The sequence below is a fragment of the Haliaeetus leucocephalus genome, unplaced genomic scaffold (assembly GCF_000737465.1).
Source record: "Haliaeetus leucocephalus isolate CR32 unplaced genomic scaffold, Haliaeetus_leucocephalus-4.0 Scaffold784, whole genome shotgun sequence".
NCBI lineage: Eukaryota > Metazoa > Chordata > Aves > Accipitriformes > Accipitridae > Haliaeetus > Haliaeetus leucocephalus.
In genome coordinates this window covers 2432694-2504782 of record NW_010973220.1, presented here as the reverse complement: position 1 = coordinate 2504782, position 72089 = coordinate 2432694, and positions in this window count along the sequence as shown.

The following is a 72089-nucleotide window of genomic DNA, read 5'->3' as shown; positions in this document are numbered from 1 at the left end:
TACCTTCAAGAATAGTATCTTAGAGGATCTTGTTAAATACCTGTGCTGTTTATTAATCTAACTTAAAATAAACAGTAAGTACAACTCATTATTGTGATTATAAACACCATTTTATTCTGCTTTTGTTAAATCTCTAGCTATCCAGATCAATCTGCATTTCTTTATAAGCTGTAGCTTTAAGCACTCTGTCTATTTCATTTTTTTTCTCTGAAATTATATTCCATGACTGGAAACAAAATGGTATTTTATCCAAGGCATTTCTACTGTCTTGTTTTATGACCTCTCTATCATTTAGTCCCACTTTTTCCATGTGTACCATAAGGATAATAATTCTAATATTTCCTTGTCTATTGACGTAATAAATGAAGAATGACATGGGGGAGAAAGAAGGTTGAACAGCTGAACTAATTAAAGTGCTTCAAATGCTGGCTGAGTGAAGTACTACAAATACATGCATCACCATCTGCTTGCTTATTGATCTTACTAGTAGTACCATTATTGTGCTTTCAGAATCATTTGTTAACAAAGGTAATATTTATTTCTGTACTTATTTGTGCACATATTTGCCCCTACCGTGATAGCTTTACCAAAACGTTTTGCTTGTTGTCTCAGACAGTATTTCAGCAACTCTGGTGTACTGTTATCTTGGAAAAAAAATCTCTCCTATTCCTCCAAGTTTCATATTCAATATTACCAAAATCTATTCTATATTTGAAGTGTCTATGGAGCCTCCTATTTTCCTTATCTCCCAGTCTGTTATTTTAGTCTACTGTATCTTCTTGGTTGGTCTTTTTTTAACTAGTGCTTGCTTGGTTGGCAGCTTTGCCCTTGGACAAGGGTTTGATGAGTTAGTGAATGGGCATGATGCCATCCAAACAGATGTGATAGAAAATAATCAGCCAACAGGCCCTCTGTGTGTATCAAAAATGTTTGTAAAGGGCAAGATTCTAATCTGAAAATGTTCAAATAGCTGCTTACACTATGTAGTATTTGGATGAGGGATCTAGCATTGCTGATCTAGTTGTGAATTCTACTTAGACATTTTGCTTTCAGAGAAAATAAGAAATAGCTTTTGAAGTCACACAGACAAGTATTTTATACTGTTAAAAACAAAAATCAATTTGCTAGTAGAGCAAAGGGATTCCCCTTCGTTTTCTCTGGGTAAGAAATTTCATGTAGTGTGCCAAATCTGATTTCTAAACCTTAGTTTCCAGTGAGTTACATAACAATTTTGAGCATTAACATTGACTTTCATCTCACTTAAGTTTAGGCATCCAAAAATCTAATCTTTTTTAGATTACTTTGACAGAACCTTTTTATATTCAAAGGGAAAAGCAGCTTTTTCCAGATGGCCATTCAACCTAACTATCATGGCTGTCTAATATGGAAAAGGATACTTTACCTTCTAGAGTATCCTGTCATTTCTAATCATTGTTGCTGTAGCCTTGTATTGGGTTTTCATGGCAAGGTTTTGGGGGGAGGGGGGGCTACAGGGGTGGCTTCTGTAAGAAGCTGCTAGAAGCTTCTCCCATGTCTGACAGAGCCAATGCCAGCCAGCTCCAAGACAGACCCACCGCTGCCCAAGGCCGAGCCCATCAGTGATGGTGGTAGTGCCTCTGGGAGAATAGATTTAAGAAGGGGTGGGGGGGAAACCTGCACAACGGCAACTGCAGCCAGAAAGAGGAGTGAGAAGATGTGAGAGAAACAGCCCTGCAGGCCCCCAGGTCAATGAAGAAGGAGGGGAGGAGGTGCTCCAGGTGCCAGAGCAGAGATTCCCCTGCAGCCCGTGGGGAAGACCATGGTGAGGCAGGCTGTCCCCCTGCAGCCCAGGGAGGTCCACGGGGGAGCAGATCTCCACCTGTAGCCCAGGGAGGAGCCCACGCCAGAGCAGGGGGGTTCCCGAAGAAGGCTGTGACCCCGTAGGAAGCCCGTGCTGGAGCAGGCTCCTGGCAGGACCTGTGGCCCCGTGGAGAGAGGAGCCCACGCTGGAGCAGGTTTTCTGGCAGGACTTGTGACCCTTTGGGGGACCCACGCTGGAGCAGTCTGTGCCTGAAGGACTGCAGCCTGTGGAAGGGACCCACGCTGGGGCAGTTTGTGGAGAACTGTAGCCTATGGGAGGGACCCACATTGCAGATGTTCGTGGATGACCATTTCCCATGGGAGGGACCCCACGCTGGAGCAGGGAAAAGTATAAGGGGTCCTGCCCTTGAGGAGGAAGGAGCAGCAGAAACAACAGGTGATGAACTGACCATAGCCCTCATCCCCCATCCCCCTGTGCCGCTGTGGGGGAGGTAAATAAAATCAGGAGTAAAGTTAAGCCCAGGAATAAGGGAGGGGTGAGGAGAAGGTGTTTTGAGATTTAGGTTTTATTTCTCATTATCCTACCTTGATTTGATTGATAATAAATTAAGCTAATTTCGCCAAGTCAAGTCTGTTTTGCCTGTGATGGTAATTGCTGAGTGATGTCCCTGTCCTTATCTCGACCCATGAGCTTTTCATTATATTTTGTCTCCCCTGTCCCCTCTCTGAGGAGGGGGAGTGATAGAAAAATTGTTAGAGCTTCCCTCATAATGCTGTCCTCTCAACAGATCCTTATCTGTGTGCATACACTCAAGCTGGTCCCCCTTCAGTCCTGGTTGTGGGATTTTTTTATTATTTTCAACATCTCTTTTGTCCACATCATCCTTCATCCTTTGCTTGCCAACCTGGTCTACTGCTTCCTCACTTGACTGTGAGCCATCATGTCCCTCCCTTGATGTGCCTTGTTCAAAGCTCTCATCACCAGTTTGGCCAGGTTGATAAGAATGCTTTTTTCCCCACTTGTAGACACACAGCTGAATTGAACAATAAGGGTAGATTCATCATCCGCACCATAGACATCTAAATTTAGACTCCCAAATTTACAAATCTACTTGTAAGGTTGTTGTCCAATCTCTTAGTAAGTATTTACTTTAGAGTAGACTGTGTAGAGTTCCAGCTTCAGCTATTGACTGTCACTGTTAATTATAATGAGATTTGAGACCTGGATATCATGTAGAATCCTATATTCAGTATTCTCTTTAGGTGTTCCTTGAGAATGCAGTGCCATCTGGAGTGTCCTAAATTATCCTTCTTGACCCCCAGCTACCAGCCCAGAAGTGTGTTGGTATATTATGTATATTCTGTGTCAAATCTGCTCTGATTTCTCAGATATCCTAGGGACCTTAGTAGATAGTAGGAACCTGCCTTCAGGTAACTGGCTTGAGTTGTTAGAAACCTAAATCCCACTCTAAATGTTTTCAAGGGCCTAAGAACTGAATTAGAGCATAGAGCTATTATTATCCTTGCACTGAGAAAGGAATTAGGTGAAATAAGTCCTTCTTTATTTTGTTTTATACAGATATTTGCCATACAGGTGAAGCACAGTTCCAAAGCAGACACAGATATGCAATTGCTTGCTCTACCAGCTGAGGATCTTGAAGCTACATGCATTCCGTAGCATGTACTGAGAGACATGGAAAAAAACGCCATTCTAGGTATAAGATCTGGTCATAGGCATTTGGCTGCAGAAGAGCATGAAGGGAATAGAAAATATAAACCCATAAGAAAATGGGCTTTATTAGTCTTATGGGACAGAGAACAATATTTGCCTTTTTTTTTAATAGGGAATCTTATAATTCTGCAAAATATTACCAAGCAATATCATAATAGAGACTCATATATAAATTTTATTTTTGTTTTCTCAGTAAAAAATATTAATATAATTTATTAATCACTCTATAGTTTAGTACTTGCCTAGCATTTTAAAGCCTTAAACCTCTTTGCAGACCTATTTCAGTATTTGACATTGTCATTAGCTAGTAAATCAGGAGGACAGCTATGATTATTCCTACTATTGATGTAAACTAAAGACCTGCAAGCATTTGCTACTCCTAGTTTGCATTTTGCATTAAAATGTAATAATGAAAAAATGCATTTTCATTCATTCACAGGTACTTCTGTCTGTTACAAGATACGATAAACTAGTGAAAAAACAAACCCTAATGGTGCAATCATTTCATTTTGGTGAAACCATTTCATTTTAGGTGGGGGGGAAGAATCAGGTAATTATGGCTGGGTGCATTCTTGGTGTCCCAATAAATGTTATACAGAATGATATATTTTCCCAATTGATTTTTCACACAAAGTACATCTTTTTGTAGTGCTTGCTCACTGAATGAATAGGAGTGTATGGATTCTGTTGACATTTTGTCAGTAAAAGATTTTTTTCTGCTGCATAAATAAAATTTAAATTAACAAAGCTTTAGATCAAAGCTTTTAGATCAGAATACTTTCAAAATATTTTCTTCTTTAAATGTTCTATTTCATTAAGCCAAATTGCAGAATCTTTTTTTTTTCCCCCCCGTGTCCATGTCGCCCCCCCCAAAAAAAAAAAAAAAAAGTTTGTCAAGGTTTGGACACCCAGACTAGATTTCACTAAAAAGAAGGGACTGAGTAACTTTACCTGACAATATCCAAAATGTGATGTTCCAATGGAATTTTGTCTTAAAAACAAAAGCTCCAATATGAAATGTAAATCAAGTTTGAAACCTTGAATATTGTCATGAAGGTAAAGTGTCATTCTTAAGCTAACTACAATAAGCAGTGATATCTTCATCGAAAGCATTTCTTGTAAAACCTATGTCCAATAACATTTATGAAAACTACCCAGATAAAACACAACTGTTGTTCAGTGGTATATAAATATTTTTCAGTCCATTTGGCCAATAGTTAGGAATCCAGTGAATTTTAGTCAGAAAAAAATTGTATCATTTCTGACAAATACAAGTGGTTTAATCATATTTTATTTGTCATTTATTAACCCCTTGCAAACTTTTAAATCCACACACTTAACTCACAGTTCTCTTAAACTTTAACTGCTTAATTACTGATAGCACTTAATTAGTTTCCCGTTTCAAAACTTTAATCTTCTCAACAGACCTTCTAGATCCCTTCTGCATTGTACAAAAAGACCCACCAAGGCCATTCAGTTATTATATTTCTGAATATAGATTTTAATACCTGACAAGAAGCTAATCCTCCTTCAGAAAGAGATTCCATGGCTGCTTAGACAGGTTTAGTAGAGACAGATATATCTGCTATTCCTCTTGTGTTACAACATGAAATCTATATTGCCTGTATCTCACAGAGAGCTGCCAAAATCGCTTTTTGTGCATTTTAAGCCTATAGCGTGATTTGTTGCAATAGTAAATCATTCTGGCCAGGTTCACTGCAGGATTCTTCCTGTGTAGCTCTGGTATGATTAAAGTGGTCAAACGAAATACAGCCCTGGTCTGAACTGAATACAGCTATCGAAAAAGGAAAGGCAGAGGGGAAGATATTGCAAGTAATACCAGCCTCTCCTTTCTCTCCTCATTGGCACCTCAGATTCCTTGGCTCTGAGCTTGGGTGAATTCTTATAGAAGGTGTGGAAGGAGTGACCCAGCACTTTACAAATTTTTCTCTATCCCCCGCCCAGATAAGGACTGTTTTCTGAGCATCCTTAGAAATGTGTGTTGGTGCACTACTGGCAGTTCTATATGAGAACAGCAGACCCCAAGGTGTCCTTTCCAGCTATCTCTCATTGCCAATAGAGTGACAATGTCTAGGGCCAGGAGTCATGGATCTTCTACTTTGTCATTATGTATGTTAATCATAGGCTTTACCAGATTAAGCTGTGCCTCAGCAGAAGAAATGAAGGGGGCGTGGGGGCTTAACAGGGAAGAATGAGGTGTGGAGGACCAAAAGGTTCAAAAGTAGAAAACCTCTTTTCATTATCTCTGAAGACTGACAGTATATCTTTTTAAGTACTGTTCCTTGCAGTTTCCATTAAAGCTGCAGACTCCCTGCTTACCCCAGTTTTAGTCTCTCTTTGTTCCACGTCACTCCAGAAACTCTGGTTACAGTTTTCTGTTTACAAAAGATTCTGTCTGACCTAGAAAGCACCAGCTAGCATTTAGGAAGCAGGCAACCTTCTGTCTGCTGCCCAGCCACAATCTTTTAGCAAGCATCCAGTAAATAATAAATAAAGTATTATCATTTCTTACTGTATTGGGTTTACATGGCAAGGTTTTACTAGTGGGTTGGGGGCTTCAGGGGTGGCTTCTGTGAGAAGACACCAGGAGTTGCCCCTATGTCCAATAGAGCCAGTTCCAAGATAGACCCTCCACTAGTCAAAGTTGAACCAATCAGCAACGCTGGTGGAGTCTCTGTGATAACATATTTAAGAAAGGGTAAAACCTGCTGTGCAACAGCTGTATGAGAGAGGAGTGAGAATATGTGAGAGAAACAGCCCTGCAGACACCAAGGTCAGTGAAGAAGGAGGGGAGGAGGTGCTCCAGGCACCAGAGATTCCCCTGCAGCCTATGGAGAAGACCTTGGTGAGGCAGTTTGTTTGCCTGCAGCCCATGGAGGACCATAGTGGACTAGATATCTACACTGCAGCTCATGTAGAGCCCTGTGCCAGAGCAGGTCAATATGCCCTGAAGAAAGCTGCAGCCTGTGGAGAGCCCATGCTGGAGCAGGCTTCTGGCAAGAGCTGTGGCCTGTGGGGCAGTTCTTGAAGAATTGCAGTCCGTGGGAAGGACTGTATCCTGTGGTAGGAACCCAACACTGGAGCAGAAGAACAGAGTGAGGAGAAAGGAGGGACAGAGACAACGTGTGATGAACTGACTGCAACCGCCCTTTCCCATCCCCCTGTGCTGCTTAAGAGAGGAGGAGGGAGAAAAGTTATGAGTGGAGTTGAGCCAGCAAAGAAAGAGTGGTGGAAGGAAGGTGGTTTTAGTTTTGTTTTATTTCTCATTTTCCTACTCTGTTATTAACTGGCAATAAATCAAATTAATTTCCCCAAAGTCAAATCTGTTTTGCCTGTGATGGTAATTTGTGAGTGATCTTGTGTCCTTATTTCGATCCATGAGCTTTTTCATCATATTTTCTCCCCTTGTCCTGCTGAGGATGGAGATGACGGGCACCTGACAACCAGCCAAGGTCAACCCACCACAATTAATGTGGGCATTTCTAAAAAAAAATTATTTTGTCAGCAAAGATAAAAGAAGAAGTTGTGTTACAATCATGACAGAATGAAATAGTATGAATGTAGGTGTACATCAAAACTGCAGAGTATATTCTTAAGGATAGGATTAATATGAATGCTACAATAGTCAGAGTCAGTAATAGACCTGAGAGGCCCAGAGGAAAAAAAAACAACAACAATTTACTCATCTTCAGGGATTAAGGATGGTTTTAGGGCTTGGCCTATTTAAAAAGTGCTGGCATCTTTAGGTGAGGGAAAAGGTGAGGAAAGAAAAGGGAAATGTGAGAAATACCTTTTTCAGTGATGTAAAACATGTTATTCTAACATGAAATAGCCAGTCTGGTTTTGCACACACAGAGGATTACCGAGGGATCTTTAGGTAGTGTTCAGAGATAGGAGCCATGTAACAACTGTAGGGGAGCAACAGCCCTCACGTCTCACAATTAACAGATTTTGTCCAGTGCTGGCAACCAGCATAGAGAGCAGACACCCTGAGTCTCTGATGACTGACTTCGTAGGAATCATCTGATTCTGCTAAAATACTGCAGCTGCGATACTAACTGTCCGAAGGACAAGAGTAAGAAAGAAGGAAGCAAAATAAAAACAACTTATATGGCCTCCTTTTCTTGTGAAGTCTGTGCAAGAGCACTATCTCTTTTGTCCTTTTTTGGATAGTCTCCAGAAAAGATGGACACTTACAAAGGAAGCAATGTTGAAAATGTAATAGTTGTACTGGAGGATTAATCTATTAAATAATAACTTTTTCATCATAGAAGGTGTAAAACTTCTGGTTCTTTTAGCTCTGGAGGAACTTGCATAGTGTTATTGATGGTTAAACCCTTTTTAAACCTTCTGTTTCCTGCTTCATCTTCATGGCATGATTTTCTATTTCAAATTTGGTTGAGTTTCTTAATTGCAGAGGTCATTAAAAGTATAATGAATGTATCTTCAAACAAGCTTGCATTAACCATATGTGAAGTGAAGATTTTATATCTAAACTACTCAATGTAAAAAGTGAAGAAAAACTTTGCTTTTGCAGTTTTGCTGTTGCTATGATTGAATGGAAAGTTTCTTTGTGTAGGAAATGCCAAAAGTTTAAAGGAATTTACTTCCTTTTCTTTAGGAAACTTGGCCAATTCAGACTCAGGTTGCTCTTACTGATGTTCATTTTCAAAGTAGAAAAAAAATAAAAATGTAAGATATCAAGAGAAAAATGGAAAAGAAAAAAAAAAAGAAAAAAGGTTCAAGTGCCAGCATGTGGTCATACTGGAACTTATAAGTCCCTGTCCCCCAAATGTCCAAAAAAACTAATGGAGATTTTATCAAGTATACCCTAGCTTGCACTCATTAGGACTAGTGTACATCTGAAGATATCCTCACTATGGATTGTGGACACCATTCAATCAAAGATCATGACCTTGAAAGCTGAAATGTTCCTGGATCTTATAGTATAAACCTAGCTAATTCCTTTCTTATTTATGCCTTTCCTTTTGGTAACTGGAGGGACCTTTTCCTCCTGAGTGTTTCAGCACAAATCTAACTTTTAGGATTGGTTCAGTTCTTTTTAATTCAGTACTTCATCTTGATTTCAAGTAATTTCTTCAAGGCTTTAATGAGTCTGTTTTGTCATTCTCTGTAAAGAGTTTTTGAAGTGGACTATGAAGTCAACATCAGTTGTATATCTAAGGTTTCTCCTTTGGTTGTCTCACGGACTTCTCACATACTGTGAATTTTTCTATTTTGGCTCCCAGTACAAAAGCTTTTTCTACTTTAATCACTAAAATGAATGCATCTGATTACATCTTTGTATTTCTTCTCTGTTGGCCTGTAATCATCTGGTCAGCTTCTCATCTGCTCGTATTGCTGTCACTAATTCTCTAAAGACATTTTGTGTCATCAAGCTTATCTGCTTGGAAATGCCACTCATTCTTAAGTTGTTGGGCATTCTATATTCTTTTTTTGAAATGTAATCTAAAGCCTATTTGAATCCTGTGGAGTTACTGCAGTGGGTTATCTAATAGGTGATATTTTCCAGAATCTGTGTTATCACAAGAATCTGATCTATATTATGCTTCTGTCCTCTGGAAAAGTCACTAACAGGTACTTCTTCATTCACCTCTCTAGCATCCTTGTAAATGCCAGTAGAACTAATATGTTAATAATCAATAGTTCTTTCACTTATTTTTCTCTCTGTTCTTATAGATTGGTTTTCTCATTTGCTATGCTTGCTCTTTTCTGGAATTGGTGTTAAACATCTTCTGGATGTTGTGTTTGTGTTATTCCTCATATTTTCTTGCATGATTGTGGAAGTCTCGTATTGTTTAGTCCACATTATTTCCCCTTCCTGGATTCATATTTATCAAGCTTTGTACTGATATTTTTACTTTTTCTTACAAGAATTCTGAGATTTGCTTTCCCTCATTTACTTGAGGGATAACTCTCCTGAGAGAAAGTTCTCCGGGCTTATTTCGGCTACTGTGATTGCACACTGTACAGCTCTTCAAAATATTCTTTCCATCACTTATTCATTTCATATCCTTAATAATTTGCCAACACTTGTATCTCATTGCCAACATCTTCAATTCAGATCTTCGTCATCTGCCTTATCTCATCATACAAGGCCTGTGTCACTTTTCTGCTCCTGTATTCTTATGCTGCTTTACATTCTTTGCTTATCGTTTGTTCCTGTATTCAATTTCTGGTTTGGATCTCTGATCAATCTACTGTATGCTGCTTTCAGACTTACCTCTTCCATTTTATTCTTGTTCAATGCCTTCTAACTGTTGTCATGGTTTAACCCCAGCCACCAAGTAAGCACCACGCAGCCGCTCACTCACTCCCCCCCAATCCAGTGGGATGGGGGAGAAAATCAGGAAAAGAAGTAAAACTCCTGGGTTGAGATAAGAACGATTTAATAGAACAGAAAAGAAGAAACTAATAATGTTTAGTTTAGAGAATTAGATAATGACAACACTAATAAAATGACAACAGTAGTAATAAAAGGATTGAAATGTACAAATGATGCGCAGGGCAATTGCTCACCACCCGCCGACCGACACCCAACCAGTCCCCGAGCGGCGAATCCCTGCCCCCCACTTCCCAGTTCCTAAACTAGATGGGACGTCCCATGGTATGGAATACACTGTTGGCCAGTTTGGGTCAGGTGCCCTGGCTGGGCATGAGAAGCTGAAAAATCCTTGACTATAGTCTAAACACTACTGAGCAACAACTGAAAACATCAGTGTGTTATCAACATTCTTCTCATACTGAACTCAAAACATAGCACTGTACCAGCTACTAGGAAGACAGTTAACTCTATCCCAGCTGTTCATCATTTTATGCTTCTTCTATTCATCTCTTTAGCTTATAATAATGTTTCTCTGGCTGCTCTTCTAATATTTCAGTTGCTCAGTTGTCTCATGTTCTTTCTCCATATGAATTCATTTCTATAAGTAGTTTCATACAACAAATCAAACTACCTTCTTTTTACTCAAATTGGACAACTTGATCCAGGTGAAATGTAATTTTGTCTCTTCACAAAAATATTGATCCCTTTCTTCACCTGGGAAAAGCCTGTTTCCTTTTCTGTAAATCATAGTTAACTTCCACTTAGTTTATGAATAGATACATCAGACTGGATATCTTTCACAATAACGGTGAAATGGAGATTACCAAGTGATACTTGAAAGCAGCTTTGCAGAAATGGAGATGGGGGTCCTGACGGAGATCAAGTCGAATGTCACTCACCAGGGCACCCTTGTGGTGATAAAGGCCAGCTCTATAGTGGGCTACATCAGTGAGAGCACAGCCCCAAGTTAAAAGCAGCCAGTGGGTGTAAGGAAGTAATTATTCTTCACTGTTCACCACTTGTAAGACTGCATCTGCAGTAGTGCCTGGTACTGATGCGGTCTGGAGCACCCAGATAGGAGAAAAGCATTGGCAAACTGAAAAAGTTTAGCAAATGGGCACAAAGATGGCTGGGGGCTTAGATGGAGAGATTGAGAACTCAGTTTATTCATCCTGAAGGAGAGACCTAATTCCCACCTCCTGCCCATGGAAGGGGCAATTGCTTGTCTTTAGCTACTTAATGAGTAGTAACAGAGAAAAAAATTGTTACACTCTTCTCAGAGGTGCGCAGTGAAAGGGTGATAGGCAACAGGCACAAGTTGCAGCAAGAAAAATTCCAAATAGATATAAAGAAAAAAAATCACAATGGCAGTTGTCAGAAACTGGAACAGGCTTCCCAGAGTGGTTGTGGAGTGTCCATCCCTCAAAAGATGGGCACAGCCCTAAGCAATCTAATATAATCTGACACTATTTCGGCCAGGGAATTGTACCTCCAGAGGTCCCTCCCAATCTAAATTATTCCATATTTATGCAAAGCACAGTTTTGGAATGCAATTATTACTTAATTTTTTTTATGTAGGGTCACAGCCTCAACTATCTCAAATGTGTTTTCATAGAGACAATAAATAGCATTGATCAGAATACCATCGATACAAGCAAGGAAGTTGAGCAATCAGCCCAAATCTGGTTTCCTTCAAGTTTTACACCATTATATACTCCCTGGCTGCTGGACAGCACCACAGTTTTTTCCTGTTAAGGAACCAAGTCAATAACTGATCAATTGTAGTCTGTATGTGAGGATAAACAGATAATAGGGGTTAATGGTATTGTAGTGGAATTTATGAATCCTCAGTTTTGGGGTGGTGGGTGGAGGTTGGAGAAAATCGGGATGTAACTTATATAGTTCTGGATATAGTTCTCTGATAAATCTGAACTCATTAAAGAGCACTCCCAAAAATATAGCCTACAAACACAGCAGAAAGGCTTTTGAAGCTAAATTGTTTTCCTAAAAGCAAGCACACAAACCATACACAGGTATAGTATACCGCAGCCTGGAAAACCATACATAACCTCCATTCTATATCTCTTTCTGTTCTACGATATACTGCAGGGTACTGATAGTCTTGAAGTTGTGTAATTAATTATTCACAGTTTTATGGCCTTCCTCTGAAACTTATATAATCTCACGTTCACATTTCTATAGCTTTCTCTTAGGAAACATAGGATAAATTTCAGTTTTCCTTGAAGTCAGCAGTAAAACTTTCTATGAAAGTCTGAAGGGTTAGGATTTCTTCCACTGATGCTAGTTAACCTTCATAGTCAATAAGAGCATATGTTCTCTTGACAGATGGCATTTGTTCTGTGAGATGAAGTCATATAAATGTGGACATGTCAGAGTTTTTTTATCTAAAAGAGAAAAAATCCCCAAGCATTACACAATTTCAAAAGTATTCTAGATGATGGTGGTTATCCCTTAATGCTTAGATGTTGCTCCCTCTTCATCGTTGTTGGACATCATGACAACAGAGCTGTGTATATTAAAAGATATTCATCAGGAAGAATGTGGTGAAAAATATGATTGATTATTTTATTTAATTTATTTAATTAAAGGTGGATGATGCTTCAAAGCCATTAGCTGGAAACGTTCTTGAGATTTCCCAGAGTTACTTAAAATTTCATTTTTTCAGATCACATGGTATACCATTTAATAAAAAACACCATATCTATTGAAAAGGAAAAGAAGCATACACAATTGAATGTGCTAAAATGGCAATATTCAATATTGCCCGGAATTTATAAGATATGCTTAATACTTCATTAAAACATGGGGGTCTATAGGAGCATTTCTGGAACCTGATGAGAAATACTGAGTTAATCCTGTTTTGTTACCACTACCATACCCAAGAAAATGCCAGGTTCATAATAACTGTAGGGCATGAAATGAAACTTGAACCAGACAAACCCTTTTTTTGATGCAATCTTTAAGATTAAGCCACAGAGTCAATGCCAGCTCTCTTGGCAGCCATGGATGAAGCCCTTTGGGTCCAGTTGCTTTGTATGGGTCAAGGTTGCTCAAGTAACACCTGACTTCATTCTCATCCACTGCTGGTCATTATCCTAAGACCCTTCAATTAAGCATAAAGGTCTGCAAGACCTTATTGATGACTGAGCAAAGATGTTGAATACCTCAGCCTTATCTGTGCCTACTGTCACTAAGTCACTTGCCTATTCAGCACTGGGCATATTCTTTGTTCAGCTTTAACCAGATAGTCCTCCCTTTTGTTTGTATATAAAAAGTAGTCTCAGGGGCCACTTCTGTTTTTTGTTAGCCACATCATATTGTATTAAAGGACTTCTATATTAAATGACTTTGAAGAAATCAGCATGTAAAGATAGTTACATTAATTTTTGCTGTTCTTTTTAACCTCTGGTCTTCGAATGAACTATTTTTCTTCACAGCTAATGCTTCTTGGCCATAAACAAGAGCATCATTTATTTAGTTTGGTTTTTTGTTTTGCTTTGGTCTGGTTTTATTATTATTGTTGTCTTGTTGTTGTTGTTGTTATTATTATTATTATTATTGTTATTTCAGTGATACAGTTAGAGTGCTACTAGAGTGAAAGACATCAAAAAAAGTCAACAGACCATATCCCAAAGGTCTCAACATTTTAACAGGAAATCAGTCTGAAATAAACATGTGAAATGGGATTTTCTTAGGCTGTCTACAAAACAATATTTATTATTGTGGTGAAAGTGTTATTTTTTGTTGCAAGTTAACATTTGTACATTTTACAGAGTGATAATTTAGGAAGCCATTTAAAAGAAAAGAAATTCATTTACTGGCAGGCCGAGATGTCTGGGGAGTTCTAGGTAGCATAGAAGTATGAAGAGAAGGACAGTGGCAGAGACGGTAGCTATGAGATAACACATGAGTGAGCGCAAAGAAATCAAGAAAAGAATCATAAGAAATGGCAGCAGATATATGAGCAAGAATTTGGCTGTACTTTTCAGAATATATGATATTACTTGTGCAATTCAGTTATTGTTACGTATTTTATGTTAAAGTTTAATTTATATAAACCATCTGGACTGTTGACAAGTAAGAACTGACAAAAATCATACAGAAGTGTGTCTGAAGTAGTTGTTTGCCACAAAGATTCATTCATTGCTGATTTGGGTAAATACCACCACTCCAGGAGCTTATCCAGTCTTTTTAAGCAGTATTTCGGAGGAATGTACCAGTAGGTCATTCAGTTAACCCTCCAGTGAAAGGTATTACCAAAATATGTGCATATAGACCTACTTTTTTCTACATGAGTACTACATTTTTATGGTGTACAAATTTAATGAGAAAGCATGGCTGTGATCAATGACATAACAGATTTTTAGCCTCTTGGAAATATTTGCATGACTATATACATAACATTTTTAAAGGATATTTTTATTCTGCTTTACACACTTTAGAAACAACGACCAAGTTATACTATCTCAAGATTGTAAAAAAAAAGTTTTATTGGCATAATGTGGGACAAGACTTTTTGTAAAGCTTTGTATTTTTCACTTACTTTCAAATGCCTGTGTGTGATTAAATTTAGGATATAGTGGCTCTATATGCAGATGAAATTATTTTTTCTGAACTACAAATGTACAGAATTTTATAGCATTTTCTGCTACAATATTTTCACTAGGATTAAAAACATTAGCAATCATTTTTCAAAACTGAAAACACCCGCACATTCGTTATAAAAGGTATAACTGTGGAGGTGAGATGTAGCTCAAAGCACTTAAGCATGGAGAACCAAAAGAACAGCCTTTTTGCATTGTATAGCAATTGTACTCGGTTATCTTGATGTTATTACTCTCTGCATGTCTGTTAGACGCTGTGTTTAGTTAACATATGAAAAAAATAATTGTTAAGTTCCTAGTGGCCTCTCCTAAAATGTCAGATCTCAGATTTTGTAGTGTTTTGTACTTCTTAAAGCAGAAAGGTTGATTACACCCATATGAATTTTCCTGTGGAAATACAGAAATAAAACAGACTGAATGACCTGTTATAGGAGCCTCTATGTGTTAGATTACAGGCATTTCCACATGTAAACAGGGTGCTAACACTAACTCTTGCAGTAAGACAACCAAAGATTTTATTATCTTTCTCCCCCCTTGTCTCTCTTACATGCAAACCCATTATTTTTCTTATTTAAACCTTAGCAGCTAGATGATCATTGATTTTGTCAAGTGTTAAGTCAGCTTATTTAAAGGATGTCACACATGCCTTGTGTTAAGTAGGTTTCAGGCTTCTGACAAATTTCCATTGTATGCATCCAAAAATAAGTGCCTGACAGGCATTGTAATCCACCTTGGCATATGTGGAAGTTTACTTGACAATTGTTATGGCTGAGGCTGAAAGGAATGAAGGATTGCCCTGCATATAGGATGTAAGTTCAAATGGCAAAGGGACAAATGTGCTCAACCTACATGTATTTTTGCAAACATTCTGCAGAGAATGCTTAGTGCAGTCATTTTGTCAAAGAATTTCCTTTATTACATATATTTTTTCCTCTCCTATAAATGTATACTTCTGCTGTGATCAGTTGTTTGAGAGTAGAAATACAGGGGTTATGTATGAAAGTGCTACAGTTAAATTATAGCTGACTAATGAACTCCACCACAAATGCTTATATTATAGGAGTCAATATATTGCATTAAATATAGACAATGTAGTCAGGATTTTACAGTGTTCCCAAAGAGCATACAACTGTACATAACATGTTATGGGTGTTGGAGCTCAGTATTTGCATACAATTTACTTTTTGTATTGGGTTAAGGGCAGGGTAAGACTGCATTTTTGTAACACAGTGCTTGAAACATCTGATGATGTACTAAATGTTTCCTCAGAGATTGACATTTTTCCTCTTTTTTAACTGACCCAAATGCTGTCATAGATCTAGAGATTTTTAGTGAATTTATGAAACATAGAAATTACAGAAGGTTAGAATGTTCTTAGGTGTGTATTAAAAACCCCTCAATTGTTGGGGAATGACAGAGGAGGAAAGAGGAAAAAGGAAGACGGAAGGAGAGAGAAAGAAAAAAGTGGCTGCAGGATGAAGTTACATTCAGCATGTGATCATAAAAAAATAATATCTCTCAGTGCATCATCACCTATAGCAGGAATGGCTAAAGAAGAGCAGATCCCAAGAACGCTTTTAATTGGCAGGCGAAGCAAATTTGGGGTATTGCATATATGTGATAGGAGAAGGGGAAGGGGAAGAAGAAAAATGCTTGAAATTATGTTTGTAGATCATAGTGTTCTTGCAAGAGAAGTTGAAGATGGACAAGAAAATAAATGAAAAGTAGAGTGCAGGGGAACTACACCAAAAGTTATAAGGCTAATGAGGAGGGCTATCCAAAGCACATGATGCAGTTAAAATTAGAAAGTTAAAAGGAAATATGCCTAGGAAAAAGGCCAGGGGTAAACAGTATTTTAGGTTTTCCCTATTTAAGAATTGCAAGCTAAGGATAGGGAAAAAAAACACCAGAGGTGAGCTAGTGACCTCAGCAAAGAAGAAAAAATAAACCAGATTAGAACCACCATCCTGCATTTTCCTTGGAAGGATGACCAGGAAAATATCAGAAATGAAAAGATCTCATTCCAATTGGCAGCTAGGACATTAGCTATATCAGGATATATGCCATATCAGGACTGCAAACTAAATTATATAATGTACACCTGTCATTTCACAGTAATAACCACGATGTCTCTTTCTGATTCTGCTGCTTCTATAGGAAAAGTGAGAATAAAGAGTGTTAGAATATTTGTGGATCATCTGGGGAATGACTTTGGGTAGATTTTTAGATATTTCTGTGATAGGAATTGGCAGCTTTTCTCTTCCAATAACTGTTCTCTAGCTTTCTGAGCGGAGTAAAGGCTTAAGTCTGTAACCACTTATGCAAATGACACTTTAAATTGGACTTTTCCCTATGAGAGTGTGATTAGAAATCTTTGTGAACCATTTCAAATTTATAAGAAAAATCTCCCAGTCCTTGGCATAAGACACCAACCTGGGAACTTCCAATTTTTGTCTGTAAAAGAGGCCCTTGAAACCCCAGGTAGTCAACCCTGGTTTATTCTAATTTTCATCCACAATCATTTCAGATATCTGGTGTTTTCAAAACCAGAAATTTATCAAGACTGTATGAAACCACCCTTCAAAACTAAGCAAATTTCAGCCAAGCATGTTCATTGTTTTTGTTGTTCTTTTGATTTTTTTAGGGATGAGTTTCTTGGCTGTGATGAGTTGGAATAATTCTTTGGATATCAATTTGATTAGTCATATTTACAGCAAATAAATATATATTTATTAAGAATTTTCTTATAATTGTTAACATTCAAAAAGATGTCTCTCTCTTTTTTTTTTTTAATACTAGTACACACTAATGCAAAATAATTGACAAAAAATATAATGATCTTCCAGATTTTACAGCTCCCAAATCATGCTTCAATCTGTTGATTAACCTCTGGCTTTTCAGGGAGAGAAAATTCTGTGTTTCTTCACAGCTTTTCACATCTCTGTATAAACCTGGCTCCATATTTCATCTACCTATGCATCTATTTCTATATGACAGAGATTCCAACATTTCTAGGATTTTTTGAAAAAGACATTCTTTCCCACAGTTCATGATTATCTACTTTCTTTCTTTGACAATAATGAACACAATCCTTTCATCATCACCTTATTGCTTATGTAGCTGTAGGATTAGTGAAATTTTAACCATGTTTGTACATGGCTGAGAAATTAAAATCAATAATGAGAAATCAAGTCAGATGATCAGTCTGAGCTTCATGGATGGAAAGTGCAGAGAGTATCTGGGAATCAGTGAAATTAATTCTGATAAGCTGTCCAATGCCACTGAATGAAGAAAAGAAAAAGAAAAAAACCCCAAACCCACAAAAACCCAAAGCGTTCTGTCCTAAATTATATGTAAAAAAAAAAAAATTAAACTATTTCATTCTACCATAGTTGGTTGTATCTGTTCCTCAAGAGTGGGTGGGAAGACATTGCAAATAAACTTTTGTTAGTGTTTGTGAATAATACTGCATCAGTACCGTATAAAAGGATGCATCGGGATCACTAGTTCTCTTATGAACTTGGAATTATTGTACATGTCTTAGGTATAGGATCATTCTGCTTAAGTTAAGTATGCTGCCAAAGACTGTTACAAGAGAAAAATCAGCACTCTGCATACCTGTAAAACTTGTCTAGTTTCTGCCGTGGTTGGGTGGATTTGTATTTTTTGATCTAATTAATGTCAGCCCTTATGTGATTTTTGCCTTTTTCTCATTTCCTTTTTTTCCAGAGTTTATTATACTCCTTCAGACTAATATATAAGTCATCCTTAACTTCTCATTCTAGGATTTTTTTTTTTTTTCTTTCATGGATAGTTGTGAAAAAAAGTGATATACATTTTATTTTTTTTGTTAATATTTAGCCTGCATCTGCATATCATTCTCTAATGCTGTGCCAAAGACCATATTCAGTGCACATAACTGACTATTACAAAGATGTAGGAGGTGTACTTCTATAATGAGGGAGGGGGAAAATGACTATTTTAAATTTATGATTTACATGACTAACCTTAAAGAAGAATTCTCAGTGTATTGTGGCTGAAAAAATTAAAGATGATTGTTGCAGTACTCCAAGAAGGGAAATTTAAAAAAATATAAAGGAAAGGAAGTGCATGTGCATTATAGTGACAGAAAATATCATAAATTCTGACATTCTCCAAAACCATTTCCTCTCTAAAAGTGTCAGAAGAAAAGGAAAGTAGCAGGTTTCGCCAGAAAATGAGAGAAGGAAATTCTAAGCTGTGTATTTTGAAGTCTGTGTTTAGTTGCTTAAAAATACTTATTTATGTTGATGTAATCATATTTAGTAACCTTTTTTTAATTTTCCCCTTAAAAAGGTTCACGTTTGTTTAAAGTAGGACCATATCACCTAGTTAAGGAACTTAACCTATGTGCCTCCTTAAAGAGCCTACTAAGCTGGTGCTCTTTACCAAATTTAGCTATCTTAATAGAAGTTAAGAACATCTCCTTGCAAAATGTGTCTCTCTCCGCTTTATTATATATCAAAATTAACTGCAAAGACAAATCCTTTAACTGAGGAAATCTCTGCATTTCATGCAGTTTTGGAGGATTTTTCTAGAGAAATATCCTCATGGGAATTTTCTCATCTTTTTCCCCATTGACTACGTCTAGAGACTGAGCCAAATAAACCTTTGCATTTAACCAATATGGCTGTTTGCATCTGCTTTAGGAAGCCTGTTTCAAGCAGCATAATATTTCACTGCATTTAATTAATTTAGTTTAGGTATGTACAGTACTACTTCCAGTAACTACAATATCCAGAAACAGTTGGAAGGACATTAATTGCCTATCTAAAAATGCAAATAAGTGGAAAGTAAAGCATAAAATTACTTTCTGTACACTATATACGATATTTGTCATTGATATGTTGCTTTAAGTATGGCAATTCTATTTATTTATCTATGTGATCATTAGCTTTGACTCTTGTTTAATGTATTTTAGCAAACATTACTTGGAGGTAAATCCATGCATATATTGCAAATGTATTAATTAAGCTGTCCGATTTATTGTGGCTGACAAAAACCTTCTTCTTCTACCCACCTCATTTCAGATGAACCAAACCCAATATAAAATAAAACAGAGTAAACCTCTTTCTTTTCTTATTTGCTTTCCAATCTATTTTAGGAAGGCTGAGTTCCCATGGCTCTTGCCTACTTTAAATTTTGGACAAATGCATACACATCTTACTGAAATCAGTGGGGCACAGCATAAATGATTTTTTTCTTAATCTTCCATTTTTTTCCCATGTACTTTTTCAGACACAGTAACTATGGATACGTTCTTACCTCCAGAACAAATTGAGTGATTTATCTATCTGTGCACCTCCATATTTGTCAGAATCTCAGAATCTCAAGACCTATAAAATGGATGTATAAATATCCTAGAATATCATGGTATTGTGGGCTTAGGCAAGTGTCTGGTAAATCATAAATCCAATAAAAACTTCTTGTTTTCCTGAAAATGTTCCCTTAAAATGTGATCTTTATATTTTAAGGTGAATGCATCCATTTTTATGCTAACCCAGATGTTCAGATAATCACTGCATGTTTAGCAATGTACCTGTGAAAATCTCATTGTATGAAACAAAACCCTCAAACAAGTAGGAAAAAAAAATTGTATGTTTACATATTTGCTTATACAATACATCACTATACATCTTGAAATAAAATGAGGTCTGAGACAGAAATAAGGTTAGTTACACCATTCCATCATCTCAGCAGCTGGAAATTTGACCCTTAGGGTGTGAGGAAGATGCTTCAAAATGGAAATCCAGAGCCATTTTAGATGCCCTGGCTCTCATTCTTGAACTCTTGCTTCTTCTATGGAGCTCCTGTAAGTCCTATCCTCCCATGCCAGAGTTATATATATATATGTTTCATATAATGGCTCTAGATACCCATATTTAGGCCACAGAATTGTTCTCCTGTGTCCACAGAACTTCAAACTGTGCTTCTAGTGAATTCCAGTGTCTCTGCAAAATAAACAGCCTTTATTTTTTTTTCTTTTCAACCTTCATCAGAAGGAGAACAAGAAAGGATAAAAAGAGAAAAATCTTTCAAACTCATTTGATATCAGGTTTGTTTATGTATGTCTACCTTACATTGTTATAATTAATATTACGTGTTTTCCTATAAGTTCAGTAAAATGTCATAAGCTTAATTTAATTCTGTCATCTATAGTCAGTTTTGTTCCCAAAAGAATCATTGGGAACCTACTTCTTATTTACTCTCAGTCTTTTTTACTTTGATATCTCTTTCTATAGTGTATATTCACACATTAAGGGATTTTCACAGTATTGATAAAATATCAAAGAACTTTAAGATTAATCCATTTATTGTTTTCATTGAAAATAATGTTGGTCTTGCATCTGGAATACATTGTGTGTGCTGATAGTATTATGTCTTTGTCACTAAATTCCTTGTGGTGTTTTTAGTGTTTTGACAAGAAGACTTCATTTGTAAGAAAATGGATATTCAAAAACTTTTATAATGTCTTTCTGAAAATTCTGGATGGAGGGAATAAAAACACCACCTCACAACAGAAGCCATATTCAAGCCTGTTTCTACTTTTCCTAATCTATTAACTTCTCAAGGAAAATATTGTTGAAATGCAACAGAGAAGAAAACAGTGAAATGACTAATAGTAGAGGATATAAGAAAAGGCTTTGCACGGGGCTTAAACAAGTTCCAAAAGTTACGGTTAATTCATCTCCTTGATCATCAAACAGAATTAGTAGCTGGAAATGTGATGAAAGACATTACTGGGCTTTGATCAATTTAACAGTTTTAAGAGAAATTGTGTAAAGTGTCTGCAGTCAATCAGTAACAAAATGAAAGGGAGCTGCATGAATGTATATGTGAGGCATCATCGGAGCTACTTTTGCATCAGTACAACTTTCCTTGTGTGATGAGTAGCCAGCAGTGCTTAGAGGGCTCAATAATCCTTATTGAGGACAAGCAGTTCTGAACAGTACAGTTCATGTCCACCTCGGCTTTCTCTTACAGTATAGATAAATCAGTTCTGATGTGATAGCAATTGGAAAGAATCATGTGCATTATTTTTAAAATTATAATTCTTGATTTACATCAAACTTGTTTTTATCAAAAATGATCTATGGAAAGTTGAGTTTCGTTCTGGGTTTCTCTCTTCTGCAAGAAACCTTGCAAAATAACCTTTTCAGCAAACTTAGGGAATATCTGTCTTCATTCAAGAGCTAGGTTTGCTTCAGTGCTCTGTTTTTCTACTTTACCAAAAATCCATGGGCGAAGGGCTATTGAATGATACTTTTGAGACTTCTAATGTCACATTTACACATATACACTATTATCTGCAGCAATAAAATTTTTATGACCTTTTGGTGAGGTAGTTCATATCTTAACAGATTTGAAAAAATAGTAATAAAGCTCTTCTTTCACTTGTCTTAACTACCTTTTTAACTATTAGCTGTCAGGCACATTCATTAAATTATGGCAGTAGAAAAGTATTCAGAATTTTGAACCAGGACTAGACAGTAATTCAGAAAAGCTGAAAGACCTCTTCTGCAGTCACAGAATGTATTTTTAAAAAAGCATGCAGTCATGCCTGTCTTTTCCAGAACCAGTCAGGAAGATGAAATAGAGCACTGTGGTCTTTGGAGGAAATAAGCAAGCCTGATGTTTTATTATCTTGCTTGGTTTTAATACATATCTATACAAAGTCTGAGTCAAACATTTATTCTGAACTGGTTTTTAAATTCTCACTTTATATAGGAATAGCAGATAGTACATGATAAAGTTCAAGACCTGCTTTAAAGGAGGTTTGACATTTGAATACTTCATCTAGCCTTCAGGACATAAGTAACGTATTAATACAAAAGTAGTTTCAAGAATACAAAAAGAAAGAGGAAAAAAAAAAAGCATGTGAACGATAGAAGAATGCTGATAAATTTTGTATTGGTTTATTGCTTTCTCTTAGACAATTGTTTTTCAAAACACCCAAATAAAAGATGGCTTTTGGTTTGTCTTTTTCATTTTGTTGAGTAAGGATCTAATTACTTTACATTCTAGCTTCCTCGAATTTAGTTTCACATAGTGGAATTTCTGTATGTCAAAGATAAATCATGATCCATATTGTTGAATTTGGTTACTTACACATATATTTTTCTCTCTGAAGTATGAGAGAACCTTATATTCTGAGACTTCTCCAACAAAATTTGAGATAGTTAATTTTTTAAATAATGAAAGGAAGACATTTAAACACACACATTTGTGTGTGTTTTAAGTTAATTACATTTCATTTTTGAATGCCATCTCTTACCTGGGCTGCATAAAAAAAAGCATGACCAGCAAGTCAAGGGAGTTGATTTTCCATCTCTGCTCTGCTCTCGTGAGACCCCACCTGTAGTGCTGCAGTCAGCTCTGGGGTCCTCAGCACAAGAAAGACCTGGACCTGTTGGTGCAGGTCCAGATGAGGTCCACAAAAATGTTCAGAAGATTGGAACACTTCTCCTGTGAGGAAAGGCTGAGAGAGTTGGGATTGTTCAACTTGCAGAAGAGAAAGCTCCAGGGAGACCTTATTGCAGTTTTTCAATACTTAAAGGAGGCTTATAAGAAAGACAGAGACTTTTTACCGGGGCCTGTAGTGACAGGACAAAGAGTAATGTTTTAAGATGAAAGAGGGTAGATATAGGTTAGATGTAAAGAAGAAGTTCTGTGATGGTGGTGAGACACTGGAACAAGTTTCCCAAGAAGTTGTGGATGCCCCATCATCAGAAGTTTTCAAGGTCAGGTTGGATGGGGCTTTGAGCAACCTGATCTAGCAAAAGATGTCCCTGCTCATGGCAAGAAGGTTTGACTAGATGATTTTTAAAGGTCCCTTCCAACCCAAATCATTCCATAGTTCTATGGGGGGTTTTGTTGATATAAAATTATGACCATTTTATAGATTAGTAAGGTGAAATCTGTCCACCTTGAACTTGGACATCGGTAGGTGAAGTTGCCACATCAGGTCATTTTATAATCAAGGAAGGAAATAGATGCCTTTCTGGCTATGATTTATAAATTCTATTTTGATATCTGTATGAAGTCAGTCAAATTCCACTAACTTTTTTTTTTTTTAAGTATCTAAGTAAGAAAGAAAAATATATGAGAACTATTACTAACAAATACCCAATAAAACATTATCCACAAAATCATTTTGGTATAAAAGACCAAAAATATGGTTTCAAGTAAGCATGATGCCATGTTTAAGTGAAAAAGTACAGTTCAAGAAACAGAGTTGTTTTTAACTCTGTCATGGAGTACTGCAGAACCCCAGAATCACACAACGGCTGAGGTTGGAGGGGAGCTCTGGAGGTTGTCCTGTCCAATTCCCTGCTCAGGCAGGGTCACCTAGGGCCAGTTGCACAGAACCATGTCCAGATAGCTTCAGAGTACCTCCAAGGGTGGTGTTTCCATAACCTCTCTGGGCAACCTGTAGCAGTCCTCAGTCACCCTCACAATACAGAATTTTTTCCTTATGTTCAAATGGAACCAGTGAGAGGTTACAGATTATTACCTTGTAATAATATTCACTTTAAGTAGATACTGAATAGTAATTACCTATTAAAAACTTTAATGTCTTTTAAAATGTTTCAATGTTACAGCAAATATAGTCAATAATTTGTGAACGACTAAACACCATGTATATTTAAAAAGCTGAAGTATTACCCTAGCAAAACAATAAAATTTCAAATGTTCTCTGAAGGTTGTTACTCTCTTGAAATTGCATGGGGTTTGGTGAAGAAATTGATTAAAATTTAAATAGAAAAGAAAGATCATAAAGGTTTACTTTTTAAAAGTTATGTGCACTGAAAATTCCTTGCCTTGTTGAAAATTCTGAAAAACTCATACATTCAGTGAATATAATTTTAATATTTTGAATTATGTTACATAATAGTATTTATTTTTCAGTAATGTCTTATACTTCTTTGTTGTTGTTTATCCTGAGTTAAAATACTTAAGGATATATTTAAAGCATGATGCATGGCTGAAGTCAAACATATACTTCAGGTTTTTGCTAGACTTCCACCTTAATCTGTAAAGAGATCTGTGAAAAAGTATAACTAAAGACCAGCTAGTTAAGAGTATTAATTTTGTTGTGTATTACTGTTGAGTAATCTCTTTTTCATACTATTCTCACTATTATCTTTGCTTAATAAATACCATGTGTTCATATTATTAAAATTCAAAGCCTTCTTTTGCAGAATTTTTCTAAAATAAAACAGCAGACAAATCTTTCTAGATAAAGGTATGTACAGATCTGTAATAAGATGGAAAAACATCCTAATGTCAAATGAGAAATAATCTCTTTTAAGCCTACTAAACTTTTTAAATGGCCGTGTACTACATAAAATATGAAAAGAAAACAAAAATAGAGGGAGAAAAAATCTTAAATATTTCAGAAGCATTTTAATGATTTGGTAATGTTTTAGCATCAAACCCACTGAAAATTAGCTTTGAAGAGATGAGTTTACTCAGAAGAAATTGAGAAACATTGGGTCTAAGAAGTGCTTTCACACAGCATCTTCTTGGCTTGGTACTAAAAACATTGGTGACTTCTTTGTATTTTCATATGTTCTTATATGCTAATTGTATTCCCTGATTCCCAAATAAAGCAAACAAAACATGATTTGATTAGTCTAGATTAATGATGAACTGGAGGAAAAATACAGTATCATAAAAAAAAGAGAAGTAAAAAACCTCAGTGTTTCTATTTTTCTTTAACTTTTGGTCTCAAGTCCTCTTCTGCATCAGCTTAATGGTTTCTGTACAAGGTAATTTTTGAGGGACAAGCAACGAAACAGTATTAGGTAGACAGGATGAAATATTATGTTGCATCAGTGCTGTCTCAAAAAATAGGGAAGAAAATAAAGAAATGTAATTTGCTTAGGCCCAAACTGTTTTAATGTCTTATTTGGAGACTGCAATGACTTATTTACTTCAATTCAGAAGTTGTAATGGAAGTCTGTAATGGCTTCCACTTGATAGAGTGCTGCTGCCAACCTACTTGATGGTTGACTACCAGTCAACTGTCAAGAACCCAGTGACTTCCTTTCATGAAGGGCTAAGGTGCAAAAAACCCTAGAGCTGTCTCCAGTTGTTATTGATAAGTCATCTGACCAAATGAAGAAGTCTGTAATTTGGACTTCTACCTCTGAGTTAGTCATCCTAGATTTCCTTTGCAGACAGTGAAGAAAAGTAGCCTTTTGCATGAAACAAAGTTAATCCAAGAAAACATGCACATGTATAGAAGGTAATTCCAATGTGTATTGGTCCTGTGATCAGAGCACAAACAGTTGGGGTTTATTTGGTTTACAGGGAAAAGAAGAAACACCAACAACCCAACACATTGGGATAAGGAAAGAAAATCTGCTTCTTTTGGCAGCAACTCAACTATAGGTTTACTTTAAATGTCCATGAAGGTATGAAGTTACAGCAAGTGATTTTTCAAGTTGTCTGTTTTCCATCATCATTTTTTACATTTACAGTGATCCATTTCTTTCTTTGCTACACCACTTGCTGGAGATATAGTTCAGGGAATTTTACTGAGTGATATGCATAGTTGATAAAAGTCATAGAGGGCATGAATATGCAGTCTGCATAACAAAACTAATGGAAGATTTAATAAGTTAATTCCCTCTGCCTCTACTGCTTTACTACCTGTATTTTCTACAGTTTCTATCAAGAATACTTAATCATATTGCTATATAAAACAGATTTAGCTAGCATTTATTTAGAAACAGGAACAGTAAAATAATATGTGTAAAACCTTTAAAGGTGAGTTTAAAATACTGATGTGATGGAAAGGTGATATGTCACAGTGAACCAAAACCATGTGTGACATCTTGCACATCAAGCTATTTTTCTTGACTAGAAGAAAAAAGAGAAACTAGTCACCCAGTTTCCTGCTGTGGTTAACAAAGGTAAATACTTCTAAGATCCATTGTAGAATAGTAATGCTACAGAGGGGAAAGACTTGCCACCTGAAAGCACCCCTTTTATTCTTTACTCTGCAGGTGTCTCTATGACTAACAGCACAGTTCAAGCTTTGGTGGTAGGAGAACTGTTCCGTGTTTTCTTTCTCCCCTCAAAAAGAAGGGTCAATTGTACAATATAATATTTGTATAGTCAAACTCATTCTTTTGGAAGAAATTGAGAGAATTGCTTGTAAAGAGGACTAGAATGTGGTTTGCTTGAATAAAAAACATACTCAGACTGGATAATAATCCAAAAGTGTGTTTATGTGGCCTTTTTTTTTTTTTTGAGCAACTTACTGTATTAATAGCACTCTGTGCTACATGTCTGATGCATAAAAGAAACCAAAGCTTTATCTTAACTGATCTATAAAAATAATTGATCTGGGAAACAAGTGTTGTCTCTGTTTTTACTAAGACTATTTGCAGAGTTTTCACAGTCAGACCTTAGTTCCTCCTGGACTAAACAAGTTTCCCTTTTATGAATTCCCTTTTCTTTCTCAAACGCATTTGTTACAGAAATAAAAAGTGGTGTCATCATTGAGTAGCTTCTATTATTGCTTGATAATACATGAATAAAAATATCCATGTAACAGTAGTTTTGTTACCCTTCTTTAAAGGAAGACAGGTATTAATACACTATTTTATTATAAGAATTCATTTTCCTAATGTTAAGCATATAGAAATCTTATTCAGATTAGGACAGCATCTTTACAGATGAGAGGGACAGCTGTGATGTAAAAATATCCTTTTTATATAACAAGTGTTTAAAATAACAGAAATCTGCACATCAAAGTCAGGAAGAAAAAATAGGGAGTAAAATTAACATCAAATGATGTCTGTATACTAAAAATATATTTTATTTAAATATTTTTGTATTGCTATTTCTATGCCTTAAAAATTATCAGGATTTGTATCAACTAATATTAAAACATGTCTGAAAGGTATTTTATTCTTTAATAAAAGTTTCTAAATCAGAATTTAAGAAACAAGGAGGAAGAATTGACTAAAGCATTGAGTATGTAAGTTCTGGTTAGCCATAGAACGTCTCTTAAAAAACAGAAATGTATATTATTTATAGATTAACTATTTTTTTTACATTTTTATTAAAATGATCTCCAAATGTGTTTGTTTTGTGTGTAATACTACATATGTTAAGATGTGGTATTTATAGGATGGTGTGGTTGTGTGTATTGTGACATTTATGGATGATATACAGATGTATTTATGGACTTAATTTATTTTTTGTTCAGGGAACATTGCATGAGTAGGAAAACATCCAGACTGCAAACCAAAACCCTCAGAATGAAGGAGCACAGAATTATACACCCTTTAAGTGAGATATCACAAAATTCAAAGTATATTTTATTTCCAGCACTTTTGGTTAGATGATCAGATGATTCTTGATTGCAATCAAATGCACCCAGCCAGGACTTGGAGTGTACATGATTTTTAACTCTGATTGGTACATCTCAGCTTAATAGTTTGCAGATTGAACATTCACAGAACACAATGTAAGTGGAGTTGGAATATCAACCTTTTGACTCACACTTAATGCTAATGGCAAAATTTTGGCTTAATGGAAACACATTTAAATTGCAGGAAAATTAATGAGCTAATATCAGTGTTCAGAACCAAATAGCCTGATTAATGGTTTCTGCCTTTTGTATATCATACCTCCACAATACTCCAAGTAAATATTTGCAAATGTAAATCATGTCTGAGTTATGTGCCAGCTCCACAGAAACTGAATGTATTACAGTATGCTGCAATTTTTTATGTTCATATTAGCAACACATTACAGCTTCACAGAATTCTGTCTTAAGTATTTGATGAAATATTTTCATTCATCATTCCTATTTACAGTGTATTAAATTAAAGTAAAAATTTAGTAGAAATTTAGGCATTTCTTGCCACATTTCTGTCTTGCAGAGAAGTTCTTATTTCAGAGTTATCACTGTCAAACCAAATATTATTACTTAAACAGTTTGGGGGTGGGGGGAGACATTAGGTTATTCATTTGAATACAGTCCATGTTTGTTGCTTGTAAAAGTTATTGTTCTCTGATATCTTTTCCAATCCTCTATGAAATGAACTTGTCCTTGAACAAGTCCTAATGGGCATTACAGTAAAACCACTAGCTCACATTGCAGAATTATTTTCTTTATATACCAGAAAGAGTTGGGCAGCTAGTAAACTTGTTTGTGGGTTGAAGCTGTGGAAAGTAGTGGTTTGCACCAGTTTACATACAGCACAAATACTTAAAATAAGTATTTCTGATGTTACGTGCCTACAACTGAATCTCTGCATTGACAATTCAAATGGAAAATTTCACTGCTAGGTTGATTTTCCTCCTACATATGTGTACAGAAACTAATACAACAGGCTACAATATAAAGAGTGAATTTCAGTGTTTCCACTGAAGTATAAACATGAGATGCTAATATGAATTAATGTGCTTTGAGAGTTTTTTGGAGAGAGTGCAGGAGAAGTTTTCAAATGACAGCAAGTCTAATAAATAACAATTTCAATGGCTTCTCTGATGTTCTAGTTTATGATTCAATGTAAATATTTCAATGACATTGAGAATCCAAAGTCAAGCCTTTGAACCTGCCTAGTTGCAGTAATTCAAGTTTAATGTGTCAAAAAATCTTCAGGTTAAAGAGACAAAAGAATTCTGACTGCAGTGGAAACCAGGAAATATAATTTGAAATAACACTGGACATACTAGTTTACGTAAAACAAATAACAACCTCCACATTCAAAATGGAGTTCCTAACTCTCCTTCTCATAGGATCCTACATAACATATTTTTTCATAAATCTGTAGCTCTTCCTTTTTTTTCAAAAGCTAATGGAAAAGATGTCTCAGTTACTAAAAAAAATCAGGAAGAAATGGATCTTTTATTTAATTCAGTGTTATTTGGAAAGTTCATTTATCTCTTATAAACCTTAGCAATTTATTACAAGTCTAGGAGCGTACTGGGTTTGGCTGTGATACAATTAATTTTCTTCACAGCACCTCATATGAAGTTGTGTTTTGGATTTGTGACCAAAACAGCTTTGATAACACACTGATGTATTAGCTATTGCTGAGCAGGGCTTACACAGAGCCAAGGACTTTTCTGTTTCTCAAGTTGCCCAGCGAGCGAGCAGGCTGGGGGTGCACAAGGAGTTGGGAGGGGACACAGCTGGGACAGCTGACCCCAACTGACCCAAGGGATATCCCACACCAGGTTGCTTGGGTTACCCAAGTAACCGTTTAATGCAATGGAGCCCTGCTTTCCTGGAAATGGCTGAACACCTGCCTGCCCATGGACAGTAGTGAATGAATTCCTTATTTTGCTTTGCCTGCATTTGCAGCTTTGCTTTACCTGTTAAACTGACTTTATCTCAACCCACAAGGTTTCTTACTTTTATCCTTCTGATTCTCTTCCCATCCCAGTGTGGGGGAGTGTGCGAGCAGTTGTGTGAGGCTTAGCTGCCTACTGGGGTCAAACCACTATAAGGGGTAGCAATTTTTTTAAAATGTCTTCCTTCCTTATTTGAAGAAGAAGCCATTGAAGGCATGAATAGAAAGTCCTAACAGGAGAGAAAACTAATTTCTTGGTTTCAGGCTTCTAAAAAAGTTAAATAAAGACAAGATAGGCAAATGTTGATCTTGCAACAGGAAGCATAATGTAGATTGTGTGAGTCTCTCATATCGTGACTGCTAAATTAGTGCTGTGCAGACATTAGACAGTATTACGCTATTTGATGATTATTTTCAACCAGAGATCCTATGAAAACAAGGGTCAGTAAAAGTGGGACGTTATAGAATTCCTACCCAAATATCCTATTCCAAATTTCAGCAGTTTTGCTACCACAATTAAGTCTTTCTAAGGATCTTAAAGAATAATGTTAATTACAAATCTAGTAATAAATCTGCAGATTCCCTAGTCTTAATCTCAAGTTTCATAAAATCTTAGTAGCATGCCTTCAGAATGTAATAGGAATAAATAATGTGAAGCCAAGAATTAAGGGTAGGAAGTAACACCTTCTGCCTTATCATACTGTATCAACACCATATTGTTGGAAATAGGGAAAGATTTTCTTCAGCATGAAAGAAAATAAACAAAATTCAAGAATCTTAGCTTGGGTTTGGAAAGGGTATGCTTTTGCTTTATGTTAGTACCATTTTCCTAGTAGTCAGAGTAACCAAAAACCCTCTTTAACAAAGAAGCTTCAGTATAGTTGTACACACTTGGGACTCCAGAACTTTGCTTGAGATACTCCAGCAAATCAAGACTGGCATCAGGCTGACACTCCAGAAGCACATGTGTCTCCCATAAGCCCTTTGTCACATCTGCTTCTGTCGTGTGGATATATTTTAAGCTCTAAGTCTTATCAGATGTTACCAGACACCTGTGTGTGGACACAAGTAGATTTAGGTTAGATTTCCATTAAAATCAGCGTGAGCTTAGATAGCCTATTTCACATGTAAACATCTACAGTCAGATAAATAAACTGAGGTGTCTAAAAGCTGGAGCTGCATCCCAGATGAATGTTCTGGCTTAATCTAAGGGAGATATGGAGACACTGGAGAAGTTAAAAACGAACTTTTAAAAACACACTTTCAATCATGTTTTTGATATTTTCTTACTTTTAGGTATTTTCTTCCATTACTTGCAAACTGGTAATCTATTGCTCTGAAATTTAGCAAATAATGAAATTGATTCTTGGCAATCTGACACATACGAAGGCGTATTTCTCACACACATAATTTACCACCAGGGAAGGTTTCTGGATTAATTGGAGACTTAGTATCACAGGAATAAGTGGAGAAAAAGTTGATTGACCTTCAAAACTGAAAAAACCTCTATGGGACACAGCTGTTTGTGGAAAGCACATCTGACTGAACCTGAGGAACCACAGTTTGTGATGCGCTAAATAACCTTATGATAGGATATGTGTTCTATTTACATAGAGACTGCCTTCACACAAATTAAGAAGTCTCTATGAATTAACACCAATAGCATTCTTTTTAACCCAAACAGATCTTTAGAATACACAGAAATCTTGTAAGTTATTACTTCTTTATGCTTTTTCCCAATCTTCTGCAGGAACAGTCTGACACTAATATAATGGACTTGTGTGAAGAAACTAAGTGGGTTGATATGAGTGATGCAGTATGATCAAAGATGGAAAGAGTAACCAGTTGTGAGTAAATTAGATACTTTCTATCTGTAATTGATTAATAACAGTAACTTATTTACTAATTTTCAACACAGAAATGAAGTTAAATTTAGAATTATTGAATTATTTGAAAGAAAATGTAAGGAAGTAATTAGCTGATTAACTTATCTTGAGAAACACTTAAATCACTTCTAAGTAGATCATGATGTAATTTCCCTAATAAAAAATATTTAATTATAAAATATCAGGCAAATTCAGGAGGCCTCTGTGTGTAACCGAGGGTCTCTGAAGACTGTTTAGACTTTATGGCTACAGTATCCGTTCCATCTGTACTCTGATAGGTAAAGCTTTCATTTATGATTAAAGGTATGCAGTCAAATAACATTTTTGTCCTTCCAATTAGTTAAATTTGGCTTTATTCATTTCAGTTGTCCCTTTAAAATTCCAGACACAATTCATTTAAAAATTGCTTATGTAAATAAATGTGTATGAAATCAGAAAGATGTTTTTGATGGCTGATATTAAATAAAAACAGAATACAAGTGATAAATTTTTATCTAGAAGAAAAAAACAAAAAGAAGTCAACTACTGGTAAAAACTACAGCTGGAACCAAGTATGCTAGGTTATTTCTGCCACCTGAGACCTTTTTGCACAACATCTTAAGAAATATCTTAAATGTGTTGAGGGAGGGACGTCAGAGGCATTAAGCTGAAGTATTTATTATGGTAGTCACATGAGGACTTTAGCAGCAACTTACTCACAAAGTATCATTTCCCCTTTTTTAGTCAGGAGAAACCAGATCCTCGCTTTTTCCTCCTTTGGGATGTTGGAAGAGAAATGCAGTGGCACCAAGTGAGACACAGCAAGGGGATATTTGCAAGGAATTTGATGGTACATTTACTTTTGGACATGTTCTTATTGAAAATAAGTTAATCTTAGCACCACTGAAAAATACTGAAGTAACTTACAGTCCAAAAAAAACCTTCCATAGTTTTTGTTATCAAATATAACTTGTTGTCCTATGATCTTTCTTAACAGTATCCTTTTTGATTCTTTTATTGGGGGAATTTGGTTAATAATTACATGTTTCATACATTTACTACAGGAATGTGAGGAATGCTGGTCGAAACCCAGCAACTAGTAAATTATTTTCTTTTTGGTTAAGAGAGAGAATATAAAAATCATAACTACTAAAAATACATGGTTATTTTTTCCTTAGTTTAAAATCCACAGAAATAATAGGAGAAAACCCACGTACTTTAATAATTTCTGGTTCAGCTTTGTCATACAATTGTTCTATGTCTCTATCAGCCATGACTCACTTCACTGATAATGTGTGATTCTCCTGTGATTTCCATCTTGCATAAAGTTACACATATTGACTGTGGGTGTTTAAAGAATACTTATACTCTATTCAGTTTTCAGCTATTACCCACATGGTGGTCTTGAACTTTTTACATGCCACAGCTTGTTTACTGAGGAGGCACTGCACTTTTTCACTTTAAAATGTTTTGAAGAAAAGTGACAGATACAGTTTCTTAATTTTCAATGCCCTTCAAAGGCGTGACCTACTTCCTCAGTCTCCATGACCAGCTGTTTTAAAAGTTATTAGACTGTGTACATGCTATTGAGGACAAAATACTGATCACACATAGTTGTATATCTGACCTCATAAAGACTATACTAAACATGTCTAGAGGAGATCAAGATATGAGTATAGCACTATTTATTTAAAGCAAATTTATTTATTGTAGTTCATTTTGTTTTGTACCTGGTTCCATGCTACACTTATGATTTTCAAACCTATCACTACACAGTCTACACATATCAGCAACTGCATCAAAATGAAACAGTATTTCATTACCAGTATTTTTTATTTTATTACTATTACTTTGCCTACAGAATGCACTTCACTTTTAACAAACATTTTCTCTCTCTTTTTTCTTTCTTTTTTTTTGTTGCTTTGTTGTTTGCTTGCTTAACCTTTGCTCATTTTCTCCAGGCTTAAAAATTCTTGGAAATCCCAAGAACGTCTTTGGATGCATCCACAGGTCCATAATGCATGAATGTGCCATTTCAACCATCCCTATGCTGCAGCAAAGGTCTCAAGTACGTTGCAGGTCAGTGGCCTTTTCCACATGTACAGTCTCTTCATACATGGTAAATTAAGAGTGCTCAGAATCTCTTGGACTTAACAAATCTGAAAATAAAGGTGGAACATATTCCTTCAGCTCAGGAAAAAACCCGAAACAACCCAAAACTAAAAAAATAAAACAAAAAAACCCCAACAAAACCTCCACGCTCCCTCCACCCAAAACCCCAAAACACCTTTACGAAATCAGAGAATTTATTTTCTTTATCACTTTTTTATTTAATCTTCCCAGACATTTAAATCAGAATTGGAAATGCAAAACATCAAGGGAACAAACAGAAATATTCAAACCACTTGTTTCTTTAGGTCTTTATACAACTGATCACTTTTCAAAGGTGTTCTAGCAAAACAACAAGACAGTTTCTGTTCCTGGGGAGAACAAGGAAACAATTTTGACCATAAACAGAAATGAAGATAAAATAAGTTCATCTCTGAAAAAAAAAATAGGCAGCAAGGAACAACAGGTCAACTTTTTAAAATAGCTGGAGGCAAAAATTAAGGTAGCTGTAATCTCATGAAAGTGATCAGAAATTCATAGCATACAATAAAATAAGAAGAATTTGGTGTGAGCTATAAGACCTTTTAAGAAAAAAATGAAAATAAAAATAAAAATAAGAAATGGCCAGTAATTTTGTAAAATGTCTTTAAGATAAAACAGTATAACATTCTCAATATCACCTGTTAAGTATCTTGTCTCTCTCATGCAAAATGACTACTCCACTGCCAAAAAGTTTCTGATATAATTGTAAAATTAGAAACAGATTGCTGGTATTAGTCCTCTGTGATGGGAATCCTAGCCACAGCAATTGCAAGGAGTTTCTTTTTAAAAGTAAATTGAAAACACAGCTTGATGCCATTTGCAGTTTAAACACAGAAACTCAGTGCATTAAAATATAGAATTAATATTTTCATATATCTAAATTGTTTTTCAAATTGTCAAAGAAAGGACAAGTGGACTATGTCTCTAAACAAATAAATACACAAACAAAAACCTTCACCTCCTTGAGGGAACAAAAGAATAATGTATTATCATTTCTTATTCCATTTAAATAGTTATAAGTAATCTTTTCACCTGTATGGTGACACCTGCTTCTATTGAGAGATATCAATACCGTGGTATCCCATGTCTTGGGAGACACCTTTAAATATTTGTCATACAAAAAAGGGGGATGAGGTGCACAAGATTCCCTATTTTTAGGATATTTCAATGTCATCTTTGTGTAGTTGTTGACTTCTTGCTATGTCTATTATCAGTAGCTCCTTGGGAGAGTTTTATATTGTTCTGCAAACTATACAGTCTTCAAGAGACTGGCACTATTGTAGCTCACTTTGCAGACTGTTTCCTGCAAAGTAAAAAAAAAGCCTTAGATAGTGAAATCTTAGTTAGCTCTTGTCATTTAATTTTGGTAAACTAACTTCCATAAATTCTATTTGACTGGGACTTCTGGTATCTGACTGCTTTCTCATCAGGAAAGGAATTCCAGGGAGCCTACTGTAGCTACGAAGTTATATTTTGTATCTATGGTTGGTGTTTTTGATGGTGTGAAATTGCCTATAAATCATTAAGGATCTTTTTTCTGAATATTAATCAATTGCCATTTTTTGTATGTAAAAGAGAAATTTTTTTGTAAATAAGAATATTTGTCCCCTTGCAAGTGAACTGGCAAAAAACAAAATAAAAGAAATTAAAAAACCAAACATACCTTGATTCCTGCAGCTTTATGATTTGAAAGCCTATTGTTCAGAGCTGCTGAATAGGTAAAATTCAAGAAAACATATAATGGCCCTTCAAAATCCTTAAAAGTGGAAATGCTTTTAATGCATTAAATTAAACCCACAAATGCATTTAACTTTTTTTATCCCAGCTCTACTTGGCCTGAATTGAATGCATTGCTAGCTTAAAAAGGAGGTCTCTCTGGATGTGACCATGCAGCCAATTCCTTATCCACCCAACAGTCCATCCATCAAATCCATCTCTCTCCAATTTAGAGAGAAGGGTGTTGTGGGGGACCATGTCAAAGGCTTTACAGAAGTCCAGATGATATCTATAGCTCTTCCCTTGCCCACTGATGTAGTCGCTCCATCATAGAAGGCCACTAGGTTGGTCAGGCAAGACTTGCCCTTGATGAAGCCGTGCTGGCTGTCTCGAATCACCTCCCTGTCCTCTGTGTGCCTTCGCATAGCTCCTAGGAGGATCTGTTCTATGATCTTCCCAGGCACAGAGGTGACGCTGACAGGTCAGTAGTTCCCAGGGTTGTCCTTTCTACCCTTTCTAAAAATGGGTGCAATGTTTCCCTTTTTCCATTCACCAGGAACTTTACCTGACTGCCACGACTTTTCAAATATAATGGAGAGTGGCTTGGCAACTACATCAGCCAATTTCCTCAGGACTCTAGGATGCATCTCACCAGGTTCCATAGACTTACCTATGTTCAGGTTCCTCAGGTGGTCACAAACCTGATCTTCTCTTACAGTGGGAGGGACTTTGCTCTCCCAGTCCCCATCTTGAGGTCCATCCACTTGAGAGGTGTGGCAAGAGATGTGGCCAGTGAAGAATGAGGCAAAAAAGTTGTGGAGTACCTCAGCCTTCTCCTCATCCATTCTTACCAGTTTTCCAGTTGTGTTCATTGGTGGAGGGTACACTTTCTCTGACCTTCCTTTTCTGGCTGACATACGTGTAGAAGCCCTTCTTATTCTTTGTGTCCCTTGCCAAGTTCAGCTCCAGCTGCACCTTGGCCTTCCTGACCCCATCCCTACAAAACCAGGCAGCATCCGTACAGTCTTCCAGGATACCTGTGAGAGAGGAAAAAAGAAAAAAAAAAGAAAAAAAAAAGTAGTAAATGAAAGGAACAACTTATTTTCCTGTATAACAATCCACTCACCTAAATTGATAAAGGAAATATTGAAGCAAAGGGAAAGATAACTGGGAAAACACAAAATCAAGTGCCAGATATTGAGAACTGTTGCCAGTAATCTGCACTTTGTGCAATTGTTAATCTTAATTTGTTTTCATGGCGATTTGCCACAAAAATAATCATTTCTCTTTTTGGGCAATGTTTCTGCAGTGACATTACCAAATGACTGCTGAGTGACAACTGTCCTAACGGATAGAAAGATTGAATTTGTTTGTCCAATACATATTTGTTTCTATGATGCATTTTAGTTGCATTCAGCGTACCTTCCGTTAAGTATGGAATCTGAACTTTTAATACAGCTCTTGCTGAAGTGTCTGTTGTTAATATCATATAGAGAAATATTAATTAATAATTTTCCTATTATTAAAATTAAAATACAGTAATTTGTAGAGAGAAAATCTCTAATGTGTGTACATATTCCCTGAACTAATAAGCATACATGAAGTAAAGTTTACTTAGTCATGACAAGAGTTTTATTGTTTTCATTATGTGCGTAGAGTAAGGTAAATGAAATGCTTTGCTGGATAAAGAGCTTCAGTCAACATGCTTTAAATATGATACCAGCTGAGCAGAGTATATTAGTTGAATGCAGGGAATATGAGTATAACTGGAGCACATTTTTGTTCCACCTAATATAAGTCATTTATATATTGCATTGCTCTTTCATATTCAAATATGTGGAATTAAAAAAAGTTCCTATAATTCTTATCAAGACTTTCAACATTATTCAAAGCCCATTGAACTCATTGAGAGTGTCTCCACTGTCTTTAATGTGTTTTGGATCTGTTTCCATGCTAGCAGTGTGTCATTCTCCTTGTCTGATGATGCACGGATGTCAAATTCTTATATGACAATTGGGTCAGGAGGGAGAGGGGGAGAAGAGGTTATTGTAAGTGGGGGCAAATTAAGTAAAGTTTGCTGCTATGACAAGTATTCAAGCAAGAAAAAAAATATAAAAGCATAGGAAATACAACTATCAAGTGCAGACCAAGTGAAAAGAGCTTGTATATCTGTGTATTTTGATCCTGCTCTTATCAGTTCTAAACAGTACATTTTCCAGACTGCAAGTAATGCATGTGCTGTAATATGTCGGTATGTGTAACTTGATGAGGAGGTGCTTACTATTCTGAAAGTTAATGGCAAATCTATAACAAAAGAAGGTGACTGTTCATTACTAGCTATGGCTGGAAGAAACTCCCAGATACAGATTTCAGGAGTATTTTTGTTTGCTTGCTTGCTTGCTTGCTTGTGTGATCATTTTATTCATAATGCACTTTATTCTTTCATAAGCTGAACCCAGCCGTGATTAGCAATTTAACTCCCTAAGTAATGGAGAAGAAATAAAAGAAGTCAGTAGATCCTACACCAGCTGGTAAATCAATAAATTTGGTCTTAGCACCAGTTGACATAAGCATCAAAAACAATAGCACAAAAATTATAATCGTCTCAGTGGAAGGAATATCTGGAAAAATATAATGAAGGGAATGTCACAGATGAGCAATTTAGATCACTTAAGGAATCACCCTCAGAGGTATTAGCAAAACTGATTTTAATATGATGTTGTAAAAGAGCAACTTAATAAAGTTCAATGGCAAGGTTCACGCTATTACTTGATACATGGAAGAAACATACAAAGGAAAATTGAGTTAGAATTGATTTGGAATGATTTACACAGAGACAAGAGATGCAAAAAGATAAGGGAGACCCTCCCATTGACTCACGAGGTTCAGAGTCCACCCCCTTGCTTTCCAAACTCCTGATGGAGCTTAGGTGCGGCTGGGTCCAAACTTAGTCTCAGACTTGGACAACAGTATATGTTTAATGGAATAAATACAAAGGGTAAGGAAAACCTCCCACTGAGTCACAAGGTTCAGAATGGACGTCCTTGCTTTCTAAACTCCTCAGAGAGGATTCTAGGGGTGGCTGGATCCAGACTTAGTCCCAGACTTGGTCAGCTTTTTATGTCTAATGGAATTAGATTCATGGATTTCACTAGTATTAATTCAGCATGCTATCAGTCACTTACCAAAGAACTATTGCAAATAAGGAGTGTCTCCACCTTGGGTAAGGAAGGATCTCTTAGTCTCAGGTAAAAAATCTCAAACCTTGAGAGGCATCCCTGCTCAAGGGGAGAGTCACCCGGCATGCAGTCCCATTGCAATTCAGGGAGAACTCAAATTGCGCTCATCCAAAGATCTGTCATTCGTGAAAGGTCTCTCTGCCTCTAGGGGCAACCTTGAGAGGTGTCTCAGCTCAAGGGCAGATCACCACCATGCAGCCAAGCTGCCTAGCAGGGAGAGCACAAAGAAGGCTCACTTAGGCTGTCATATTTATGGGATAAAGTTGTTGGCTCATAGTCAAATTGCATACAATGGGAGAGGTATGCACGAGACTCCTTGTACCCACAATTTTCGTTGTTCCTTGATAAATGAGTCTTGGAAAAGCCACCTGCTATTCACGTGTTAATTGCATGATAGGTGTTCCAAGCTCATATGCACCAATGCTCACTGTGTCACTCTGCTCCTTGGTGGGTTGTCTAGAGGAGTTCTTGCCCTGGCTATGGTTCAGGCCTTTGCCTGCTTTGGAGCCTGAACCAAACTACTGTGAGTTTGGTTAAGGGGGTCGAGTGCATCTACCCTGCTATTTTGATTTGGGAACTTCTGCGACGTTGTCCTCTGCGATGAAAACCTCTGCCTGCCCACCCCAATGAAGCAAGCTGGCATGTGAAATATTCTGCAGGTGGAACAACAGCAGGGACTTTACTGGTTTCCCATGGCAGCCCAGCGATTCTGGCAACTAACGACAATAGCAAATAATGCTTTCTAGCCTTCATGGGCCTTACAGACCCTCTAGGGTTTAAAAGTTATTCCCAAAGAATTTCTACCTGCTTTCTTCTTTAGTATGCTCCTGCTTTCTCTGGGTAGCTGATCTTACTGCTGTGTACACCCAACTCCATTTTCTCTTTTTGTACTTTCTGTTATACACATAATGCCATGCTAAACTATTATATATTTTGAATTCTCCTTACTATCAGATCTTTATAACAGGAAAACCACTACATATTTAAGACAGTTGAATATCATACAGAATTTATTGAGGAAAAAAAATCTAAAATGCACATATTTCCTATAAGTACCATAGATTCTGAGATCATGTAATATGATGTGGCCCAGTAACAGCTTTAAAAGTATAAAGTTAAATCTGGCAATTAGTAGATTTTTCTTCAGAGGAAAACTGAAATATAAATTATTTTGCAAGGCCTATTAATGCCTAATGAAAAATCAATTTCCTGGTCAAATAATCCCTCACAGACTTCAGATGTAAAAAGACCTGATTTCTTACACAAAGCTTGTTCAGTGATACTGTATTTTTTGTATGTGTTTGACCTGTCTGGACCCAAACGCAGAAGAACCAGCCATGTTATGTCATATGATGTCAGGACTGCTGATCCCAGTCATTCTAGGATTACAGTGTTCAGAGTTGCACTCTTTACAGGGCACTGAAATGGACAGCTCATAATCTGGGCTCTTTTATGTCTCCTCACTGGACATCATATGCACTAAATACCTTACAGGAGATATTTTAGGATCAGTGCTCAGACTGTGAATTTTTTTCTTCTGGCTCATGTAGACACTCAGATTTTGACCTTTTAGTCTGGAGCTGAATCCCACCCACCATGTCTTTATTTCCTTCAGATTAAGATAATAAATGTTCAAGTTCAAGTGTGACAGATGGTTCATTACTATGCATTACAGTTACATATAGCATTGCAAAAATCCATGAAGATTTTATTTGGACATCCTATGATACTGTTATGGAAGCCCTGGATAACAGATGAGAAGCAGAACAAGCACTCACACTCTTGGTAAAAGAAATGCATATAAACCGGGATCTACATGATAAGATAGAGCATGACTATTTTTTAGAGAATTTCTGTCCATCTGGACAAAACAACTGGTTGCAATAAGACAATTCTGATATCTGAGACACTTTAAAGATTTACTTTGTTTAGCAGCTCTCCTGTGCAGCTTGTATAGCTGTAATAGGATGCATGTTTTCCAGGAAGAGAGAGAGAGAGAGAGATACACTAAAAGTCCTTCTGATAATTAGCTACATCTATTCCTCTGAGGCTTGTGGCATAATGTAGGCAATAGGAAAGACCTGGGGATTAAGCAAAATTCTGAAGGCCTCCCTAGATTCTCCTTCATATTAATCCCTGTCCTGTACTAGAGGTTACCTAAGAATGTTTCTTGATTTTTCTTTATGAATTATTTTCCTTGTGTTCCTGTTATTTTAGGATATCCTACCAATAATCCCTAGGTGCAGCTACTAGCAGTGGCTAGAAATCATTGTGTTTGATTTATATACAGCAGACTTTCCAATAATTATGTGTAGCATTACTTCTCCAATTCAGACCATATAGTGTGCTGCTTCATCATAAGTAATGACTGTAACTGCTTATAGTGGGTCTCAAGGATGCAATTTTCTCAAGGTATAAGCTTTGGAGAAAAATCAGGAAAGAGGACAAAGCTGACGTTTTCCATTCCGGGAGCACAAACAAATTAATTTTGAGAAAGAGGCTATCAGCTCTGAGAAGCAATTAGTGATTAAAGTGGCACAAATATGCAAAAAAAGATAAAGTATTTAGTTTAACACTCATTTTGCCAAAATTGTAGAAATACAAATCCTTTGAATGAAAAAAAGACACATTCTTAATGTCAAAATTAAACACAATAAACCATGTTTAGTAAGCTTTATTCTGAGTAGGACATAAAGCATCAGACAGTGCACCCCGTATGCATCTTCATTAACAATTAATGAAAGGCAAAGAGAAAAGGACCAGAGGCTGACCCACTGTGACTCCACACATTCACAACCAGATGATAACTTTACCAGCAACGATGATCGTGTCAGTTGTTGGTCTGAGGCGCACACCCTATATGCACAGACAGCAAAGTGTTAAATGACTGAATGTCCTCATTGCAAAAGGGACATTTCCAAAGGTCCCCTAGTGCATAGCTTCAGCCTTGGTACTACATGTCTGGAAACCATTAAGTGCACCAGTGACACACTTGAGTGCATAGCAAATACACAGCAATGGAAATTAGCACCACAAAGATTTCCTGCATGCTCCAGCATGGTATAGATGTTCTCTGTGAGGAACTGGGGAGTGCCAGTAGTGTAGGACAAGCTGTGGTTCACATGTCAGCAAATACCACAGACTGCATATGGAAGAGAATACTGCCATTTAAGGGGTTAGTAGAGAAGGAGAAAATGACCAGCTGTTAGCCAAAACCACTCCCTGTTAGTAATTATTCTGTAAGTCTGTCCACTTTGATTTGAAATATGAACTTAAATTACTCCTGCTAATATTTTGCTAGTCAGGCTCCTTATTTCTCTTTGTTTAGTTGGGTGGGTTTTTTCATACAACTGACTCCTTTTCTCAGTCTTAAAACTACTTCTTTTTAATAGGACTTTTCCTTTCAACAATTTTATGTCTATACTACGGAAATCTATTCACCAGTTTGGTTGGAGAAATATTAAAATTATTATCAGAATCTATTTTCTTCAGGAGACTCCTGGGAGCATTAGGACTGACAATAGGCATCAGAGAAACAGCAATATATTCTAGAGCTATTTATTCCTTCTGCTTCATTCTTGCTAGGAACTGTTATCTGAGCTCTCCCCTGGGCAGAACATCTTGAAGGACCTCTTATGTCAGAAAGCAAAAGAATGTCAAAATAAGACACTTGTACAAGTTTTGCTAACAGTATAATTTCAACAATTTTTTTTCTGTGTTCTATCCATTTTAATTTTGTATGGCTTTGTTTCCCAAACTCTCTAATCAAGTAGGTTTAAATACATTAGTGCATATCATCACCTTGGTTTGTACTGGGATTTATTCAGAGTTTCTATTTGAATTGATTGAAATTAAAAAACTAAGATGAAACCTCTGATTTTTACTGAGGCACGTTATGTCCTCTGCTGCATGCATTACTGACCTCGTGCCATCCATTTATCGTAATCAACAACACACACTTTGATGGAAACTGATATCAAACTCCCAGTGATGAAACTAAAGCAGTTCAAGATAGAAGACACCACACTAATTTCTTTTCAGCACTAAAAAATGCTGGTCCCTTCACTTATAATGGTGTCTCATTATAAGAATACATTATTGTTCTTAAGCAGTTCACATTCATCCCAGCTTTTGACCATAACAGAAATTCATTTGTTCTGTTAGTGAAGCATTTGAATTTTCTGTCTATTTCTAAAATGAAAGACATACTGTTATGGTTTCTAAAACCAAACAAGGACATATCTGCAGTGCCACTTTTCTTCCTTTTGCCTGTAGTGTTTGTAAAATGGTCCCATTTTGATTGTCCAAAAAAGTTTTCCAGTCTTCTAAGTAACATTGGACACCAGTTTTCTCTGGAAGCTTTTAAAGCTGTTTATATTCAACACAAGTGTTTCTCACTACACTTCTGTCTCTCCACAAGCTTCATAAACGCAGGGCTCTCAGTATTTATTTATTGCTTGAGATTATTTTCCCTAGGACATTTCAGTATAAACTACACATATTTAATGAACTTTTATTTTGGTTTGAGCTTAACTTATTCACCATTGCACACTTCAGACTCATACTTTCACATTATTGGTAACAAGCCATTTGTTTGAGACAGTGGCAACTCATAACTTTGACAAAAGTAGCCAAGCGTCCCTCGTTTTTATTTTTATTTTTTAAGATTTTGTTTGACTAAATCATTGGTTGCTGTTTCTAATATCTTAAGAAATGCCTGCATTCTTTTCAATGGATTTGGAGACAACTCTAACTGCACAATATTTCTATTTAGAGATTATTTTATTTCAATTAATAAATGTGTAAGTGATATAACCATGAGACATATAAAACTCTTGGAATAACCATGATCGATTTGCAAACTGTATTGGCAAGATGGTGTCAAACAGCATAAACTGGCTTCAGATTTAAAACTGATGGCAATATTTATCATGGACCTTTGTTTCAAGCCATTTACACAATCCATTAGTTCAAGGTTTTTTGGCTCTATGAACATAGTTCAGGCTTAACTTTATTAAAAAGAAATGTGCTTGAAGTCTTCGATTAATGTCTTCTGAGATCACACAATTTAATTTCACTTCTTTCAAAATATTATAAATATATGCAAAGCTTTTACCTTACAAGCTAGTGTAGTTGGTTTTCCATCATGAGATATTCTATATTTCAAAGGTAATTAGTGCTACCACCATACATGCTGTTTCACTTGTTTTATTTTCTAATTTGCATAGAAGGGTGCATTGTATTTTGATGTAACTAGTGTGAACAGCTTCCAGAGAGGCCCCTTCCTATGTATTGTACTTCTCATAGACTTACAAATGCTAATACAATGACATCCATCCCCATTGGGATGGGAGAGGGTAGGGGTCAATAAAAAAAGGTTGTTTGGATTAAACAGATGTGCCCTATCAGAATCCATTAAATGTGCAAAAAATATAGCAGAAAAATCAAAACAGTTTATTTTGATCAGGTCACAAACTGTCTTTGACCATACTGAGATGTTTTGTTATGCTAATGTTTAGCCATTTAGTAATGACTGTGGGTTTTGTCTTTTCACACAACATTAAAAGTTGAGTTGGAGGAGCAGAATCAATTACTTCATGTCTATTGAAAAAAACTGACCTTGTACCTTACCTTTTTCAAAATAGAAGGTAATTCTTATTTTTTTCTGAAAAGAAGTTTAAGAATCTCCCTCTAATTATTTGAAGAAATTTATTTTTAATTAAAAGTATAAGGATTTTTTTAAAATGAAAAGCATATATGTGTATATAAAAAAACTTCACTGGAAATTCTTTGAAGTCTGTTTTTATTACTTTCTTTCTTTTGGGATACACCTGTAAATCCATTTAATTTAAGAGAGATTCTTTATGCATGTCTTTAAATATTAGATAACCCAGTATAGACCCTTGATTACACATTTATCTTTTTTCACAATTTTCCTTTATGTACTAAAAAATTCACTCTTTTTAGTTGCATATTGTTATTTTGTAAGAGTTAATATAAGCACAAGCTTTTTTAAAATTCTTGATCATGACTTGGATCTTGCACTGAATTTTTTTCTTTCTCCCACTCAAGATTTATTTCTTTTTAGTTAGAATTTTGAGAGCTTTTCTAAGGCCTTAAAAATTCTCTCTGGTGTATTCTATTTGAATAAGGAGGCTGGATCTTTTCAGGTGTTTAAGCTGTAAATTTTATGTCTTGAGAAGGAATCTGCAAGTTGTATTGATATGGATCCTTGTAGCAATTTCTGTTACAAAATACATTGTTCTAGTCACCTATTATGTAAAATGTAAAGATTAATTAGAAGTTAAGAATAAACTGTGTAGAACGTTTAAGATTACTTTTGTAAAAAATTACAGAAAATGTTTAGAAATATGGAAAGTAGATGGTCTTAGCTTCATTTCACCTAGGTTCATCATCGGTTTCATCCTTGCTTGGAAAACTGTGTACATTGCAAGATAAATTAGCTTTATGCCTTAAAATATATAGCATAAAATACAGTTTTAATTTGTGGAACCTGAACTTTCATTCATATAATGTTTTGCATTTACTTTCCATTTTCTTTCAATGAATTGATTGATACATGAATCTTCATTCTAAATCTTCTCCTAAATCTCCTAAACACGCAAATTGATCCTACTTGCCAGACTAGCTTATTAAATGCCTCTGGCTTTCTGGAACTCTAAGACATTCGATCAGAAAATGAAAACATTGGCATGTAGCTGGCATTGTTCTTTCTGGTTTAGCTGGCTTTTGTACAACATTCACATTAGCTCTGTGCCCACAACCTCAAACTGAATAATATTGGAAATGCATAATGTATGGAGGAAGTTCGGGGGAAAAGTGCCAAATGAATATTGGCCTTTCATGTCCTTCTCTGGTGAGCACATGTGCAAGTGGGATCCAGGATAGAGAACAGATAGATGAATACTAAACATTCTCAATCCACAATGAACTATAGTGTCTTAAAAATTAATTTCTTTAGGGCAAATCCAACATGTTGACTCAGCTCAATCATTTTTTTAACATCTAGGTCTGGATAAGATATCATTTACTGTAACAGGCAGTCATTTCCAACAGTAACGAGAAACATAAAGAGTAATTTGGGGGCATAAACACAAAACCAGTCAGAAATGAAGTCTCCAGAAGGACAGAGGTGATTTATATACAATGTCATTTCCTACATCTCAAACATGGACTGTTACACATTGTTTTATTCAAGTTATAAACATATAAAGGCTTTTTATTTGTTCAACATGGTCACAATCACAGTAAGAACCAATCTTTGACCATTAATTTCCGATGGAAAGTTTAGATGCTGTGCAAGAGTTTTTGCGCAGTTAGTAGTAGTTAGTTGCTTTAAAGGCAATTGACTCCTACCCTTTCTAAATTAATGCTTAGAAATTTATACTTTGGCTGATTCAGCCACTGAAAAGGATTCAGGTATATGTCTACATATTGCTTGAAATGTGTATGTTTTCCTTCTCTTCTTCTGGTGAACGCAGGTGGTCCCCCTGCAGGTTGTGAGGACCCCTGTGAAGCAGATAGATAGTCACTGCAGCCCGTGGAGAGGACCACAGCGGGGCAGATATCCACCCTGCAGCCCATGGAGGACCCACACTGAAGCAGTCTTGCCCTGAAGGACTGCATCCCATGGCAGGGACCCTCGGCTGGAGCAGGGGAATAGTGTGAGGAGTAAGGAGAGGCAGACAGGAAGATATATGGCAGCCAGCCAAGGTTAATCCACCACAAATACATTCCTAACACTCAATAAAGTATGGCCCGAATGCCAAATGGAACTTCTATGCAGTAGTAATAATACTGAAAAATCAGAGTAATAGCAATGGAACAGGTGTCAGGAATAGCACCCTACAATCATATTAACAGTTTAACAACATTTGATCTAGGCTTCTTGTTGCTTAGCAGATAGATAATAATTTTACAGGTACAAGAAAAATAACCTGAGGTCCTGAGGTGCAGTTAAAATAAGTACAGAAATATTACAGTAAAAATACAATTGATCAAATCCTCGATGACTATATGTATAAAATTTTCACTGTGATTGTTCATGTCCTAAAGGATATTAACAGTAATGTATACTTTTCAATGAGTGCTTTAAAATTTCTCAGGAAGAGTAAATTAGCATAAATTACACTTTTAAGAGGTTGGAGAAATAGAAGTTTTGAATGGATTCAGAACAGAGGATAATTTTAACTTCTACCTTCTTGTACTTTTTTCAGCTTCTTGGCAACTAAGTTTGACCAACATAAATGAATTGTAAGTAGCTATAAGGAGCATCTCTCTCTCTCTCTCCCCCTCCCTCCCTCTCCCTCCCCCCCATCCTCTCTCTCCCCCTTAGGTCACCATCTAAGTTACACTTCTCTCCTCATATTTTTTGAATTTTTCCTGATATATAGATATCTATTTTCAGTCTAACACCACCAACATTCTCCTGAATTTTTAAAGTGCCATATATTTAAATGGGTTTTTAGCCACATGATTCTCCATCTGTTTCAAAACTCTTCATATTCAAGAACTTACACAGAATCAAAACTTACCTAGTGCATACACTTTTCTGTTTTATTTAATTTTAAAATGGTTTAGTAACAGAATCTAGCATTGCTTTTTTGGCCTTAATGAGTCAAAAGTCCTATTAAGATTGTAGTAAGCGTTTTGCCAGAGTACTTAGAGTTAGCTATAGCTTTCAACAGATTGACATTGAAGTGCTGAGTCAGGGACATTCTGCCTTATAGATTTCTGTACTTTTAATGTGTATTTAAAGTAGTTTTTGATGCAAGGGTATTCATACTCAGGTAAGTAGTCAGAAATAAAATTGCCAATTTCTTTATGACTGTAGAGATGTATCTCCTGACTGCCCCACTGGAATTTCAACTTTGGTCAGCTCTGCAGAGATTACAAGGTCTGCAGATGCTCCTGGACAGGACAGCCACAGTGTTGTCTGGAGGCAGTCACGTGCAGAGAGAAAAGTCAAGACCTTTTATACAGTCATTCAGATAATCTAACGCTAGTCTCAGCTGCAATAAATAAGAAAATTACAATTCATACAACAGAGTCTAATTTGCACAGGGATTAGATTATAAACAAGAATAGGCACCAAGGCCCAAAGGCCAGGCTAGCAACTGCATGAGCAAAAACAGGTGTGTTCATTTGTGTAGACAATCCACATGAGCAATTACTGTTACTGTAGAATCAAACCTGTAAACTGTAATTCATACATCTATTTTTGTCGCAGTTATGAACGAAACTCTAGCATTGAATTGTGCATGCATTTTCATATTCTTCATTGACTGCCTGCTATTTTGAAAATCACCCCCCTAGATTTTCTCATCTAGTAGAACAACTATTGTAATTAATCCAATGTTTTATGCTGTCATACCATTATCCCAGCAATACCATAGCATAATCTTACTATAATAATAAAAGAAAAACTTGAATCTCTGTGATGCTTATTGAGCATTCACAAATAATAATTTTTTTCAACTATTTGGTTACATAAGCACTATGTGTTTCCTTACCTGTCAAAAATACAGCTGCCTCAAGAATTTTGTAAAGCTGATATTCAAACTCACATTTATATGCAAGAGCATCACACATTGAAGTAACCCCCAGACAGAAGACCTGTCACTCTTTCATGTACTTTCCTTGCTGGAAGCAGAAATCCACTTTTTTGGGTAGTTGCAAGAAAGATGTGGCAAGGGGATTATGGTATCAAGTGAAGGATAAAGACATAAATAGAGGTAACATCAAGGAGGACACATAACTTCCTTCAATTCCAGACACTGAAGCACCTAGATATGTATCTGAAGCATTGTCATGAAAAATATAAGCCTGGTTTAGATGTCTTGACTGCCTGAGAGTAAAGTTTGCCATCACATATTTTATTTTATATCCAATGCCAATTTATGCTCTCTGTGTAGGTGTTATGCTGCAGCTTTTTACATGCAAACTGGCTAATTAAGAAATTGTTTTGTTTTGCATTGCTCCAGATGTCTGCTACATTTTTTCACAAAACTCTGGTGTTTATGAATATTTTCATTGTTTATTCAAGACCATTTTCTTAAAACTGAATTTTCACCTTTCCACAATGATTCCCTATTATGGATTTTAATGCAGACAAAAGCCCGGGAAGAAAGGGTGGAAAGGAGGAGATGGGGCGAGAGGTTGGGAGAGGAAAGAAGGGAGGGAGGAAGGGAAGGAGGAAGAAAGGAAGGGAGGAAGGAAAGAATAAACGAACAAATGAACGAACAGAGGAACAAACAAACTATTCTGGAAAACATTTCTATGATAAATTGTGTAGTTGAAAACATTGAGGTATAGAAATAACAGTATGAACATCTGCCTTTTATGATTAGTGGAAGGGGATGTTAAAAAGGGTCAACATGATAAAATATACAATGCAAGTACATGTAAGGAATTCTGGAAGACAGCAGTGAAAAAAAGAAAAAGGGAAGATGTGAACAGCAGAATGGCAAAGTACAAAAATAAAAAAAATTAGTTCAGCTCCAAGACGGACAGGAAATACTACAATTATTATACAAGGATGAAATAATACTTTCAGAGCATTTTAGATCATACATTCAGCCTTGATTCAAAATATGGAGCTTAATTTTTCCTGAACAGTAATGATGCTCTGCTAAGTTTGATTTGGTATGTTTGGAAAGGGCAGGAGGGCTCCGTTAAGGAGTTGGATAAGCTATTTTTCCAGAGAACATTGCAACATGCAGTTGATAACTGTAAGAATACTGTAGCGAGTGTGAGAAAACCTTGTGGCCTTAGGTATACCAACATATTATTTGTGAAAACTAGCCTTTTTCTCCTACTAACAACAAAACAGTTTAGTACTTGTCAAGAGACAGAATCATACAGATTGAGAATGGACTGCTTTTAATGTGCAATTTCCTCATAAACACAGGACACAATCTTCAGTATAGTAGAGATCAGCCCCTGAGGTTCATCTTGGTTATACTCACATCTCCAGTGGAGAGTGCACTGAATTTAAAGATTTATATGGCATTTGTAATTCATTTCAGTCAGAAATTGATTTCTATGGTAAAAATCACTTTCAGAAAACATGTATTTATAGAATATAAAGGTACGGTGACTTCTCTAGTGAAAAATCACTCATAATCAACAAGATTAAGGGACTATTTCAATATATCTGAGAATAGTGAATTGTTTATAGTTATCAATTAATCACTTCTAATGTAAATCTGCAGTTCTACTCAAGAAGTACGCCTCCCTCATATGCATATATGAAACTTGAGAAATACTTTATGTAGTTGCAAGTACTTGATGAGATAGAAGAGAAGGCAAACGTAATGAATTTTTTGCTATTCCCTGCTAGAAAGTCAAATATCCTTTATTGGTAACTTCCTCAACATTGTTATTCAGCAAATGTAAGTCATGTAACCTTCTTGTGAGTGTAATTTAGATTCTTGCTTTTAGTCTCAGCTCAGCATAGAAGAATAATTCTTGGAGAAGAATTCTGGAAATTAAAACATGGATTTGCAGATAAGAAACCTCCAGCCTTCTTGATCAAGATGATAATGCATTCTGCAAAAGAAAAGACATGGGTTTTACTTATAAAGAAGGAGAAGAGTATTTTCATATAGCCACTTATAAACATAATGACAAGAGATTTGGACTAGCATGAAAAAGTCAGATGTCAAAAACCTAAAACTTAGTAATATCGGTAATAGCAGCAGTTCTGGAAAATAGAAGAACAGGTGATTAAAAAGATAGTAGGATACAGCTGAGACAAATAGCATAGACTTAGGTGAATATTTGAGACATCAATACACAAATGAAAAGACTAGCAATTATCTGCAGAAAAACACTGATGGTCCATAATCAGAATTACTACCTTATTTGCATCACAGAATCTTTATTGGACACAAATAAAAAATCTTACTTAGGAAGAACTGAGAGTGAAAATTGCATCCTTACACTGAAAATCTGACAGTTCTGATGCAAGTTTGAAGAGAATTTTGGGTTAAAAATAAAAGGTCAACAAATGAGGAAGTAATCTGTAAAGGGTGACTAATTTTAGATTCAGAGAAAAGGAGAAAGTAAATGAGGCGTTTATTTTAATCAACTATCCAACAGACAGAATTTACTAATAACAGGATTTTTAAATACCAAAGTATTCATTGGAAGCCCCCTCATAGATACACAACGATAATACAGTTGGACTCCCTGTCTGCCTGATGGGAACTGTGATGGGTAGAAATGTTATTTAAGAAGATGAATGAATGAAGTAGTGATATAGGCAACTATTCTAGTTTTTCTTTTAAGAGAGATTGGAGTGAAAACATACAAATGGATAAGAATTTAGGTGGATGTCATTATGAAATTACATAATTAAGTACTGTGAGACAAGAGATATGTAAAGCACAAAAGGAAGAAACTGAATTTAAAAAAAAAATCAGCAAACTTGCGAAACTGCTCAAGATAGTCTCAGAAACATAATCAAAGAATAAAGAAAGCTAGGAAAGCTGACCCGTTATGGATAGAGTCTATACTAACTGCTCTGGAGAAAATTATCCAGATATTAATAAAACATAGAAAGTTTACAAAGAAAATATTATGAATGGATCACCTGAAAATCAAAATGGAAACATGTCAAAAGTTGGAAAGAAAACAAAAAGGAACATAACTGAAGCAAAAAGAGTAACCACAGTGGTAAAATAAGTAAGATTATTGTGCAAGCTGCATTTTAATTAACAGGGATTTAAAGAGTAGCAAGAAAAGAATCTATCAATATATAGTATAAATAAAAAGAAAACAAGATAAAAGAATAGTAAGAAACATTATTACGCAGAAGCAGAACATACAACAGTTAAAGACTGTGGCATCATTACCTTCTTTACCTTTGTCTTCACTAAATACAGACTAATTGTGATTACATCTTTAATAATACTAAACATGAAACAAGGATCCTGCCTAGATTAGGAAAGGAACAGATTTTTTGAATGATATATATACATGATACAGATATTTTGTTTGTCAGTATGACCTGATGAAACTGACCCCTTAGTTTTTAAGAAAAGCCAGTCAAAGCAGTCTGTAAATGATTAGCAATGGTCTTCCTTAACTTTTAGAGGACAAAGGAGATCTTGGAGGACTAGAGAAGACATATGCTCTTAGCAAAGAGGAAAAAAAAGAGTTCAAAGGGGAACTGTAAACTATTTATTACTCTCTGGAATGATTTGGAATAAGACTCTTCCATCTCTGAAATAATTGGGAATAAATTACTGAAGAGTCATTAAAAAAATCCTTAGTGGATATAATAAACACAAGACTATAGCTACGTGGTGGCCAAGAAAAAGTCATATCCAAAACAATCTAATTAGCTTCTCTGACAAATAAATTGTTTTAGTGGATGAAGGGAAAGTACAAAAATATTAACTTAAGTAAATTTTACATTGTTAATATGTTGTTCTTCACATCATAAGTAAAAGTAATATAAATAGAAATATCCACATGAATATATGAAAAAATGCTTTCAAAAGAAGAGTTACAACTATTCGGTGTCAACTGAAAAGACACCTGTATAACTTTTCAGAAATTTGCCTGGATTCAGTCAGTATTTACATCAGCAGAAATGGTATTCCCTTGAAGTGAGAAGTGTAGATGACATAAAGCTGTGAGAAACACTAAGGTTTAGAAGACAAGATTGGAATTCAAAGTATCTTGATTGCCTGCGGAGATGGCATGATAACAACTCGACAAAAATTTGTACAGACATGTTAAAGTCTCTGCCTACTAAAAGAAAACAAAAGTAAAAAGGAAGGGAAAGGGAACATGATAGCAGACTTCCAATGTATCCGAGAGTATTACAGATGATTATTTTTTCTCCATGCCTTCTTGGAAAACAGCTTGAAGAAGTCAGCTGAATTTGAAATAAGGATAATTGAAACCAGAGATTACTAAGTGTTGCCAGCACAATTGACTGGAAAGGACTGCTGATAACCAGTGTGGAATTTTCTGATGTTATATTTAAACAGATAAGACAATATCTAGTACTGTCATCCAAGCATTCCTGGCCTTGTCACAGTGCAAGGGTTGAACTAAAACATCATTTCCAGACCTACAGTTCTATAATTTTGTGTTCTCTTGGACTGCTTTCTGTGGGAATATAAGGTGGTGGTAAAGGCATCAAATGAAAAAGTAAAACATCCACAACCATACCCTCCTTTCTGTCCCATGAAAGAATCATTACTCAAGAAAGATGAACGCCAAAAGACAATTAAATGACATTTGCTGAAAAGGAGAAGATATTGATGAAGAGATCAAAATGGAAATCTTAGAAATGGTTAGTTCCTGTATGTTCTTTGATTACCTTTGAAAGGGATTTTGTAAAAAAATAAAACATCTTAAAGTGAAGAGTTTCCAACTTAAGAGGGAAAGCAGTAAACTGGACTAGCCTCACTCAAGTGTTTCACAGACTATTACTTTTGGTTCTATTCTTACAGTTATGCACTGCATATGATAGTATTTACTTATTTTCCTGCTGTTTGTTTTTTTTTTTCTTCCGTTAACAGAATATTGTTCACCAAGCCAATTGATTCAAGTTGTTTAAGTGGGGCAAACTCTTTAGCTGAGCATCAGAATATTTAGGTTTATTTTCCTAAATGTCTACAGAGAAAATCAAGATAATGTCTTAAATTTGAATCTAGAACTTACTGATGGCAGCCAGACACTGGCAGAAGGCTTACATAAATTACTATAATATCTGCTATTTAAATACTAGCTCAGATTGTGCAGAACTATAAATAAAACATGAGTACTTCACAAGAGGCCATAAGTCCCTCTTGTGCTGGTAAACTTGCTGCATGTTCTTATTGTCAGTCAATAGAAATGCAATGTGCTGATCTAGAGAGACATAATTTTCCCACTCTTCGAAAATTTTTGAGATTTCCCAAATGCTTTTATGCAGTGTTGGCCAGAAAGTTTGGATAAATGCATCACTGGCAGATTTGCTTACTGACCAGTATGATTGTAATGAGGTAACATTCAAAGTTTTCAAGGGGGGGGGGAACAAACCAAAAAAAGAGACCTAACTCCAAAACAGTTAATCCCCATCTTCCTCCAGTTTTACCCAGGGTTTACATTACCCATGCTTGATATGGAATAACCTACTTATTTTCTAATTAATAATTCAGTATTTATACAAAATAGAAGAGCTCAAGCAGAAGAAATTGAGAGTCAGATATTCCAAAATAGCCAAGTGTCTGCTTAGCAAAGAAAAGAGATTTAAGTCAGACAGAAAAGAGGCAAAGTACATCTGAACACCCTGGTCACATGGCTGCTAGTGGCTCTGGAGCAAGCAGATGTGCAGTCAGCCCAACCTTCCTTCTAGTATTTCTTTAACTGAGGTTTCATTCACACTGGCATATTCCCACAACAACCTTAATATTCACTAACTGGAGATTTTATGGTTTTGACAAAATTCATATATACTTCTGTGCTAGTATTTTCTATCATGCCCTACACAATTCAATATCCACCTACTTTGCAATGCCACAGAAGCTTAATTTTCTCCTTGTTTCAGAGTTGCCCTCTTTTCCAAAGCTGATGTCACTTCTGTTAAGGTTAACTTACCAAGGTTATTTGTATCATCAGTGATTTTCCAATGGGTCAGGATGACCATACTGAAGGATATTCTTCCTCCCAAGTGGTCAAATGGTGTAGCTTTGCTGTCATCACTGTTTTGAAAAGCAAAGGATCAGTTTAGATATTTACTAATGAGGAACAGCAAACATCAGATACTTCACAAATCCCTCTTCCCATATATATGCATAAAGACTGAATCCAGGGCCAGAGGCTGAACTACTGCAGCATTAGTCAACAGAGCTTGGCAGACACTCTGTTCTTACTTCCTTTCAGCTATAAAGACTCTCTGTAAGATTTGGCTGTATCATGATAATCGTTCTCTGTCCATACCATGATTCATCATGTCTCCATTATGGCAATTCTATTCACATGGAAAAACTAGCCAGATCAGCAAACAGAATTGAATTTACTTATTGGATATAAAATATCCTTCCCTCTTTTCCTGATGTGAAAGTATGTATCTTTGAAAAAACAGGTATTTCTAATACTTTGATAGCTTCACAGAAATTAATGTAAACCTGATTGTTATGGTCCAGTTGAATGGTTAACAACACTGAAATTTTCTCTTTTTTTTTTTTTTGGGGGGTGGGGGTGAATAGAAAGAAATAATTAGAAAATCATGATAGCAAGGCAGACATTTAGCCTTCTCTCAGCATTGGTATCTCAACTGCAAGATATATTAAAAAAAAAATCTATAAACTATTTCTCTTTCTAAATATATATATTTTAGTTATTAGAATCTAAAAGAAGCAGTAAATTTACAAGACCATTAAAACTTTTTGGACAAAATGTCTTTCTGAATTTTACATTCCAAACTTTGTTAACTTAAGAAATTGGAAAAATCGGGCTGCTGGCTGGGACTTTACATTAATGTATTTTTTTTATATATACTTATTATCAGTTGCAACATTATGCAAGTAAATATACTCAGGCAAGCATCCAAAAAATATCAATCATGTTCAGACAAAGCAGTCTGTGATGATAATGCCAGAAATTTTAGGTTTCTGGGGTGAAAAATGCCTTATTTTGCTGTCACAAAAGAAACAGAGCTAGAGTCTCAATTTCTATTGAAAATACATCTGTGTTGCTACATAAGAGGTGCTCCATGAAGCACCCTCTTGCCCTGAGGCTCTGTGGCCCATACTGGCTCACGTGGGTGCTGCTCAGGGTGAGCCACCTCCAGAGCAGATTGGATGCAGCTAAGAAGAAACCAGTTCTGAATCCTTCCAGGGTCCCATGTGGGGCTCTGTAGGCCTTGGACATTATTATTATACACTTTCACTTCAGAATACCTGAAACAACATGAAAGCTGTATTGCAGCCTTTCAGAGTAGTATTTTTACTGCATAAAAGTGTGGGTAGGTGTTGTATACAATAGGTTATGCTAAATGGTCTAGTTTTATCAACACTTGCTTATTTCTTTTTGATTCAGTCTGGAGCTTATCTACCTATGCATAAACTGGAGGATTCCTAAGAATGCTTTTAAGCTTCTGTATCTAACTGCATGCTGAAAGTGCATTCTTATTTTGAGACCAGAGCCAGACATGCAGGAGCTGGGTCCTTTCCTGACACAGAAGCACTGACTTCCACAGGAAGAAAGCCCAAGATCGTAACGACAGGAGTCGTGTAATGACCTGCTCCAGTCCTCAGTCTGCACAACGAGGCTAGGTCTCTTACAACTAGGTGAAGAAAGGCAGGAACCAATGTCTGGCTTTCAGACCAAGCAAGACTATCAGGCTGACAGCTGCAGTTGCTTAGTACTACTGCCATCCATTGCAGATTTGTCCTGGAAAGAGACAACTGGGGTGGTACAAAGCACAACCAGGAAAAGAGCTAGCACTGCAGTAATCCAGGGATAAACAGTTCAAGCCTGTCTATTAATAAAATTCTTTTATTAATTAATATAATAAACCCATTTCTGAAGGAACAATTACAGCCCGAGTTAGACCACAACATGAATGATAGGTAAGCTTTGACACTGCCATCAATAGGCTACCCTTCTTCTGTAGGCCATCATTATTCTCATACAACAGTTATAGGTATGTAAACTTGACAATAACTATATATTCACATGAATATTCAGTTCTCATAAGTAAATTTATAATGTCGGTTGTGACACCCTGAGATCCTAATCCTTTAATCTTAATCACCTCAGTAGTAATTTATTTCAGTAGTGCCTACCTACTGACACTAAGGGAATTGCTCCATTAATTTACAAACTGGAAAATTTAAAATAATGTGGCAGAATTCATGATAATCTTGAATTCTAAAGACAAAAGGATATTGAGAAGAGGTATTTCACTTAAAAAGAGGTAAATAAACTTCACTGCCTTTTGGTGCTTTTTAGAACTTTTTCTATGTAAGAGGCAAAGTTATATATTTCATAGGAATGCTACACCATCAAAAAGCAAGACAAGGAAATGATAAAGCTCTCTCATTTTCACACTGAAAAGTAAAATGTTTGTGATCATGAATGATATTTATTACAGAAAGTGTGATTTCACATTCCAAATTAAGCCAGTCTACTATTCCATGCTAACTAACTTAAAATTTCATGGCAGCAAGGCATGTTTCATTGTATGTTAATTGCAGGAACTAAATTTATGTATGCTGACATAAAATAAAAAATTCTGTTCGGCTTGGCAATGAATATGTATACCGTTTAAAATATTTAGTAGTTAGCAAATTTGTGTGTATGTTTAGTAGAACCAGACAAGTTTGAAAACCTGAACGTGTAAGTATGATAAAATGCCATAACAAGTAGATTCTGCATTCTTTGATTCAAAAGAGGAGTGAGCATAATTTACACATATTCTTCAGCAGAGACAGGTATTCTGTTTCTTAATAAATTCTTTTGGATGACTGCATGCCTACAACCAAAACAGAGCAGTTACTATTGTCATATATTTGCTGTATGATATAGGAAAAACTGAGGTAGAATTCATTAGGGATCTATTTTGCCATGAAAATTGGCCTTAAAATGTCCTTACTATCAGCGACATAAGGAGAGGTACCTTAGAGTCACAAACATTTAACACAAAAAAAAAAGCAAAGGGCTCTTCTAATCTTTCTGTCTTCCTCCTCCCTCCCACCTCCCATCATTAATTATCTGGGACAAATAACAGACAAGAAGCCTTCAAAAACAGCCAATTCAAAAACTCAAAACCTGAATGTCCATTACTGCAACTAGACACAGAAAAGAGAAAAAGGTACATCCTAGGAGTCAAATGATATCATCAGTGTTAGAAAGTCAAATCTGGAAACATTATTATTATTGCTATTGCTATTGCTATTAACATTAGCATTAACATTAACATTAACATTAACATTAACTAGTTGCACAAAATGAACTTTTAAAAATGCTGAAGCTTATTATCCTTAAATAATGAGAAAACTTAGATCAGATGTTTTAACATAGAGACATTTTCATTTGTATATTTAGAACAAGTCTTAAAAATATATTTAAAGTGTGTTTACCATAGCTTCCAGCATTATTTTCTAAAACACATAAATGAGAACTAGAGTAAGGTAATAAAACTATCCTACATGGTTTATAAAAATAATTTCTGAAGAATAATAATCTATCAACTCTTAATGATGTAATATGAAATTGATTCATCCAAAAAAAAAGGTGTTATTATTTCCTCTTTACATGTAGTTCTAAAATGTATTGATTGGATTATTGGTTGGCCTTTCTTCAAATTATCCCAGAAGGAAAACTTTATGGAAAATTAAAGAAAAAAAAATCATATTATTGCCAGTTTTGTGAAAAAAAGCAAGATATTAACTTTTATCTTTGAGATTTCCTGTGGAAAATATGCTGTACTTACTACAATAAATAGTGTTAGAAGACAATATTAAGAATTTGCTCCTGTTTATATGAAGTTCTGTTTTTTCCAAATCAATCTTCTTGATAGCAATGAAAGTTTCAAATGGATGTTTAGAACTCACTCATTGACATACATGAGTTTTTTAAGGTTTGTTTATTTAAAATAAATCGATACATAAAATCGTGTGTATGTTTCCTCCAAATTAACTTTGAAGAAACTGTTGTCAAAACATCTCTATTAATGATGTGTTATATATTAGAGCAGTAATCAAGATACTGGACTTTCTAAAATGAAAGAGCAATATGCGTAATAGCAGGATGCAGTCTGTGAAAACTCCATATTAATCTCATTCACAGATATGTTTGTTCATGTGTAATAATAGATTACAAATTTTAACTTACTTTGATTGTACATGTGAAAGACCAAGGAGGTCAAAGTTTTGAGGTGGATCTGACTAGAGATTTTCTAGTCAGTCTAGTTCCTTGTTGCTGTTCCTAGAGAAATACACAAACCTGGAAAAGCACATGCAAGACAGTTAAAATACCTAAGGACATTGCAAGTGACTCTAGACATCCAGTTGCCAGCAGCTGAATCAAGTCTCAGAAGTAGAGCAGAGGTCCCAAAGGTCCTTTCTTGTACCTGCCAGCCTCCTTTGGACTTTCAAATATCACAGAGCATCTCAAGTGGAACTAGAGATGGAAATGGAAATGTATATCTCAAGTGGGCAATGGAATCAAACTTCTGAAGTTAGGTTTCTGAATTTTGAGTTGAATACCACCATTAGTGACTGAACAGCTTCAAATAGCTTTCTTACATCTACTACAAAATACTAATCTAAAAAATAGTACTAATCTAAAAAGTCAATAATTCAAATAAACAGTGAATGCCACCAGCAAAACCACATGAAAAGAAAAGTGATGTGTAGGAAGCGGAATCTGAACTTACCAACATGAAAAGAGTGGTTTCAGCGGGTGGAAAACCAGCTTCCATCAAGTTGGTATATTTATAGAGCAATCATCTGACAAGATGTCAAAACATGAGAGGAATTCCTGGAAATGAACACAATTACAGTGAGAAAGAAGTTTAAATGAACTTTCAAATTGTATAAACAGCAAGCTAGATTTTGCCTTTTTTACTGTAAATAAAAAATATTGAAAATAAAGCTGTCCATACTGATCTTTGCCTTACTGTGTAACTGAACATTATATCTAAAATAAGTAAATATTGAAGTGGAAATGCCCAGCAAGCAGCAGCCTGTTAGTAATGCATGTGCATGATACAAGAGATGCATTTTCAGTTCAATGTCCACCTGAATGAAATCAGAGATTCTTACATATGGTAGATAATCAAGGTATGCTGCAAGAAGCACAAATGTATCTGACTTGTCAGGCCTGGAGAGAGTGAACTCAATTTTGGATGAGCCACTGATCTCCTCTGTGCATATACAGTAGTTCATGCACTTCTATTCACAAACCTACTATGAAAATCATTGTCTATACAGACAAAACATTATTTTTCCCACCTACTCTGGTTCAGACAACTCTGCTGTGTCAACTTCTTCTCTATCCTCTTATTCTCTGATGTATAATATTTTGGAATATGTCAACATGTGACATTGAATTGATAAAAATTGGCTCCAGTTAGCAACTTTTTATTCCCCTGGTCCTATAGCATTTTTTTTGACTCAGTTTGGACATTTTCATATTTTTCTTGAAATGTTTAAAATCTACAACACCTATGTGAGATATAAAGACACCTTAACCTTCTATTGTAAATACTGAACCAAAAAGGTTTATTCTAAGGACCACTATCTACCTTGTAAGCAGAATTAGCTACAACTTACAAACACTTTAAAATCCTTTAGACATGTTAAAGACAACACGAAATAGTGTGTGGTGCTGCCTATAATGTCAATTCCTGTTGTGTAGACTCTCAGCTGGTTTTCAGCATATTGATTTTAAGCTTTTCTTTAATCTAGTTAGTGAGAATCTGTATTCTAAGACTTCTGGTCTGTATATAAGGAACATTATGTTTGCGTAATATATGACATATACTCAATAATATATACTACCTCATGAACTTTCCCTGATAGTTACACTTCTAAGAAGAATTACACAGCATACTAAACAAGATTGGCAGTGTGTATAAATAAAAGCTAAATTATGTGCATAATAGAGTATGGACAACATAGCACTATTAAATTCCTTAGATTTTCAGGTAATAATTAGAAAGTTAAAAGAATCAGGAGAGGCTTCTACAGCTACTGAAGGACAGGAAACACTTTCCTACTGTGAAAAATAACTTTGAGGCTCCTGAAGTTCTTTTGTGCTAAATTCAAAAGTCTTTGGTATAATTTCAAAAGAACATGAAATAAAAATACCCAACAAGTAGGGGAATGAGTTTCGTTTCCCTGCTCTTCTACATCATACATTTAAAATTCAGTTTACCACCTCCTGAGGTCTGACCAAGGGAACACGTCCTGGTACCAATACAGGCTGGGGATAAAGGGTAGAGAGCAGCCCTGTGGAGAAGGACTTGGGGGTACTGGTGGACAAAAACTGGACATGAGCCGACAATGTATGCTCACAGCCCAGAAAGCCAGCTGTGTCCTGGGCTGCATCAAAAGCAGCATGGCCAGCAGGTCGAGGAAGGTCATTCTGCCCCTCCGCTCTGGTGAGATCCCACCTGGAGCACTGCATCCAGCTCTAGGGTCCTCAGCACAGAAAAGACATGGACCTGTTGGAGCAGGTCCAAAGGAGGACCGCAAAAATTATCAGCGGGATTGTGAGAGACTGCAGGAGTTAATGTCTTAAACATTGTGGTGGGGTAAGTTCTGCTTAAGGACTAACTCTGCATAAAAACGAACTCTGCCTAGCAAGGCACCATAGGTGAAAAGCAGCCCATCAGTGCCCATCAGCAACAGGAGAGGGAGGGGTGCGGGAGGGTGCACAGCTCCCAGTTCTGTTGTGCTGTTCTGATGTGCTGAGCAGGGCAGCTCACCATGTACGGTGAAAGATTACGTCTGCAGGGAAGGGGAAGCTACTCCCCAAACGACTCCCAAACCCATGGCCCAAAGGCTACCTAATTAGCCTAATGAGTTCAAGTCCCCACCCGAAGGAGGGGCAAGGATGATAAAAGGACACAAACTGAAGCTCCATGCGTGCAAGCCCATTGGAACCAGACCCCTTGGCTGACTGGACCCCTCAGCTGACTGAACCAATGCTGGATCCAGGACCAGTGAAATCTTTCTCTTCTCTCTTTCCCTTTTTCCCTTTTCCATAATCTCTTTCAACACCAACCGCTGGCCAGGTCTGGGACTCGGAGCAGCTCCAGCCGCCAGCTGGGTCCTCTCCGAGAGGGAGTCTGGGAAGCGAAGGGGTCCGCTCTGAACCTCCTGACCCGACAGGAGGGCTCGCCTCATTCTCCGCCCTGAACCGATTTCCAAATAAGCATGGCCTGTAGTATATGTTTGGTGATGTATGGTTAGCACATGTTACACAGTTTACCGACATAGTTTAATGCCAATTTTTGTTGTGAGCATACCAGTTTTGGTGGTGAGCTTACCAATTCTTGTTGTGAGCGAATAAAAGTTGAGTTTTGTTGAGTTAAAGGATCCCTGGTGTCATTTCACCTTAATCCTGACCGTGAATCAGCAAACCTGAGTCATCATCCTGAGAAATTGGGATGTGACAGGGATAGAACACCTCTCCTATGAGGAAAGACTAAGAAAGTTGGGGTTGTTCAGCCTGGGAAAGAGAAAGCACTGGGGAGACCTTATTGCAGCCTTTCTATACTTAAAGGGGATTTATAAGAAAGACGGGGACAGACTTCTTAGTAGGGCCTGTAGTCATAGGACAAGGGGTAATGGTTTTAAACTAAAAGAGGGTAGATTCAGATTAGATAAAGGAATGATTTTTTTACAATGAGGGTGGTGAGGCACTGGAACAGGTTGCCCAGAGAGGTTGTGGATGCCCCATCCCTGGCAGTGTTCAAGGCCAGGTTGGACGGGGCTCTGAGCAACCTGATCTAGTGGAAGATGTTTCTGCCCATTTTATGGGGGGGGGGGCGGGGGGGGAGGGGGGCTAGATGATTTTTAAAGGTCCCTTCCAACCCAAACTATTCTATGATTCTATGCCATTTAAAGGTACATGTTCTCTTTGACCAAAGTCAGGAATTCTTACCCAGTCCTGAACAGTATCTCTAAAGAAAGTTAAGGCTTAGGCACAATTGTGAGAGGTTGCTGTTCCTATTTAAAGATCTAAAATACTTTATCAAAATTCCATATGCAAAATAGATCTTTTCACATGTAATTGGATTTTCCACTTCACAAAACTTTGAAGATGCAGATTTCAGCCTTGGAAGCAAAAGTTCAAATAAGAACAATGCAAGATAATGCATTCAAGGAATAGAAGAAATAGATCTTCTCTGTTCTTCAACAGTCTCAGATTTTTTGTATATTATGAGTATTTTGTCTTTATATTCCGCATATTACTATGTATATCAGTCTTTTTCATTTGAGAATGTTTAAGCTGGCTTATGAAAATGTTGTATATTTCACAATTATCTATCTTTAAAATGTAAATGTTAATTCTACATTAATACATAGTATAATTGGCAGATATCATTAAAATAATAATCTAAATATTAGTTTATAATAAACAAGAAGATGTGGTGAACATTCTAACAGTGAACTGAGGTCTGCACAAAAAGCAAAACAATTATTTCATGTTTAGTATACATTGGTCCCTGCTATAGTAGAAATGTATGCCATCAGTCAGGGTTTAAACCAATTTCCAGTTTAAAATATCTAAGAAGTTAGTACTTCAGTTTAAAAACCCAAATAATTTTGCTAATGGAGAATATATATTAAACAACTTTTTCATTATTATTACTTGAATTATGCTATGAAACTGCAATGAGTTCTCCTGGTCGTAATGTGTTAGATGTTTCCATCTCAAATCCTTAAATCAAATCCTCAACATCATCAAAAGATCTGCTTCTTTATCTTCTTTTAGGAATTGCAAAAAGACTTGTTCAGAGGGTAAAATAGATGGAAAAGTAAAGTGTTTCACGACTTACTATCCTTGTCAAAAATCTCTGTAAGAAAACTGTCATGAATTTTGCTCTTCTTCTTGTTGTTGTTCTAAATCAGTTACAATACCTCCACCACTCTAGAACATGTATCGTCTTCCTCACCCTGCTGATGCCTTCCCAAGTACTCATTTCTGCACCTCAGTGATAGTAAACCTCTCTAAGAGAATCAGTTCTGACCATGTTTTCATTATTTTTTTTCCTTATAATACAGAACTTCTTGATTAATTTTTCTAGTACCCACTAGGCAATTTTACTGACATCCACTGCTTTTTATTGAAGTCTATTATATAATTTTATGAAGATAATTTCAAGAGAATGTAGTGCTCTAGCTGTGCTGAGCTACTTAGCTGTGAAGCAGGGATCTGCAGATGCTGGAACTGCAGCTGGGTTTTGATTACCCAGGAGGACACTAAAAAACCAAGGTTGAAATAGAAATACAAGTATGGACACCTCTTGGACTCCAGGAAAGAAAGATAATGCTTGTGATCTGGATGAAGACCAGAAATCAAATTTTCTGTATTTCCCTTCTATCAATAACACGTGAAGGTGGAAGACCGTCTTCTTCAGTCTATGTAACACACTCTACAACAGCATCAAATCCAATGGCTTGTTTAATATATCTAGATTTGTATTCCACATATGCTGGAAGGACTACTTTATGCCCATTTTTAGAAGAGATAAAAGGTGCATAGTTGAACTGTTGATCCTGGCTCTGAAGAGGCAATACTTCCTCTTGTTTTGCCTAAAAGACTCTTACATTCTTCCTGCCCTTTAAATCTAAGGCATTGTCACAATCTAAGTGTAATAATACAAAGATTTTGGACCAGGTATCTAACCAACTTTCTTTCAAATAACCTTTTAGGTTAATGATTGCTGACACTGAAATTGCTAAATCTATTACCAATCTAAGTCTTTGAGTACAAAGCACGTTGATGAATCAATCTCATCTTGTGAGGAGCGTAGAAGGAAGATACTGTTCATGAAATATCCTTCAGATATCCTTGATCAGGGTATTTTTGCTTAGATTTATCTGACATGCAAAGAAACAATCATGTCCAATACAGCTACGGTTAGGGTTTTTTTCAATGGATTTCCAAATTTTTCTATTTGATCAACTATTTAATATTGGTTGTTTATAGCTAATCATCTGCATGGATTATCAGTTAGGTTTTCATACCTCATAATACTCAGTTATTTAACTCAATGATAAACTAATTGTTCTGCTTACCTGTTCTGATACTTTATCTGAACATTTTGTTTTGTTGCCTCTGACTAATAGTTCTAATTCTGTTTCAATTCACAGCACTGAAATGTGATCAAAACAAGCCTTTTTGCCTAAAGTAATTTTAAATACAATTTATACGCATGCAACTACCTGACTAGAAACTGATCACAGCAGAAAGTGCCATAGACAAAATTACCTGCAGGGTTGAGTTTAAAAGCATATCTCTACATATTCATTTTTTCCCCTAAAATAAAAATCTTTTGTCTTGATTGATACAAGTACTATTTTTTTTGTCATGCTATTGAGTGACTTTTTTTTTCACTAAGTTTAAAACATTAGAAATATGCAGAGATTCACAGAATCTAGACAAAGGGGTGAGGAACAGGATACTTCTCAACATCTCCCATAATGGATGTTACTTTTCAGATTTCATTTACAGTACTTTTGATTATAGATATAATTGGTAGTCTGAAAACACTGCACATGCTATTTATATTATTTAAGATTTAAGTATTTTTGATTAGAGCTTAAACATTTTTTGCTTTCCTGATAACTGTTCCTCTCCCTCGGTATCTACATCTTTTCTGTTCATTTAAAGTTAAAGGCGTTATCAAGGGTTACTGAGAGTGGCAGTGTCATCTAAGAAGAAAGACAGACAAGAAATAGAAAGGTTCCATCAAAGCAGGTACATTGAGAAATACTTCTGACAAGACCCAGACAGAAGCTGACAGCAGCTGGATTATGCAATCAGTTTATGTAACTATGTAAAGAGATCTTCAAGAGTAGGTGAAGGTGGTTTTAGTTTTTTTGGATTCTGTAACATCTGTGGATACGATTTCACTGCTAGGCACAGGGAAAGCTCTTATGTTGCAACTCATGAAACTGAAGATATGTCTGCAAAATACAAACCATTTCTCAGGAAAATGAATTCGTTTTTTGCTACCCAGTATACATTAAAAAGTAAGAGCAATCAGTGAATATGCCAGCTGATATTCTTCATGGATAACGGATGTGTGCTCCATGGACCCTTCAGGTCAAAAGTCAATGAGGGGAAAATGTTTTCTTTCCAGGTTTTCTTTTGCTATTGCTATCCTTCTGAAGTGATGATAGTAAACACACTCAAACAGTGTCCTGGCAGCAGTTTGACATTTTAGAAGATCAAAACCTACCATGTTGGATGTCTAGGGAGCCGCCAGACTGCAATAATACCAAAAAGGAAAGTAATAAAGTAAGAAGCAAGCATATGGCATGCAGTTGCATTTCTTGCTATTGATTCTGAAACTGCTGAAGTGGAACTTCTTTATCAGCAACTACCTAATCAGCAAGTCAAAGCAATGCATCTCTGTCTGAAAATACAGTAAAACCACTGTGTCAATTTAATCAAAAGGTATCAGTTAGAGAAACCTGGAGAATTACATGACACTACATACTGATGTGTGTAAGATTGTCAAGTCTGATAACTGACAAGCTGGTAAACTGAAAACTGCCAAGAAGAGCCTGGAAACACAGTGATCTTGAATTATTAGACCAATAGATTTTTGCCCACAGTCATACATGGAAGTAGAGATCTGACTTACTGAAAATGAAGACAAAAATAGATATTAGTAAATATGTCAATATGTGGTAAATATACGGTCAAAGTGGCAATTAAGTAATTAAGTAATAGTAACAGTTAATTGACGCCTTATCCTGTAGAATGTGAAATGTTCTTAATGTTCACTAATTTTGTATTTTCAGCACTATGGCATCCAGTAACAGGATGCTAGGCCCTATTAAAAGACAATTTTAAAATGTATCAGAGATTCTGGGCTCCTGGACAAAACTAACACTAAGCAATTGATCTGTGATTGATCTATCCATACATGTAACCAGTATCAGAGGAAAAGTGTTAAGATATATTATTCTATATGTTGTTTCATTGATGAGAACCCCACACTGAAGGATCGCTGCAGGTATCCAGTTATTAGTACTAATCACTTGGAGTAATCTGTGGTCCTGGCAGACACAAAACATAAGAGTGTTTGGGCTTTAACTTTCGTTTCCAAATCTGTCAACATATCAGGATATTAAAGATCAGCTGTACTGAGCTAACAGCTCAGCAGTGTGTCTAAATCCCTGGAAATTACATTTTAAAAGACTTTTTGGGACTCATGTGAATGTGTTGGAAAAAAGTGTCATCTGTTGGAGTTTCCTAAAATGTAGAGGAAACACTTCTAATGCTATACTCTTTAAAAAAGAATTATTTGTACAGTCTCTCAGAAGTGAGCCAGTTCTACCAACTGCACTCTAGCTGGTGTTGTTATGTCTTTGTCTCCTAATTCTTGCTTTTGGAGTGATCACCATTATCAATGGCACTTCAGTATATTCACAAGAAAAATTTGAGACACTTTGTGAATCTATAAAGCCTTTCTATTACAGATCCTGCTTTCTCATAAATTGTATAAAAGACCAGATGCAATTTCAGTTGTCCTCGTTACTTCTCTGTGATCCAAGGTAGTTTGGGTTCCAAGACAAACAAACGTCTTAACAGATTATAACAGAAGCAAATTAGCCAAAAGCAAGACTAAGATTGGGGGGGGGGGGGTTAAAAGGATATTTAAATATGCCAATATACGCTGTTATTCAGTGTCCATAACAATCCAAACTGTAACCCATCTACTAGAAAAGATAGCTCCCTGATCAAGAATTGTAGAGGAGGAAGACTGGTCTTCCCATGTATGAAATAATGCTCACGTGGCTGTACTGTGCAGCATGTGGCTATACAGTATGCAGATGAAGTCCTAAGACAGAAAAGTCATCCACACTTCATTGCTTTTCCATACAGAATCACAGAGAGAAGATTAACACATCTGTAATAACATAACTAATGATATTTTTTAAAAGATACATTAGCTCAGTCCTTACAAACCATTTCAATGTGAGATACGCTTTGACTTTGAATTATTTTATGAACAGAAGAAATAGAAATTAGTGTTCAGGTCAAGAATGATTTCATTTACTCCTTTTTTCAAGCAAAATCATTATAGACTTTTTTTTTCAACTGCTGGTACTCTTCACTTTGGCTTTTGGTCTATCATTTCAGCAGGTCTGTTTTAAATGACAGTAATTTCTTACCTGTATTGACTATAAAACCATGTTTGAAAAAAAAGATTTGCGATTTTTAGAACTAATTAGAATTCAGATTTGAAAGATCAAATTTGCAGAAACAAAAGAGAAAAAAATCTTTCATTCATCCTCATAAAAATTCCAGTTTAATCTGTTAGAAAAAACAACACAACTCACAAAGTTAGATTATTTGAAGGATTTGAGGAAACTGATTGCTGCATGTGCTGCATACAAAATCATAGGAAGGACCAAGTCATTAGTTGTTGTTATTGAACTTTACAGACTACAATATATTACCTTATTAACTTGGTTTATGACTGTAAAATCCGTTTTTATATATAATACCTAGACTGACCTTCAATAAAACTTACTGGGACTCTACAGGGGAACTTACTTGGTCCTTATAGGCTACACCTGCAGTAGCAGGTAAAGCAGATTGGTCAAAGCAGACATAGAATGAAATATTTTGTCCTGAGAAGTCTACACTAGATACCTTTCATATTTTATTTATTTATTTATGTATTTATTTACTTCAGGAGTAACTTTGGATTATTACACAAACTCAATGATCATTTGTGGCTAGATATGCTCCTGGATATTTTCCAGTTTAATTGCATCCAGAAGAAATCCAGCACATGAGCAATGTTCATGCTATGATGCAAACCAAGCACAGTAAGTGGTATGATAAAGAGATTTGCTTCAAAACCACAATCCTGATCCTTACCAAAAAGCTATTGTTGACAGATCTAGTTGCTCACTGATACTATCTTCAATGAAGCCCCAACATGATGTGCAATTTTTCATTAGAGAATAATTGGGTAAATAAGAAGATACTTTCTGACATAAAAGAAACAAAAACAGATGAAATGGTGGTGTCCCTGCCTGTTTAAATCTCATTGCCCTTGTTGTTTGTGCTTCTTCCATTCCCACAGTCCTTTAAGAGTGGATGCTCCTGGTGTGTATTACATTTAGAGTTCATCTGAACTCTGATGCTTTGAGACACAGGTATTCTGGAGTTAACAAACACAGCCTTGTTGCTTTTCTCTTCAAACATTTGGAGTGCTTGGATTCCTAGCACTTCAGTAGTTCTTGCATATTCAGATGTTCTCTTTACTGCTTATGCTTGCTTTTTTTTTTTCTTGCTGGAAGTACATGTCAAAAGTAAGTTACCTTGTAGAACAATTTAAGTCTAGCTTGCTATAAATTGGTGTCTCTGTATAACAGTCATATGTGCATATATTTTCTTATACATGCACACAAACACATATATAATAGTGACCATATAGACACAACATAGTTTGTGCCTAATGTATTTGTATATAATAATTCAGACTTTGTATATGGCAACATGAAAACGCCTGTCACACACCTGTGTAAGAATATGAAGGAACCTGTATCTTCAGTGCCCTCTTTTTTTAATGCTGTTTGGTGTTATGTTCGGAATGCTGTCATTACTTTGAAGCTGCACATGTTGCCATCTTTATAAGAAAAGTCCTATCTGTAGTCCTGTGTTTGAGACTATGAACTTAGGCAAAAGTCTCAGCTTTTCTGTGACCTTTCTTTCCAACTACTAGCCTATATATCAACCTTAACTGCCTGTTACATCTTTTCATAATCATGAGCTATACGAGGCAAGGAAAGTTCTGGGTCAGTACTGTGACAGTATGAGGAGATTTTAATTTATAATGTATTCTAAGTATCAATAACAATAGGCTATAGTATTACTTATGCCCTTCATAATTGCAAGCTTGGAGACCAATAACTCACTCAGAGTCACAAAACTTTCAAAGATGTAAAGGAGATACAAGTTGTACAGTGCCTGCCCTTGACAAAAATTCTGTGTCTTCTGAGTCACAGCACTATTTGCAAAGAGTTTTGCACTGAATATACCGACATAATGATTGCAGCAGCAGATTATAAATAGCTGTATTTATACATAGCTCTAAACTAAAAGAGCAGCAGCTTGCTTGAGACATTTTTAGTAAGAATTTTTTTCCCCCATCTTTAATTTATTCCTTTCTCCATTATGCTTCAGACAATCCTGGCTTGAATCTTTAAAACTTGTGATTTCTCAGCATGAATACAGACAGTTCTTAATCACATTTTAGGTGTTGTGATTTTCAGAGAAAGCAGCGGCAGCTGTACGCTTGTCCTGTTCCTTAGCAACAGAGCAAGGGGAGCTCAGGAGACTCCACTGGTGGGAGTCTGAGCTGCTCACGTGTTGCTCTCAGTATCACTCTCCACCTGCCACAGCCTACAGAAGGACCAAAATCAAAACCAGCTTTCCAAGGAAAGGTTCTGTGTATATGATTTAATACTACTCCATACCAAATGTGTGATAACTGAACACTAAATTTGCTTGGTTAAGCATTCAGTTGTCGGGAGGGGAGGGAGGAAAAAAAAGTGAAAAACACGTATGCTAAGCTCTCAGCTATGCCAGTTAAGTTTTCTTATAAGTTTTGCAGTGTTTCTTTAAAATATTTGCTCACAGTGAAGATATTGAGTAAAATCTCCCTAGTTTCAAGGACAGATAATTCTCACAATTTCCATTTTCCATACAGCCCAATTTGTGGAGCCATAGTAAACTCAGCTTTCCTCTGAAAATGTAAATAACTTGTCTAACCTTCATGGTACTTCATAGCCACTAGAAAGGGCATCTTAAATGTAATAATTTAAACAGAAGTAAAAAAAAGTAATAAATAAATACCCTAAACACACCCCTTCCTCAAGGTTTTAAGACACTTTAGATTAGATTAATCTCACCTAACTTTGGGAACACAGCTGCAGCAGTTTAGGAGGGCATTGTCCTATTCTCCATCTACAGTAAATGGAAAAGAGAATTCTGATTTCTGATTCCATCCGCTCCACCCCTGCAGCAGTGTGGCCCCCATGGCAGCAGTGGCCTGCCAGGGGCTGGGGTAAGGTCTTTCTCTTTAAAATGTTAATTGAACTGACTGAGGTTTTGGTTCCATATACATGGTGTGTGTTTCGTTTTGGTCATAACAGGATTTTGAGTGTGACAGTAGGCTGAGTCATCCTCTCAGAAGACCTTTCAGTTCTTTTCTCCCCTTAGAGGGAAACCTAACACAACTAATTTTTCAACTGAGGTTCCACTACTTCCCCAAGTATCTTAGATTAATTTAGGTCATATCTCACAATTTTTTGAACATGGAGGTGCCAAAACCGTTTTGTTCATTCCAGGTGCAGGTTCAAATGAGACACCCACTCACCCCAAAATAACCCAAATCACAAAATGGACAATTGTTGGATAATAGAGAGCAATAAATCTGTCATCTGCCTCCTATACCCATCCTTTCAAGATGCCAAGAGAAGTGCAGAACTGTAGCCTATTTGAATCCTCCTCTTTCTAATCAACAAGTGCTGAAGGTACTATGTACCATCCCAGCCATCCCCTCTTCTCTACTGTCATTGATGCTCTCAACCAGGGCAGAGACATAGGCAGAGATTTAACTTGGATCAAATGTTAGTGTATGATAATGGTGAGTGTGTAAAAGAACAAGTTTGGAGAGAAAGTCCCATCCCATGGAGGAAAGTGTGAGGAAGAGTGGGTCCCAGAAGAAAATGGGCAGGGAGAGGATGTCTTATATCACTTACTAAGCTGGCAGATTGTGACCGCCTGTTCTCCAAAAAGACATTCCAGTTTATTTTAGGATAACAGAGCCCTGAGCTGTTGTAGAAACACAAACCAAATCATCTTGCCAGCACGATCGGCATGATCATACATTACATTTGTCCACCTCATGACTTACCAAGCCAACAATGTAAACCAGAATGTTCATGCTCACAAATAAATACTTCTGTCTGTATCCCAGAGATGAACAACTTAGCTTCTTTTTACATACTTGAGAAGATTAGTGCTAGCCTGAAATAATGTATAGATGGTCTACTGTTATTCTTTGTGTGTATGTTTACACTGTGATATTAGAAGCAATATATATACCTCATTTTTTTAATACAATCAAAAAGTTTATGGTGACAACACAAAAAGAAGTGCTGAGGTCTGAGGTGGGGGCAAAGGAACCTAAGTCCTCTCAATGAATGGCATTTTCTGTGTTTTTTTGTTCAGAAAATTCATTTGCTTACCTCTTTTAATCCTTTATTCAAGTCATCATTTTACAAATATTTACAGGTTACTCAAAGCCCTTATCTGTTTTATTTTAGTTCACTATAATTTTATCATGCAAAATTGCATGGTGTTTTTCCTCCTCCTCATCTCTAGATCTGTTATGCTGACTTTTTGCAACTTGATAGATCATGAAGTAAATTTTCGCAGGCCTCTTGCTCTTCATTTCTACTGATATGAGAGTAAATAGATTTTGAGCAAG